The sequence below is a fragment of the Quercus lobata genome, chromosome 5 (assembly GCF_001633185.2).
Source record: "Quercus lobata isolate SW786 chromosome 5, ValleyOak3.0 Primary Assembly, whole genome shotgun sequence".
In the NCBI taxonomy this organism is placed as follows: Eukaryota; Viridiplantae; Streptophyta; class Magnoliopsida; order Fagales; family Fagaceae; genus Quercus; species Quercus lobata.
Genome location: NC_044908.1, coordinates 28,173,491 through 28,245,579, shown reverse-complemented (window position 1 = coordinate 28,245,579; position 72,089 = coordinate 28,173,491). Strand labels below are relative to the sequence as shown.

The 72,089-nt window shown below is 31.9% G+C and overlaps 4 protein-coding genes and 1 pseudogene across 6 annotated transcripts in view; 2 read left to right on the top strand and 3 right to left on the bottom strand.

The window, feature by feature from the left end:
* Positions 1-1,970, top strand: part of LOC115988634 (metallothiol transferase FosB-like) — a 3,564-nt gene extending 1,594 nt beyond the window's left edge. For both annotated transcript variants that reach the window (XM_031112214.1, XM_031112215.1), the window contains one exon: positions 1,517-1,970. In XM_031112214.1, coding sequence (XP_030968074.1) covers positions 1,517-1,768 — 252 coding nt within the window. In that variant the 3' untranslated portion in view covers positions 1,769-1,970. The remainder of the gene's footprint in view (positions 1-1,516) is intronic.
* A 17,234-nt stretch (positions 1,971-19,204) lies between these two features.
* On the top strand, positions 19,205-22,808 carry LOC115992519 (peptide deformylase 1A, chloroplastic). The gene is made up of 4 exons (XM_031116727.1): positions 19,205-19,708; positions 20,602-20,691; positions 20,798-20,865; positions 22,215-22,808. Exons 1-4 carry the CDS (start codon positions 19,283-19,285, stop codon positions 22,453-22,455), a joined length of 825 nt encoding a protein of 274 aa, XP_030972587.1. The 5' UTR covers positions 19,205-19,282; the 3' UTR covers positions 22,456-22,808.
* Positions 22,809-23,618: 810 nt separating this feature from the next.
* On the bottom strand, positions 23,619-31,409 carry LOC115992407 (probable polygalacturonase At1g80170). 2 transcript variants are annotated; one of them, XM_031116598.1, is made up of 9 exons: positions 31,197-31,409; positions 26,547-26,678; positions 26,213-26,383; positions 26,106-26,126; positions 25,785-25,992; positions 25,226-25,307; positions 25,049-25,157; positions 24,795-24,911; positions 23,619-24,130 (listed from the first exon to the last, which is right to left on the bottom strand). In XM_031116598.1, the coding sequence occupies exons 1-9, from the start codon at positions 31,404-31,406 to the stop codon at positions 23,903-23,905; spliced, it is 1,278 nt and encodes a 425-aa protein (XP_030972458.1). In that variant the 5' UTR covers positions 31,407-31,409; the 3' UTR covers positions 23,619-23,902. The 2 variants fall into 2 exon arrangements, with proteins under 2 accessions (XP_030972458.1, XP_030972457.1); XM_031116597.1 differs by lacking the exon at positions 31,197-31,409 and adding an exon at positions 27,382-27,634.
* Positions 31,410-44,379: 12,970 nt separating this feature from the next.
* On the bottom strand, positions 44,380-46,663 carry LOC115992160 (MLP-like protein 43). The gene is made up of 2 exons (XM_031116239.1): positions 46,407-46,663; positions 44,380-44,810 (listed from the first exon to the last, which is right to left on the bottom strand). Exons 1-2 carry the CDS (start codon positions 46,591-46,593, stop codon positions 44,542-44,544), a joined length of 456 nt encoding a protein of 151 aa, XP_030972099.1. The 5' UTR covers positions 46,594-46,663; the 3' UTR covers positions 44,380-44,541.
* Positions 46,664-53,136: 6,473 nt separating this feature from the next.
* On the bottom strand, positions 53,137-53,985 carry LOC115989178 (annotated as a pseudogene).
* Positions 53,986-72,089: the final 18,104 nt, after the last annotated feature.

Here is a 72,089-nt window from a genome sequence, read left to right as displayed (position 1 = left end):
ACCAACCTATGGTCAAATTGCTGATAGTTGAAGCCCTTAAAACATTAACCTATCATTGGAGTTCTAAGACTAGTGGTTGTGAGATTTCATTTTAGACCACATAAATTGGGGAAGTATTATATATAAGAAACAAAAAGGAATAAAGATTTTCTTTTTACCTCAAAACAAAGCCCGAGTTATATGTTCCTATGATACAGGATACAGATCTTAAGCCTGGCCCAAACCTAAGGTGTTTTGGTGCTTCACGTGATCCTTGACCTATCCTAAGGAGAATCAAAGGAAAAACAATATGATGCTATTTTGGAAGAGCATGATTATTGAAATACAGTAGAATGGTTGGTAAAGATTAGTTGATATGGTAATGCACTGCCAGTATATAAGAAAGTTGCAGCTAAATTTAGTCTTAGCTTTCGGGTTTGGCTATTGATTATAAGCTAGTTTTTTTTTTACTTAAATTATTCATTGTTTGTAACTGTTACGCTACTTTTTATCTCATATTTATTTCAAATAATATAAAAGTTTAAACTTTTAAGTTTAAACTTTTAAGTTTTAAATTTTTATTTTACATTATGCAAATAAGTTATTGAAAATAAAAAATTCTCAAAAAGACAAATTCCATATATGCTATAGATACATGTTATATACAAAACTCCCCTCGTGGATTTTTCATTACACTAAAAAAACTCTGGGTTTCAAGTATAAATTACACTCGGCATCTCTATAAGATATAATATAATTATTTGTTTTATACGTAAACTAATAATATAGAATAGATTAAGTATTACATTCAAATCTTTAAAGGGTTTTGTATAAAACTATTTATTTATTTTAGTGTGATATACTGATATGTAATGTGACGTGACTATTTATATGTTTATCTGTACAAATCTTTTATAGTGGCGTACATTAATTATTCTACAAATACAGCAAATGTTATTAATATAAGGTGATTTTTTTTGTTTTTTTTTTTTGTTTGTAAAGGAGTAGTTATATTGATGTGATGTGAAGTGATGTACCTATTTATATGATACATTGTATAGGTTGGTTGATTGTGCATCCTCACATCCTAGATTAATTTATGATAGAATAGACCATCTAGATTAATTTATGATAGAACAGACCACTATATTTTCACAATATTTTCATAATAAAAAAAAGTGATGTAACTATTTTATATGATATATTGTTAATGTTGGTTGATTGAGCCTCCTCACATTCTGTATTAATTTATGATAAAGAGTTAGGTAAATTGTATTTTCACAATACTGTTTTAAAAATTTCTAGATAGTAAATTATTATTAGTTCTAATTTAAACTTATTACTAAAATTACTTTTTTGTTCACTAATAACAATCATTTAAAATTGATTGTAAAAATATTATGGACATAATATTTCTCCTAATTTAATTAGTACAATCTAATGATCATGTTACTTGCAACGAAATTGTAATATAATTTATAACATTATCTATAACAATTTTGATGGTAAAAGTTACAAAATTTTGCATGATGGGCAGTGTGAGAGCATGGGTGCAGTTGAGAAGAAGCTGAAGGAGATGGAGATTTCTTACGTGCGATCAATGGTGGAGGAAGGTGGGATTCATGTTGATCAACTCTTCTTCCATGACCCAGATGGCTTCATGGTGGAGATATGTGATTGTGACAACCTCCCTGTGATTCCATTAGCCGGCGAGATGGCTCGATCTTGCTCGCGCCTAAACGTTCAGATGGTGCAGCATCAGCAGCAGATCCGAGTGATTCAACAATAAGAAACAAGATTTGTTAGGTGGAGTTGTTGACAATAAAATTCATGAGAACTGCTTGCTTGTTTTTATTTGTATGTCATTTTCTATTTGCTTAAGTCTTGTAATAAGACAAGATTTGACAGTGAGAACTCATACAAAGTGAGGACTCGGGTTTGTTAAAAAACTTTTAAAATTGGAATCTATTGATCTGTCTTGCCTTTTTAAATCTCAAACCTATCGTTTTCTGATTCATTGCCATGTTTTTGAAAACACCTAATTTAGTTTATAAATTCAACTTAATCTAAGTGGGTCAGTGACGTAGTTCTATAGTAGTATAGTACGGGCCGTAATGCTTCACAAACAAACGGGAAATGGTTCATATGCTTTTTGTTTGTACTAAGGAAGTTGCTGTTTTTATTTTTATTTTATAGGGATGAAAGAAGGTTTTTCTTTTTTATATATATAAAGAGAAGTTGTCCCAATTTTGGTTAGGTTTTTGAGCTACCAATCAATGATATTTTAGAAATCATATAGATTGATAGTGTACGTGGTGGGTTAAACCTAGAATTTTTGAGTTTACATTGTATTCCAAACCAATAAATCTATCACCTGAATACTGGAGGAGGTTTATTTCTAAACTAATTTGGAAGGAAACTTTTTTAATTCTTTCTATATATGTTTTTTTATTGAATGTGAATTAAAAAAAAAAAAAAAAACCAGAAAACAACAGCTAGATTGCATTTTTTTTTTTTTTTTTGGTTCTTAACATATATATTAAATTTCATTTAAATCAAATGTTATATACTATTCGATTAATAAATTTATTTTTTATGCATTATATTTTATCACAAAAATTTGAAATTTAAACATGTTATTAATAATATATCTATTGATTTTTAATCTTCTAAAAATTTTACAAGTATAGAAGATATATATAATTCAATGGTTAAATTTTTAAAATTTATATTCAATAAAAAGGTATGAAAAGAGTTTTAGTTTGGAAATAAATTTTTTTCATAACTGCGTTAGAGATGAAAAAAACGTGTGGAAATCTGATTTAGGCTTATTTCTTTTGGAGGAAAGAGACCTCTTTTTTTATTTTTTTGACCAAAGCCGATAAAATTATATTAAATAATCAAAGAAAGTACAAACTACTTAGTATGAAGAGTGTAGCAAAAAGCCTACGCAGAGGCAATGATAGCTACTGGGCTCAGAAAAAGAAAAATCAAACATGAAAAAGATCAAAAGGAAGACGTGTGTACTATCACTACTACACAGGATGGAGAGCTGCCATGTGCCGTTGATACTCCGAGGAAAGAGACCTCTAGTATTGCATTAAAAAACAAAACAAACCCAAAACAAAATACATAAAACATAAATAAATAAATAAAGAGACCTATCGTGGACGTGATCTATAAAAAAGAAGTATTCTAATTAAAAGCTGATGTTTTTGTTCAGTTTATATTTCAGAACGAGCTACACGCTACTCGTCCCAGCCACCAGTGCTATGAAAATTTAGATGCTAACGTTTGAAAGTGACATTCTGTTTTACTACAAGGTGAGCTCTAATTTTTCCAAAACAGCAACGAAAAAAGATTGGACAATTTTAGACATGCAGCATTATTTACAAGCTCGTTTTCATAATTGTCACTGTTAGAAATACTGAAAGATTGTATTGCATTTTTTAAGTAATAGAATATACATAAGTGCCTTTATATAGGAGGCAGAGCGTGCAGTACAAGTAAGTGTGCTATGTAAGTAAACAAGGTGGACCTAAAGCCCACATACCCTAATACACGTTAACAACCCCCCTCAAACTCAAGGTGGATGTGAGACCAACTTGAGGTTGTCAACCAAAGTGCGAAGACGTCCCTTAGGATGTGACTTGGTGAAGATATCTGCAAGTTGATCTTTAGAAGAAACTGAGATTAGCTTGAGAGCACCATAGACAAGATGATAACAGATAAAATGACAATCGATCTCGATGTGTTTAGTCCGTTTATGGAAGACATCATTGTGAGCAATATGAATAACACTCTGGTTGTCACAATAAAAAGGAGTAGCAGAGGATGTAGATACACCTAAGTCTTTGAGAGGCCATCGTGGCCAAAGGAGCTCAGATGTGGTATCAACAAGGGTACGATATTCTGCTTCAGTACTGGAGCGGGCCACATGAGTTTGTTTCTTACTTCGCCAAGAAATCAGAGAATAATCAAGAAGAAAGCAATAACCAGTGGTGGACCTGCGATCAGTGGGATCTCCTACCCAATTAGCATCAGAAAATGCACGGAGAACAAGAGAAAACTGAGCAGAGTAGAAAAGACCATGGAAGAGAGTGCCCTTTAGGTAGCGAAGAATGCGTAGAACAGCAGCATAGTGAGTCGATCGTGGAGCAGACAGATACTGACTCACCTGGTAAACAGCATAGGAAATGTTTGGACGAGTGACAGTAAGATAAACTAGGCTGCCAACCAAGCGTCTGTAAAGAGAGGGATTAGACAACGGTTTCCCCCCTGACGGACTCAGATGCGCATTAAACTCAACTGGAGTGTCAACAGTTTTGCTATCAGTGAGTACAGCTCGAGACAAGAGGTCAGAGGCATACTTGGCTTGAGTAATATAAAGTCCATCTGTAGAATGAGTGATTTCAAGACCCAAGAAATAGCTGAGATGTCCAAGATCTTTCATCTCAAACTGCTGACTGAGAAAACCCTTGAGTTCTTGAATGACACTAAGGTCATTACCAGTTATGATCATATCATCCACATGCAGGAGAAGTAAAATAGTGTCTTTGTCAGTGCGACGAAGAAATAAGGCAGAATCATAATGACTGGCCATGTAACCTAAGCGAGAGATGGTAGAGCTGAATTTGGCAAACCAAGCTCGTGGAGCTTGTTTAAGGCCATAAAGAGCATGCCGAAGGTAACAAACCTTATTTGATTCAACAGAGAGACCAGGAGGAGGTTGCATATAAACTTCTTCACTTAAATCCCCATTAAGGAATGCATTTTTGACATCCATCTGAAAAAGGTCCCATTTTCTGGCAGCAGCAACAGCTAAGAAAGCTCGAACAGATAAGATACGAGTAACCGGAGCAAAGGTCTCTTCATAATCAATCTCATACTCCTGTGTAAAACCTTTTGCAACAAGACGAGTTTTGTAGCGCTCAATGGACCCATCAGAGTGAGTCTTAATATTGTAGATCCACTTACAACCAATCACAGATTTTCAAGAGGGAGAGTCACCAAATCCCAAGTATGGTTTTTAGATAATGCATCAAGTTCCTCTTTCATTACAATCTACCACAAAGGGTCAGTGGAAGCCTCACGATAGGTGTGAGGCTCATGTAGTGTAGAAAGAGCAGTGTAACAATGATAATCAAGTAAATGTGTAAGAATGGATCTTACCCGAGTTGAGTGACGAGGTGGAATGTCTTGTGCAAGATCTTCAGGCGGAGCAAGAGCAGGGGACCCAAGATCTGATACCATGTTAGAAATACTGAAAGATTGTATTGTATTTCTCAAGTAATAGAATATACATAAGTGCCTTTATATAGGAGGCAGAGTGTGCAGTATAAGTAAGTGTGTTATACAAGTAAACAAGGTGGGCCTAAAGCCCACATACCCTAATACACGTTAACAGTCACTCGCTTGCCTTTTTTATGGGACCTACGTGCAAAAGACAAGGGGAAAACATATAATTGTCCCAAGACTTTTTAGAATAGTAAGACCCTTTTTTGTAGTTTAGTTCTAATATACATTTTCATATTTTAAACAATATTACATACTTTTTTACTCACACGTATATTAAAAATTTCCAAATAACATTATTCAAATTCTTCTATCAAACAGGCCTTAAAGGACTAAAAAACTAGAGTTGCATAGAGTTTATGACCACTTGGAATTCATGGAATATGGGGGTTTATTTATGATAGTCTTAGAGCTTTTCATCTTTAATTAATGGAATGACCTAACCATTAACCAACCATTTCTCCTTCTCGTGGAATTTAAAAAAAAAAAAGGTAACCCTTTATCACTACTTGGTCACTAGAGGACACTGCGAAAATACCTTTTTTATTTTTTGTTGATAACGTCTTCCTTTTTACTAAGCGTGCATTTAGTTTGGGCATTTTGCTCAATCTGTGCACCTGTGTTTTTTTTAGTGAGCCTTATGAGTACTATTCACAAATTCATAAAAGTCAACAAAATACAGATTTTTAGATAAATTTTTGTCCTATAGTACTATTTATACCTTTAAAAATTATTTTGTTATAATGTTTTCAATAATAAATTTTCATTTTTTAACAAATAAGTAATATCCAAACTCACCCTAAAGCCACCGGGAATGATTGCAGGAATCTTTATTCAATTCTAACTGAATTGTAAGGTTAAAGGGTACTCAGGTCACGAGTACACCCTACACATATTATTATTATTATTATTATTATTATTATTATCTGGTTAAAATCATAAGGAACATCGAGGGCTGGCAATAACTCTTGTCAATGGTAGGACAAGTCATATATTAAGTTAGATTCAAGTATATCCCTTTTAAGACCAAAATGACAACAGGGTCTTGATATTTGCCATAGTAGATGAATAATTTAGCTATTTTGACAAACTTTGCTTGCGATTTTGGACCAATCCTAACATGGCTTGGGCTAAACAGCTGAAAGCAAGATGTATCCCTTAGTTTTCCTTTCTAGATAGGGTAACGGGCACAAATAAGGGCAGCTGGCAGCCCTCCTTACCAGCAAATCCTTGCTCAAGTAAGGTTTGAACTGAAAAGTGGGCATAGGGATCTTAATTCCTTTTGGAATTATGTGCTGGTTTGTTTAAGATACTTCGAAAACCTTAGAAAATGGCATTTGAAAAAAAAAAACTAGACTCCCTTGCGTGTTTGAAACATCGTTTTACAATTTTTTTAATATCGTAAATTGATTTTAAAATGTGTGTTTAAGTTGCATAGATGCCTAAATAAACGCACCTTGTAATTGGCTACTTTATGGACTTTTATAAAATTTAATTGATGGGTCACTTTCTTTGGAAGAGATGAACTTTCAAAGAAAGCGACCATCAATCCCCCCCTTTCCCCACCCTCTCTATCATTCTTATCAAAGCCACCCATGTTCCTATCTTCCCTTATGTGTCTAAATACCTTTAACTTTTCTGGCCCAACTTGAGTGGTTATTGATTGGTCAAATCTACTTTCACATTTAGACTTTTAAGACCTTTTAACTCATGAATATTTTCACATTTATGATGGACATTATCATAAATTTAATTAATATGATTCACCATAAATGTGAGTAGAGAGAATATCACGTTGTCATACTTTAAAAGTATCTAATAATTACTTTAGATATATGTGTATATATATAATAAAAAAAAATTAAGAACAAGTATATAACAACAATTTTTTTAAAAAAATCAATAGATAAGGGAGGGATGATTTGAACCTGGACATTAAGTTAGAAATATCATCGGGTGCCAGTTGAACTACAAACCTCTTCTAATGATTGGGGTTAGTTTCCAGTTCATTATTTTTATTCAAATTATCATTTTCATAGTTCTTCTCAATTATGTTCTCTTTTGGTCAGCCATATATGGTTCAAAGTGAAATGTCTCCCCTTTTCTTCTATTTTTTGCCCACTAAACGCCCATTAGGCCATGTATTAAACGAAGTGGTTGTTTTTTGTTGTTGCTGGGCTTTTTGTTTGTACAGATTTCTGGGTTAGCTGTGTTGTTACTTGTTAGTAGTAGTACTGTGGTAAGAGGTGAGTGCGTAGTACGATGTAGCTTTGAGGTATTCAGGTTGAGGTGGGGAAAGCTGGTGTAATTTGTTCAAGCTATACACCCCTGCAGGTTCTTGTCTAGCTAGTCTAGTATGATAATTCAGGACAAGTCCTTTCGGCCCATTATTAGCCCTTGAGTTTCCCTTAAAACTCTCATTCCTCAGATGTCCACTCGGTGCCATTTTGTTTTTTGTTTTTTCCTTTTTAAGACCAAAAAATAAACTCCCCACATAGGGAGAGAAACACCTCACATAGACTCCCATTAAGGGTTTTATTTATTTATTAGAAAGACTCCAATTAAGGTTTATAATATAATATAGAGGGACATTATTAATTCAAAAAATTAGTCATAGTTTTGGACCCAATTATATTATATTAACTACTCAAATTCTTTATTTCTCTAGGTAAAACTTCTACTTATATGTGTATATCTAACAATTTCTCTTTCGTATGTAACTTTCTTGGACGTTTTCCAAGATTATTTGTATGAGTTTTGTGCTCAAAGTACCTACACCTTGTCCATACTCTAACTTCAAAAGGAATCTTTATAATCTTATTACCTTACTACACATCATCATCAACTTTGATACTATTTGTTAGAGAGATGCTCCAAGGACATAATATAACAAATGGAGATATATTATATCACTTAACCTTAGGTTTGGTTTAATTATGTTATATTTACTCCTCAAGTTCTTTCTTTTTGCACCATGCATGTGAGACTTTTACTCAAACGTGTATTTCCAACAACAATTTAATTCACAAATTCTAAATTGCTACATTTGATTGTCTAAGATTTGAACTAAAACGAAATTGTTGGTATCCGTTTAAATAAATAGGTTTAAGACAATTTATTTACCTTATTGCGGTTTGATCATATCATGATCTATTTCCACAAACTTTTTAATTGCCACATTTCTATCTCCTGATTTGGATTAAAATGAAATCATAAATCTTATTTCGGACTGATACTAGCAATTTCATTTTAGTCCAAACCATAGGATCAAATGGTCAAATGAATCAATTAAAAGTTGCGAACTATATGTGTAAGGCCATAAGTTACGAAGATAAATTATAATTTAACCAAAATATAAATCCCTAATGTTTTGTACAGCTACCAAAATTTTTCTTTAGTTGACGGTTCTGCTTTATTCAGGCTTGGGCCTTTGAAGATTTTTATTTTTTTTTACATGTGGAGATTCAATTACTGCAAACGTGGGCCTTAAGAGTGGTTTTTTTTTCTTTTAGAAGAAGTAGGCCTTAAGAGTTTGTTCTCTAAAGTTATAGCCCATCTCATGAACAATTTCTTTTAACTATTATATCCTACGCCCACTTTAATTAAAACTAATACTGCTGTTCCATGTTGATCTCAATGATCAGACTACAACTTTAGAATTTTCATGGAAAGCATTTAATTATATAAAAAATCGAAAATAGGCTACTCATTATTAAGTTGAAACTAATTCCAGTGTTTTATGCATCATTGAGTTCCGATAGTTACTAGATTCGCATTCTCAAGACTTACGAATCTCTAACTTCAAGCACTAACATTTGGGTATTTAAAAAATTTGCTATTTTAAGTTTTAACACTTAAAAAGTTTCTATATCTATTTTAACATCCCAATTCATAATTCACCTTATATCTCATTTCATATTTTAACATACAATCGATTAAAATAATATAATCTAACCACCACAAAAACCAACCACCGCCACCACCAGCCACAACCTCCACCAGAAAAACCCACTGCCACCGACAAAATCCACAACCCACCAATGCTTATAACCAATCTCAAAGACCCACACCACTACCATCACACCACAATTCATGCCGATCCACAACATCCCACAACCCATGCATGCACAACCCACAACCCACAAAACTGAAGATTGCACAACTCATCAATGAACCACAAAACTACAACCCACTACCAAACCAATACCCAGCAACCAATGCCAATCTCAACACCTCCAACTGATCTCGACCATGACCACACCACGACCCATGCTGATCTCTACGCAAAATGACCCACCGATGGCAAGGTCAGAGAGAGAGAGAGAGAGAGATTAAAAAAACTATTAAAAGAAAATAAACACAAGCTACAGTCTTATTAGTAAGAATTTACTATAGCTAAGTTGCAAATTTTAGCAATAGCAATCCAAATAAAACTTAGTTTTTGTGGGTTGATGTGTTAAAATAGCAAAATGGGAGTTCAAAAACTCCCATTACTAATGCTTGCTATTCTAAAGGTAGAAGCAGCCGGGAAAAAAATAAAAAAAGAAATATAACTAGCTAGAGATATATTTTAAAAAAAAGAAGAAGAAGTTGATTTTTGCGTGTGATATACTGATATTCGATGACAAAAAAAATTATGCATAATAAGATAAAATGTATTTGTTTTTGACACCATTGTGCCTAATGATTACTCAATCTATTAGTACCTAAGAGCAAACTTACGCACAAATGTGGTTAATTAAAAGTCAAACAAGAGATTGCTTGCTTTTTGTTTTTGTTTTTGTTTTTGTTTTTTTTGAGAGATATATTATAAGAGATTGCTTGCTGGGCATAGGTAATCATGTGAGTAGATTGCCTAATAATGAATCTAGACAATAATAATTTAAAGGATATAAAATGATAGAAACATCTTTAAACGTACGTTGCCAAGCAATGAATTTCATTGTTTAAGCAAACCTCCAAAAAAAAAAAAAAAAATTAACCAATTAAATTGCTGAAACAATTTGATTATTACATTTTTATTTGAATAATTTAACAGTTACAACAACGAAGGAGGGGGTTCTAATCCTAATTCTCATTATAAAGAAAAACAAACAATACCATTGAATTACAAGAATACTTCATTTTTAAGTGGCTAAAAACATTAATCTTTTTTAATATTCTTAATTGCTTATCCCTCTAAAACATGCATATCTATCAAAGAGTGGAAACAAGCAACAACAAACGAAACAAAACACAAACTTTATAACAGTCACATGAAGATCAAGAAAGAGTATATATCATACATGTTACAGCCCTCTTTCTAGCATTTGCTCGTAGTTCTCTATGGATTCAAGCCTTTGGATCAAAAGCTGTTGCCTGAATTTCTTGATGAATGCTTCAGCACTTTCGTTGATGTCTTGGGATGGCTTGCTCTCTAGCTGCTTTGCCCCTGCCTCTTTTATCTCTATTGTACGAGGCTTCACATGATCTCCTTTCTCTCTGAAATCGTTGGCTTTCTCTTTTTCGTGTTGCAGAGTTGTGGGAGTATCGAATGAAGACATGGAGCTATTCTTCATTATAGCTTTTTCCTCAAAACGAAACCAATTCAGGGCAAATGCTTCTTAAAATCCTTTGCTTCCATACATATATATATATAGAGAGAGAGAGAGAGAGAGATAGAAGGAAACGTGGAATGATCTGTTGTGACTAGTAATATTATTAGTTTATTCTGGTGTGAAAGAGCTCCGCTCTAGTGCAGGAAAATCTTACTGGATATACCCAGCTAGGATGAAAAGTGCATATGCTTTTCCGCATCGAATAAAGGTCCTTTCAAACGGCTTTGACCTTTGAATTTAGTGTTCAAGTTCCACTACGCTGCTTTGTTTGAATAAAGGTCTGCACGAATCAACATGAGCCGACTACGCTTTTTCTTTTTACAAATAAGGATATTCAAACTTTTATGAGATTTGAGTGCACGCAGTTTTTTCATCCTACACAGTTATTATATGAAGGAATCTTTTAGATTAATTAATATATATATATATATACCTAATTTTAACCATTTATCTATTATCTACTATAAATATATATTAAATAAAACAATATTCTTTATTAACGGTTAAGATCAGATAGAGGTATTATACATACATATCAAAAAGCTTATATATATAAAACTTCCCATACTTTGATTATAAAGTCTTAATCTCTTAATTAGCGAACCTCTAATATAAATTCATCATTATAAGTTTAAAGGGTCCATATCCGGAGTAATTTTTCATTTTGGATAAATTAATTGTTATAATTGGGGCATAGATATTCAAATTATAATTTTCCTTATAAAGGAGACTTAATATTGTCACTGAAATACAAAACTCTTGACATCCAAATTCTAGACTCTAAAGTAAGGGTCAATGGTTTATACTTTCTACACAAATACTAGAGTTATGTATTCCATTTCTCCTCTTTTATTTTTTTCAAGGGAAGTAACTCAAAAAATTTTAAAAAATAAATAAATAAAAAATCATGGAACGGCTAAACATCTTTGTTGACTTTGGAAATAAAGTTAGTAGTTAACCCTCAAGCATGTTATTACTTATTAGATCTTCCATATCGATCGTGCGCCTTAAGGCATGGTTTAGGAGTTAGGACCGAATTAAAGGTGCCGATCAAAGCGCCATTTCTGCAGTGTTAAGAAATAATTAATGTAACATTATGTTTATGTTCACACACACACACACATTATTAGAAAGAGGAATCTTCATGGTTGACGGCAAAATGAGAATAGTATGGCATCTACACCTAACTTTTCTAATTACGAATAGCTAGCTAGGTACATTGCATGCGCATGTTCTCTTCAACGATAACAGAATAAAAAATTATACATTGCACATGTTTGGCATTAAATATTGAGCATGGCAAGTTGTCACCGTGATATGGGTTCCCCTAATCATTTATAGATGTCCCAAAAAGCGCATCTGGTATGGGCCACGTTAAAGAAAACATAGAAGAATGGCCTACAAATTTTTGGCTTGTCTGGATTGCAATGGAAATAATAGGTTGAGATTTTATTTTACAATTTCATTTTCATGAGATTTCCCTCGTTTTAAATCTTATTACATTAGGAGTGAAGTTGTGTACTTGTGCTCAGTTGAAATCTACCTTATTAGAGATATATTAAGCACAATAGTATAGGCTCAGCTCCAATTATATTTGGTGTGCAATTTAAGTCTTATACTACAAGTCTATTAACAATATATAGTTAATGTGTGGTTAGTATGGGGTTTAAGAGTACTTGTTTTGCGTTCATTATATTGTAAAATAATAATTAATTCTACTTCACTCATATATCAAATATATAGCCCTTAAGAGTTTTTTTTTTTTTTTTGGACGCAGGTCATTATATCAAACTACGTAATATGTTATATGTGTTCTTGTGTTACTCTTTTATGCTTCCGCATCTATTTTCTATTTCCTCCAATTTATTTAACATGGTATCATAGTATCTTTAATTAATAGACTACAATAATTTTTTTTGGGTAGTAATTACACTCTCCTCTCCTAAAAATTGGGAGAATGACACTTTATCTTATCTTAAACTTGAAGATAATAAACACTTAACCACTTATTGATATTCATTTGTTCAAAATATGAAAAGTAGTAGTAAGTAGATATGGAGTGTAAGAACATTATCATCCGGTTTCTACAAAATATCTCATTTTACTATCTTAAAAACTATTTTATTTATTATACCATACCATTTTACAATACATTCAAAATCCCATTTTTATTTATTTCATCTATTCATTAAAATATTAATTTCACCACCCCTTTCTCTCTCTTCCTCTCCTCTCCCCTGGCCTCTTTTTCTCTTAGTCTCTCTTCCTCTTCATAAAAAAATAATTAAAAAAACTAAGCCACCACCAAGAAAAAAAAATAACCACCGCCATCAACACAACCCAAACCACCACCATCAACCACTCTTCCTCTCCATTTCACTGTGTCTAAAAGATCACCACCACCATAAAAAAATATTTTTTTAAAAAAATCAACCACCACCAAGAAAAAAAAAAACAAAAAAACAAAAAAAAACTAACCACCACTACAATCACATTAGCAACCACCATGCTAACTACCAAAGCCCATTAAAAAAACCACCAAACCCACTACCAACAACAACCACAAAAAACAACCATCAAGAGAAACCCACGTTGACAACTATGCCGACAACCTAAGATGAAACCTACGTTGACAAACACCAAGAAACCCACGCCAACAACCTAAGATCAAACCCATGCTAACAACGACGCCAACAACGACCAAGAGAAATCCACTGCAAGAACCACACATCAGCAAAAAAAAAAAAAACCAACCCCCCACCCCATGGCAACAAATCCACCATGCCGACAGACAGAGAAGAGGGAGAAGAGAGGAGAGTCAATACAAGATAGAGAGAAAAGTAAGTTAGGGAGAAAGAGAAAGAATGAATAAAAATGAATATTTTATTTTTACGATTGAGCTACAGTGCCATCATAAATTTAGGATATTATTGTAGCTCAATTGTAAATTTTTTACAATTACAAGACCGGGTAATGGGCCTCTTTTGTGCTTCAATGCTAAAATATACTATATTATACCATATAGCATGTCAAGTACTAATGCTCTAAGAAAAAAAGTCATCCAGCCATGAAAGGTGTCATTTTTGTAATTGATATGCTGACACCGCTTTTGCAATAACTTTCAAACCAAATTTAATGAACGTCTCCAGGCCACTACCAAGGATTTTTTTTTTTTTTTTTTTAATGGGAAGACTTAAAATTTTTTATTGAAAATGTGAAATAGAGGTTACATCATGGATAAGAGCTTGCTCAATACAGCAAGAATCCTCTTGTTAGGATTAGTGTCCTTAAATCCTATTGTATGATGGTATAGATGACACTATGTATAACATAATGTATGACTTAATGTTGTAATTAATAAAGTTGTTTTATTATTATCTTAAAATAATGGTAACATGAATATTTGGATATTATCATATAGCCTATGAGATGCATAGGATGTGATTTAGTCGCAGAAGATATAAATCACAAGTTCTTTGTAAATTCAAAATTTTTAATTCATAGTCGGTGATGAAATTGAGCATTTCATCTGCGAAAACTATAACATATCAACTAAGATGATTTATCTTGATCATAGAAGTGGAGACTTCTAGTTGATTTGTTGATATGTTTTAAGAGTTAAGACATATTGAACTGGACCGTTATGAGATTTATTATTCTCCTAACGACTGTCAAATGAATAATAAATCTCACGACTTCTATTTACATGAACTCTTAATCCTGAGAGAATAATGGACCTGATCATGAAGTATAGGTTGTTTTGATATATCAGGAGTGAGATCTAAAGTTACGATCAAAATCTCAGTTTGTTGGGTAGTCACATTTAGTGTTGATAGAATATATATTCTTAAGATGGAATTTATAGTCTCTTAACAGATATATAAAATATTCTTTTGAGATAACTTTAATGAGTTTAGTTATTCAGAGTATTAGGCCTAACCACTTTAGTAAGGATTTACTAAAGTATATATTTATGAAATTAGATTTTATAAATATATGATGAATAATTTAAAGGATTAAACCAGGTACTCAAGAATTAAGATGTAGTAATCTTCAAAGTGGCAGTCTATATTCATGATTTTGTATTACTACAAATATTTTATGAAGAAATTGCATGTATAATAAAGTCTTGGGATATAATTTATTAATAAGGCTTATAGTGCAATTATATTTATATAATGGTATTAAATATAATTAATGGTAATTTTGGACTTGTCAAGAGTTAACAGAAAAGCTCAAGGCCCATTGAAACTAGTGTCTTATTTATTCCTTTTTAGTCCTACTCCAAGTCACATACTAAAACCCAATTGGAATGGCTCAAAAGGCTACCCCAATTAGATAATCAATTATAAGGAGAGAAACATATAGAATTTTGTAAGAGAATGAAATGATTTGTATGTGAGTGTTGGACACTCTATTATTCTCCCTTGAACACATATATATAAGCTGATTGAGAGACCACACTTCTTAGGTATCAAGTGGAATTGGAGTGAAGATTAAAAGTGATTCCGAGTACTTCTAATATTTTGTTTTGAATTTCACTGCACTAGGGTACACTCTTTTGTTCTTATATTCTGAAATTTACATAGTACATGTTATTAATTGCGAATGAAGTAGATCCATTAATTTTCCATTGCGTATATTTTGTATGCGATATAAACATGTATTTATCCTACACTTCTTCAATCCAAGCAATATAGTCAACAATGCTAGATGCATGTTTAGCTAAAGGTGAGCTGGTCTATTGCGCTATCTCCTCACATGAGAAAATTCTAAATGCCTAAACTCCTTACTCATTTCCTGCATTCCTTGTACAACCGATGCTACAAAGGACGAGGGAAGGGATGTATCACAGAGAGAATTATAAACAATCAAGGAATCCCCTTCAAAGATAACATCATGGATGCCAATGTCTTTTCCAAAGGGCAAGCTTGCTTCAAATGCTTTTGCCTCTGCCTCTACTGCCCCCATTGGAGTTGTGACCTTCCTGCATAACATTGCTTCTACTCTTCCTTTGTCATCCCTGATAACCACCCCTAACCTTACAGCTTTCTATGTTGAGAAGATAGCACCATCAATATTTATTTTGAACTAGCCAGTTTGTGGAGGAGACCAAGACATAATTCGCTGTGTCATTACTAAGACAAGGCCAACAGACTCCACAACAGACTTGTACTCCATGAGATAATTCGTTGCCCACTTGACCAGGTTTTGCCCAAATTTCCTTTATCCATTATGCCTCATCTTGTTCCGGTTGTGCTACAAAGCCCAAGCAATGGTAACAACTAGTGTTGCCTGGTCATCTTCTATTCCTTCGATCATTAACAGGTTCCACATTACATCCTGGAATGATTGGTTTGCTACACAATTTCGCGTTAGCACCACTTTTGAACACTCTCATGTCTCTTGAGCTTTCGGGTAGCTCCATAAAACATGTCCTACAGTCTACGATACCTCCCATAGCTTTCACAGATATCCTCTTGTACTACCTTTCTCTTCAACAAGTTGGTCTTTGTAGGTAGGGCATTGCGATAGGCTCTCCATCCAAAGTGGCAGATTTTATGTGGGATCGGTAAGCTTCAAAGTTTTTCCAAAAATGCCAAAGAAGGCTATTGTCCGAACTATTACCTTGGTTGGCAGAATAGGATAGATTCACAGCCAGATTATATGCACTTTGCACAATAAACAGTCCATTCTGAGTTTCAATCCATATGAGCTTATCAATAGGCAGCCAAGAGCTTAGGGGAATGCTCTTGATGATATCGGCTTCATGGGAGAGAAATAATGCATCAATGACTGTGGAATTCTAGCTAGTAGTGGCAGTATTAATCAGCTCTCTCTTGTACCCAAGTATTTGAATGCAGAAAATTCCTTGGAGAGATTACTTTATATGTGGAAGAAACTGGCAACCATCTGTCCTCTCAAACATGAATACTTGCACCATTGCCTACTCTCCATCTTAAACCTTCTTTAACTAGGTTTTGGGCAGCCATAATACTTCGCAATGTGCAAGAAGGATTGTTGCCAATTGAAGCATGTATAAAATCACTCCTTGGGAAGTATTTAGCCTTCAGAACCTGATACACTAGTGAATCTAGACTCACTTGGAATTGCCATACCTGTTTAGCCAGTAATGCCAAATTAAAGAGTTTTAGATTCTTGAAACCCATACCCCCACAAGACTTTGGTTCGCACATCTTCTTCCAACTAAGCCAAGCAATTTTCTTTTCATCTTTCCTTTGTCCCAATCAAAAATTTCTGATCATACTTGTCAACTCCTCGCAAAGAGATTCTGGTAGTTTAAAACAACTCATGGTATAAGTCAGTATGGCTAGGGCCATTGCCTTGATTAGAATCTCCTTGCTAGCTTTAGATAGCATTTTTTCCTTCTATCCTGCCAACTTCTTACCAAGCTTCTCCTTTATGTCATTGAAAGAGTTTCTTTTATTTTTCCCCACAAGCGATGATAGACCGAGATACTTTTCATGTTGTTTAATGACTTGAGTGCCAAATCTTCTTTTTATCTCATCTTACCAAAGATTAATGTTACTACTATTAGTTTCTCAAAAAAAAAAAAAAATGTTACTACTACTGCTAATAAACAAAACGGTCAAATATGGGACTTTTACTAGAAGAACTCCCACTAAGGAAGAAGAATCATTTTTCTTTTCTTTTTCCTTAATTCTAAAATTAATTATTTTTATTAAAGAGTATTTTAAAATATACAATATGACTTTTTCTTTTTTTAACTCCTTGTCTAATTTTTGAAAAATAACAACTCAAATTCGAATTTGAGCGCAATCATACCATTCTGGAAGCAAACTTGAGCAGCCTAGTGATTTGATATTTATGTAAGTTTATTTCTTGTTTTAAACACGTGCCTGACTTTTCTAACCTTTATAAAAGGAAAAAAAAAAAAAAATGTGCCTAACTAAATTAAAGCATAAAAATCAAGTGGGGTGAATAATAGATAAATATTGCATTACAGGACAAGCAAACCTCATTATCAAAATTCAAAAGGCAAACTTTTCAGCTATAATTTCTTGTCGGCCGTGATTCATATGTTGGCTTGCATATTTTACATTTCATATTTCATATCTTGAACTTGAAGGTAGCAATATTATCCTGATCTAGGTATGGGAAACAACAGTTGAGAAAAATAAAACTATAAAATCAGGAAAGTAAAATCATATTTAATCTGTTTTGGTGTAATGTTTTTCTATGAAAATTATTGGAGACTGCAGTCCAACTTGACGAGTACTTTCTGGGAAGGGAAATACTGCAACTCTCATTTTGGGCCTGTTTCTTGAAAAATATTTATTTTAGCAACTACTAAATAAAAAGAAAAGTAGCAAAGTAGATAATTTTATTTTTAGTAGTATGACTTATTTAAATGATCTAATAACTCATATAATTTAATGAACACAGATAATTTTATAAATTGTCACATAATGGAGATAAAGGAATCCCAGTTAATTTTGAAGGAAAATTTTGTCAATGGAGCAAAGTAGCAAATTGTTCGGGAGAAATCAAAAGTCAGAACTGCACTTAAATGGGCCTTGATCAAGTTGAGCAGCATTGACCTTTGATTAAGACTTTTATTAGAAGGGATCTTAAGGTGAAATTGACTTTGCAACCTTGATCTCGATTTCAGTGCCATATACTCGTGGAATACAATTGTTAAAGAAAAAAGAACAATTTTGCTTTGCCAAAGGCTGCCACACATGACCAAGAATTTACTCTTTTTTAGGGGAAAAAATTCCTTAAAAAGATTCCAATCTTTTGATTCATCCATACTCTACCTTAGACGTTTACTACCTCAGCAAAGCTCAAGTATAGTATGATTGAAGAGATCAACTAAGCTTTTAGCTTTTAATTAGTTCTTGAAATACTAAGAGCACTCACATGGTTGGTGTATAATAGAAAAATGAGTACAATTTACACTTTTTTTTTTTTTTTTTACTAAAAATGACAAACATTAATAAGTGTATAATTATATAAAATTACAAATTTTCTACAATAACGGTGTAAATTTATATTATCATTATTCATTTTGTATTTATTTATTTGGTTTTTTTTTTTTACATATTTCGATGATGAAAAAAGAGAGTGAATAATAGTTATTATATATGAAAAAAAAATCTAAAAAATGAATATTTAATAAAATATAACATAAAATAAATAATCTAATGTTTGATATTTTGAAAAATGATAATGTAAAACAGAAAAAAGAAATTCACTATACTAAAATAGATAAAGATGTTTTTTATTTTTATTTTGATGAGAAATAAAAATGTTTGCACACAAACAAATGTGAATACTCTACAACTTTTGAAATATCATAAATAAAGTGCCTTACAGCCTATACCAGGCCCGGGGCCAGAATAAAGGTGAAGACCAAGCCCAAAGAAATGGCCATGGAAACACTCCACCGATACTCACTCCGTTTCCGCCCGATATCTCTCGCCGATAAATGCCTAAAACCTGGCTCACCCGCCCCGGTATTTCGCAAAACCCGAATACCCATTTCGGTACTCGGATCTTCCAACCCGAAACCGCTATTCAGTACCGGTTTCGTGGCCCGGAAACCTTACAGCTCAGCTCCCAGCTCCATTCCCAGAGCAGGGTGGTTTCTGGGTCTCGGAGACAAGAAGAAGACGAGCTTGCCCGATATCGTGAAGGCGGGCGATCCGGTTCTCCACGAACCGGCCCGAGAAGTTGGTGTTGAGGAAATCGGGTCGGAGCGGATCCAGAAGATAGTTGATGATATGGTTCGGGTTATGAGACAGGCTCCTGGGGTCGGTCTAGCTGCTCCTCAGATTGGAATTCCTCTAAAGGTCAGTTTCTATCTTTTCTTTTTTTTTTTTTTTTTTTTTTTTTTTTTTTTTTTTTTTTTTTTTTTTTTTTTTTTCTTTAATGGGTCAGTTTCATTTTTTGTTTTAATTTCTGTTTGGTTAGTGGGAAAGTGTGAGGAAAATGTGAAGTGTAGGAGAATTATGGGTTTCATAAGTTTTTGTCATCAGGTTCAGTTGTGTGGACCATTTTAGTTGCAAAACATGTTATCAGTAAGTCATTAACTGTATGGGAGTATGGTGTTACTGCTTTGTGTTCTGTGTCTTTGGCTGAATTGGAGTTGCATTTGTTGTTTATTTTGAGTAATGCGAGTGTGTGATGTCTAAATTGAAGCTACATTGGTGGATAAGGTTGTCAATTTCTTTTTTCTTTTTCTTTTTTTTTTGGACTGGGTTTTTGTATTTTGTAAGAGGACTTGATCGTTTTTTCTTTTTAAACTTCTTGCTCTAAACTGGAATTTACCACATAGAAGAGAATTCTTTAGGATTGAGCAAGATATCTTGAAGTATCATATAACAATGTAAGACATAAATTGACAAAAAAAAAAAAAAAAAACAGTTAAGAGAGATGTGATATGAGTCTTGCAGTTAAAGGCTTACGGCTTATTTCATTTTACTTGCTTCTTGATCTCAAGGAGAGGTATTTTCTTATTGCTTTAAAGATTACTGTTTTGTTGCCACTAACTTTATGTGTGAATGAAGGGAAATTGAGGGACCATTCTGTCACCATATTTTGTTGCCAATTGCTACACTAAAGATTGTGAGCGAATTCAAATCTTTTAATAAAACCTTACGTCTTGGCAAAACCTACTTTTTAAGTAGGGGGGGGAGGTGTTAGAATTGTCTTATTGACTATGTTGTCAATATTATCTCTGCAGATAATAGTTTTAGAAGATACAAAAGAATATATCAGTTATGCACCCAAGGAAGAGACCAAAGCACAAGATAGAGGACCTTTTGATCTTCTGGTATGTCAACTTGGATGGTCAAGGACAACATTCAAATGATATTGATATTTGTAGCATCCAAGAACTTTCACTTGACAATTACAATTTATTAGTTCTTTTGAGGCAGGTCATTTTCAACCCAAAGCTTAAGAAGAAGAGCAACCGGACTGCACTATTTTTTGAAGGGTGCCTGAGGTAAAATACAGACAGATAATGTGTAATGTGTTTTTTTTTTCTTTTAAACTTACGGTATAGTTTTCTGTTCCTTTGGGATCCATTGTGTGATGCATGAGATGAGACAAATCTTTTATTTCCCATCCTTTGTTCCCATTTCAAGCTTTATTTCAGTGACCATCTTTTCCTGTTACGTTGTGATTAATTAAATAGTTGGCATTTGTATATTTTGTATTCTAGTATTTTATCTTGCCGAACAAGCCCTGTTAAGGGGATACAAAACATAACATATCACATAGAGTGAGAGTAAATGAAATAAAAGGGAGTCCTCAATGGGCAATGGCAGCATCATTTAACCTATGACTTATTCCATTAATTAATGACCATGGCTTCATTTTATGAAAGGCCTATCCTTTGAACAATAACTGTTATGATACTTCTGAAGGCTCTATTGCATTTTGTGCACCACTGTACATATGATACATTTGATTGGTGTAAAAAATACTATCAGGCTTGGGTGGGTTAGTCAAGTTGTTATCAGATATAAATTTAGCCTTAAGTTCCCATGCGTGAGTCAAGCTTACCAGTTGAAATTTGTGTAAAAGTTGAATAACAGTTACAAGATTCAAGGGGAACTGTGGAGGAAGCCAACACCTGTCATGTAAAACAAGTGAAATCTTTGTTTTAGTTCTGAACATAATACACTTAGATTGTCGTATCAAATGCACAAAGCTCCCACTTTTTGCAGAGAAGGATTCTTTACATTTTACACTAAGCTTTGATGGATTAAATTATGGGGCAGTCAGAAATTACAGTGATATTGGTCCTTCCTGATTTACTTTTTTTTGGTTAAGTTGCTCCTTCCTGATTTACTATGACCACAACTCAACTAGTCTGTATTATTTTATCTTTAATAAAGCTATCATCCAGCGTCTACCTTGATAGGAGCCCCATTAGTTGCCTTCTAGTTTACTGTGCTCTGAATTCATTTCCTTAAGGCATCCATCTGGTAGTGAAACAATGCTGAATTAGAAGTTTATTATTAATGTTGTTCTTATCAAAAAAAAGTTTATTATTAATGTTGTAGTCCCAGCAATCATGTAGAATAATGTTGCAGCTTCCTGCTATATATGTTCTTAATACATGTGAAACATGCGTTAGTTTTTTACCTGGTAAGAACCAAAATGAGATTACTTCTTGGTATTCAATATTTTGTTACACAACATTATAATTTTGTTGTGTGGGAATTGCATGGCATTTAAAGGTATATGTCTGAATCTTTCATACTTCCATTTGTCCTCTGATCATGAAATTGCTGAGAACTCATTACATGTGGTTAATTAATCTCCTTTGATTGTACTATTCTGTAGTGTTGATGGATTTAGAGCAGTGGTGGAGCGGTACCTTGATGTTGAGGTTGCAGGTTTGGATCAATATGGCCAACCCATCAAAATAGATGCTTCTGGCTGGCAGGCCCGTATTTTACAACATGAGTGTGATCATTTGGAGGGAACTCTTTACGTTGATAAGATGATTACCAAAACATTCAGAACAGTAGAAAACTTGGACTTACCACTTGCTGAGGGATGCCCCAAGCTTGGTGTTCGTTAGATGCTAGTTGATGGTTCCAGAGCTGGACGCTCCAGAGGCTTTGGTATGCAGTCTTGTTAGACTTGGTCGAAGTGATTCCATTACCGCATCTGGATGCAATTGACTGTGCCAAAAATCAAGGTTTTTTTCAAGACTGAAAATGGCCGTATCTTTTAATTTGAGGTGTCATCTTCTAGGCAATTAGCTAAGATTTCAAGATTAGTAACGCTCATGTTACGCAATTTTTTAAAACAATGTAACTTATATCAAAGACAAAAGATCCAGAAGAGAAATTTACTCTTGAATTATTGGGAGCATAGTCTTACCTATATGTTACTATATAACATATCTAATGAAGCTTCGTTCTTTTGGCATTTTGGGAAAGGACAGATTTTTATAACAACTTTTTCTTTTATTTGTATTTTGTTAGTTGAATTAAATATGCTGATTTAGGCATTCCATATAAACAGCCAATTGAGTGCCTTTTCCAAAGAATGCCAAAAATCATGGTTCCTGAATGAGCAATCGAAAAGATTTTGGTTTATGTATTGTTCCTAAGCATGTAGCATCTCCTGTAAAATATGAGTAACACCAAACCTCTCTAGAGCCCGAACCTGCATTTCTCCAACTCACTATACCCATTGCTTAGCCCTTTCTCTAAGGGCTATTGCATAACAAGTGTAGAATGTCCTTTGAAATTTCCATGGAATTTCGTTGTTGCTATATTTTTTAAAAGAAAAATTGCTTTATTAAGAGAAACACTTTATGTTCACTACAATTAACACAATGGAGCAAGAAAAATTACAAAGCAAAGCTAAGAGGATTGTGAAACTCCAAAACATTTCTTTGCTAATGTTTTCCAAAACTAGACCAGTTCTCTATTTCAGTGCAATTCCGATACCAATGTCGTGAAGCAGCTATCACTTAAACATTTTATTGAACAAATTTACAAACAAGTTGTGCTGAATTATCACATTATTTCTATACCTCAATCTTCATTACTATCATCTTTGGTAGAAGTGGCAACAGCAACACAAAAATTCCATTGTACACTCAGATCACATCTCTAAATTAACGAAGGCCTTTGTGCAAGCACACTCAGCCTCACAAACACTACAGATTGACGATCGCTCCTCATTGTACCATATTGCAGAATACCTACTAAAAATAGGAAACACACATAATTGATAAAATGTCACTAAATTATGCTTTTTATTTTATTTTATTTGAGTCTATTTGTAATAGTCCTTTAGGGCAGACAAATGATTTACAGAAAATGGTAACAGGCCTATTACATATAATGGGATGAATGAATTGGCAGAGTATTCATCATCAAAGAATTATGTACAAAAGTCATCAGACTTGACCCCAAAAATATACGGGGGAGAAAAAGCATTTTAGCCACTTCTCATTAGGCCTGTTTATTTCTTGTTGAATCCAGTATGACTTTCTGTTTAATGAAGCTTTCTCAACACGGAAAGCAAGCAGGTGGGTTAACTAATCCTGAACTTGAGCCATATGCTTCCCAACAAAACGATTTTGTCATTCCCCCAGAACTTGATACAAGATCAATATCTTCCAAGTATAACCCTTCACATGGGTAGTCATCACTACAAGCAAATTTTATTGCTTCCTTTGTCGCTGAAGTTCCTTTAATGTGCATAAAGGCTATATTCTCCACTTTAACAGCTGAAGTCTGCATAATACTAGATGTTAACAATGATACTATATTTTTAATCAACAGCTCTATTCAGAAACTGTGGTTGATGAAAAGAACAAAGAGTCAGCAGTTCAAACATGAAAGGTCACAGCTGCACAGCCTTGCCAATATATAAAGACTAACTGTCTATCCAGTTTGAAAATTAAGGACAGTCTTTTGCTGAATAGGGTGTTATCAACATGCGAATGGAGACATGCACCTATCAACGAAGCAAACTATTTGTAAAATCTTTGATGCTTTTTTATTTTTGGTAAGTTACACACACACAAACACAGAGTAGGTCTTAAACCCACAACATCACCCTTCAACCATTTATTATGGAAGAATGAAGTGCCAGTTGATCCATAGCTCATTGGGAAGATCTTTGATGATATGCATGATATAAGGTGAATGGGATAGCCTATTCCTAGAAAATGGACTTGTCAAGATACACTTCAATATACATGTGATAGACATAAAATGTACCTTTATCTCTCCCATAAGAAGGTTGTCTATTAATTTTAACATGTTAATCTGGTCCATAGTTAGAAGGATAGGAGAAGTTTTCCAGAACAAGTTCTATAATCAGTGGCAAAGAAAATTGCATCTCCTGCAAGGATCTTAGTAATAATAACACTAAAAAACTTTAAGAATTCCATACCTGATTTGCACATGGAAGCCGTGAGTCGCAATAATATTGATCTATTATTATCGGATTTGATACATTTTCCATCAACACATTCTGGAAAGTAAGATCAGTGGCAAAACCACTACCTCCCTGATGAAAATATCAAAAAACAAGGATTCAATCATCCAAAAATTCTGCATTTCCTTGTGGGGTGTGTGCTTGTGTGTGTGTGTGTGTGTGTGAGAGAGAGAGAGAGAGAGAGATGCAAGCTTGGTAAAGAAGATTACCTGCCATGTTTTGATCCTCACCCCATTATCAGTGTTGGACAGCAAAGCTCCATCCACCAGAACATCTTGCACCTGTGACCAAGAGTTTGATTTTCCCAAGCTTCCGATACTAAAGGATATGGATCAGAATTAGTTAATGTGTTCATGAAATCCATAGTTTTAACTTATTCCACCTACCTTATGCCATGACCTGGGCCACAGATAATGTCTTTGATCCGGATCCGTGAAGAGTTGCTGACAATAGAGATGCAGTCATCTCCTAGAGTAAGTTTAAGATCTCAATATAAGATAATCAGTAATACATAACTTGGACGAACAAGAAATGAACAAAGATTTTAGAAATAAAAACATGCATTTCTGGTTGCCAAAAATAGCATAGATATGGTATTTCACAACTCCTTTTCCAACCTCTTCAAGTTGCAACAAGTGGGTCTTATCTAAATGAAAATTCTGTAAAACTGAGTTTCAAACTCCCCCGTCACCAAGCTAGATTTTTTATAATATGTTGCTTAAACAAATTATTTCTTTATGTTGCAAACGCCATCATGAAAGTGGAACCCAATTATAAACCTTCACATAAAATTTAAGAACCAAAAGAAAAAATAAGGAAATATATATGAGAAGTTTCATATGCATGATAGAAACAAGGCTAAGCATTAGTTTGCTCAGAATGATATTTTTTATGATTAGAAATTAAGAATAAAGCTTCTTGTTGCAACTCTTTGTGGATAACCACCTGTTCTGATTATGCTATCCTTGACCTCAACACCTTTTGATGCACTGATGTGAATTCCATCAGTATTAGGGCTACGAGCAGGTGCTATCACTTCGAGATGGGATGCAACAACCCGAAGACATTTGGTGAATGAAATGTGCATTTGTTGACTATCAAGCACCATAAGGTTCTTGACATTCAAATACTTGCACCTATGGAAAGTAATGGCCTGCAGCGTTATTGTTGTACCATATTAGGAAAATAAATCTCTCAATGAAAAACTGAAACAATCAAATTAATGGAACTAACTGGACTTCTCCAAAAAAGAAAGCCAGCACTAACCGTTGGAGCATGTTCACACGGCTGCCATAAGACCATTTGAAGTCAAGGTTAGATCCAAGTAAATCAATCTTTAAAAGAAATAAATTTAAGGAGCAAGATGGCAATACATTAGTTGAGTTAGTTTTGCAAGACCGAGCCCACCATTCCTGTCCCATCCCGTTGATTAAGCCTCCCCCTTCTATGGTAAGGTGATTCACCCCTTGGAAGTAGAGCCATTTACGAGGATTCAAACCATGCCAGGCATCAGGATCTTCGGGTGCAACTATTGTACCAGATATCTGTTAATAATACAAAATCAATAAAGTTAATAAAATAAAACGTTTTTAACTAACAACTTTTGAAAAGATAATAATCTTGAAAATTTAGAGAAAGATACATTATGTTTGTCTAATTTGGTTATAGAAAGAAAGAAATTTGAAAAATTTGACTCTTGGAACATACCTGAATAGTGACCTTTGATCGGCAAGGCCCAACAATATCAATAGGATAAATCAGAAAAATATATCCAGTCGGAAGCACAATTCTTATTCGTCCAGAGAAAGAACAAGCTACTTCCCAGGCATCTTTGAAAGCCTGAAAGCATTGAAATACTATACTCAAGAATAGACTTTGAGCACTGTGAATGGAATAAATAAGGATGGTCCCTGCTTAGTATTCATGAATCCTACTCCAGATATTTCTCACTTGCTATAGACAACAGAAATAGTTTTCTTTTTAAAAAACTAATTGGAAATTGGGTTTTTGGTGTTATGTTATTGTCATATTATCAAGAGGATACAAGTACAGAATGCCTTAAACATTAAAAAGTAAATTCAATCATCTCTCCATAATAAACTAATACTTAATTTGATTACCAAGAGATACAGGAACTGCACCCCACCCCACCTAATCCCTCCCAAAAAAAAGGGGAATCTTATTTAACAATCTGAACCAAATCAATTGAGATTCCAAACTTCCATTTAGTAATAAAGTGAAAAAATTCTCATATAATAGTAAAATATTAATGATCAATTTAGAGGGAGTTTATATTCCTCTTTAACAAAAAAAATTATCATGAAGTTCTTCAAAGCATTTAACTATAACTAAAAACAAAAAATTATGTCCACAATCTACAATATCCAAAAACACTCAATTAAGCTCAAAGAAACCATGGTTTCAAGAAGTGGGTACTATTCAAATCACTCACTGAAAATACAAAATCATGCATTTCAAAAAAAGGAAAGTTAAAAAAAGACATAATCATTAGGTAACAAAAGTTGGGTCAGCAATAATCTACCTCAGTATCATCATTAACACCATCTCCTTGAGCACCAAAGTCACCAATAAAAAGGACCCGTTTGGATCTGGGTCGGGTTCTGGACCTTCTGGTCGACCCAGATAGTGGGAGCTGTAAGAGAGAGTCAAAAGCTTCTATATTTGATATCAGAAATGTGAATGTAAAAAGAACGTAAACAATGAGACATGTCGAAAATGAACAAGATCTAAGCTTCCTCATGTTCTGACACACATGTCAAAAAAGACAGAGTGAGAGAGTGTGTGTATATATATATATATATATAATTGGGATTTCTGTTTTAAATTTGAGAACATGGGCTGTCTGTCTGTGTGCTGAATGGAATTTAGCAAAACGTTCAAAATAAAATTTTTTATTATTGAAAAAAATTAAAAAGAAATTAAAAAAAAGTACTAAATATGTTCTTTTGTCCTTTATTATACTTTGCGTTTTTACCAATTAATGGTACGTCGTTTAAAATTTTTATTTTGGCTCGAGCAGGGGTACTGACGGTAAATAACTAGAAGCTAGAAAACGTACACGACATAAAGCAAAACGTACACGACAAAAAGCAAAAAAAAGTGCACGACATATTGAAACGTCGTTTAAATTCTGTTCATAAGGGTGATTTTATATATATATATATATATAAACATAAAATAAAATATCATAAAGAAAAATCTCTAATTTTCAAAAATGTTATATAAAAGGTTTGTTGAAGATTAAACTACCGGTTTAAATAAGAGAAAATACAATGTTCCATAATTTTTTTCTTTTGCTAAAATATAATGTGCACTTTCTAAATTTGATAAAAATTCATTTCAGTTCTTTAATTTTATTTTCGTTTAATTGAGTGCTCTAAGTTTTAAAGTTATTCAATTAATGCATTTTATCCAATTTCGTTAAAAAAAAATTGTCATTAAGTATACAATTAAATAATGAAAAAAGTTTTTTTTTGAAAAAATTCTTACATAAAAAATTTATAAAATATTTTTATAGATTTTTTCCATGTGATTTAAGGGAAATTTTTAAACAAAATTAGATAGAATGCTCGAATTGAATAAATTTGAAACTTAAAGGATTCAATCGAACAAAAGCAAAGTTAAAATACTAAAATGAATTTCAACTAAAGTTAGAGGATATAATTTGCATTTTAGTATCACAAATCTATTCTTCTTGAATTTTTGTAAGGCCAAAGACAACAGTGAGGGACCAAGGATTCTCAATCCTCATAAGTTTATATTATCTTTGATCCTATTTGAAATGGCTATAAGTTGGCTCTTGTAAGCAGCCACTTTGGTACTTATCTTGAGACTAATTAAAGCTTCCATAGGGTCATTAAATGCAGTTGCCCCAAATCTTACTTGTAGGGCTTTCACAAAAGCTTCTTAGCTTGCAATGTAAATAGACCAATATCCCAAAGAAGTGCTTCTCCATCCATGTTATATGAGGCCATGAGCACTTGTAGCTGTGGAGCTAAAAAGTTATATAGCTATTTTAGCTCCACCAAAACACAAAAATAATTATACAGCAGTGGAGCTAAAGCTATTTTTTTTTTAGCTTCATTGCTACAGTGATAGATGTGCACTGTAGCTGAGAAATAAAAAAAATAAAAAAATTTATTCCTCCAGCTAGATTAAAATATTATTTTTTCCTTTCTTTTTTTTTTTTTCCTTCTCAGAACTCTTACAATCTCTCAACTCTCTCTCTTAACTTTCAGACCTCTCACATCGCCGTCCCCTGACCCACATCGCCACAGACCCAACTCCGACCATGGCAACCCCCACCACCACCACCACCACATCAGTCACAAATCCAACCATACCCACACTCATCAAACCCACCACCACCAATATCAATCACCACCTCCACCACCACCACCACCACCACATTAGTCACAAACCCAACCACACCCACACTCATCAAACCCACCACTACTGGAAAAAAAAAAAAAAAAAATCAACAAAACCCACGACCAAAACATCACCAAAACCCACGGCCAAAATCCATCACTAAGAGAGTCACAACCCATGAACCATAACCAGACTAAGCGAACTTAAGAGACCCACAAGCTAGAGAAGAGAGCTGGACTTGAGAGACCAACAACAGATCCACCCACGAAGAGAAGACGGAGGTTTGGCCTGTGATGGTGGTGGGTTGCAATGGCCTGTGACAGTGGTCTGGCCATGGTGGCTTGGTGATGGTGTTCCACCATGGGTTTTGGGATTGAAGGGGAGAGGGCAGAACAAAAGAGAGAGGGAAGAGAGAGAGACTAAAATGAAATAATGAGAGAGAGAAGAAAAATCAACCAATAATTTGTATATATATAATTTGGTTTTTTTTTAAAAGTAATGATGTTATACTGGACGATAATAGACTATCATGACGATTGAATTTTTTTTTTTTTTTTACCAAAAGATAAATTTGTATATATATAATTTGGGGTTAAAATAAAATATTATTATTACACTAGATGATTATTTGCTATCATGATGATTGAGATAGTAAAAAAAATGTATAAGTATAATTTGGGGTTAAAAAAATCACTTGTTAACACTAGACGATTATTTGCTATCATGTGGTGGTAGCGGCGGTGGCAGTAGCGGTTGCGGGTGGTTGTGATTATTGTTTATTGTAGTGGATATATTATTTTATTGTAGTAGATATATTATTTTATTGTGATATTTATATTATTTTATTGTGTTAAAAGCTAAAATAGATCCACTGCTACAACATATATGTAGATAAAATAGATAAGTAACTTTTTATGGTGTCAAATAGCTAAATTTTTAACTCCACTGCTGTATATGCTCTAAAGACCATTTGGTCATCGAAGTGTTGTATTATAAGAAGTATTGATTGATTTCATAATATTATTATTAAGTTTGTTCCGTTCCGCTCAGAATGGCCAAAATATTCCATTCTGATTAGACTAAAATATATATGAAAGATGACTTTTGAGGCCTAGAAGCTTGTTAGGATCGACTGGGAGTGAGTGGGCATTTATTCGACGTCATTTTTAGGCAAGCGCGTGATGCTTGCATACCTAGGCATGTTATGCTCATGTGCCTTTTAGAATCTTTCAACTTTACACCTTATTTCTCGGAGCTCATTTAGGGTTCACCTTATTTCTAGGGGCTCATTTATGCATGCTTACATCATTTCAATATATCTCTCTCTCTCTCTCATAAAACCTTTTCTTTTCTTTTTTTCTTTTTAAAATTTTTTTTTTTTGCAAAGTAAATAAGGAGAAATAGAGGAATAGATGAAAGCTTTAGAGATGTAAGTTCAAGTCCATCCCAAAACTCCAAGATAGCTTGTCACTTATAAAGCCAATATCTCTTTCTATTTGAATATTAATGACCAATTTAGACAGGGACAGAACCATGTACAAGCAGAGGGAGGTTGGCCCCCCCCTCCAAATTTATTTAAAATATTAAATAATAGGTATATATTTAAGATTTTAGAAAATAAGTCCATAAAAAATTATATTTGCCTCTTTCAAGAAAATTATATTTGCTCCCATTTGACTTCGAATTCTAGTTCCGTCCCTGAATTTAGAGGGAGTTTATATTTCTCTTTAACAAAAAAATTATCATGAAGTTCGTCAAAGCATTTAACTATAACTAAAACAAAAAATTATGTCCACAATCTATAATATCCAAAAACACTCAATTAAGCTCAAAGTAACCATGGTTTCAAGAAGTGGGTACTATAAAATCACTAACTGAAAATACAAAATCATGCATTTCAAAAAAAGAAAGTAAAAAAAAAGACATAATCATTAGGTAACAAAAGTTGGGTCAGCAATAATATACCTCAGTATCATCATTAACACCATCTCCTTGAGCACCAAAGTCACCAGCAAAAAGGACCCGTTTGGATCTGGGTCGGGTTCTGGTCGACCCAGATAGTGGGAGCTGTAAGAGAGAGCCAAAAGCTTCTATATTTGTTGTCAGAAATGTGAATGTAAAAAGAACGTAAACAATGAGACATGTCGAAAATGAACAAGATCTAAGCTTCCTCATGGTCTGACACACATGTCAAAAAAGAGAGAGTGAGAGAATATATTTATAATTCCATTTTAAATTTGAGAACATGGGCTGTCTGTCTGTGCTGAATTGAATTTACCAAAACGTTCAAAATAATTTTTTTTATTATTGAAAAAAATTAAAAATAACTTTTTTTTTAAAAGTATGTTCTTTTATATCCATTAATATACTTTGTATTTTTACCAATTAATGATTCGTCGTTTAAATTTTTTATTTTTGCTCGAGCAGGGGTACCAACGGTAAATAACTAGAAGCTAGAAAACGTACACGACTTAAAGAAAAATGTACACGACATAAAGAAAAAAATGTGCACGACATACAGAAACGTCTTTTAAATTCTGTTCATAAGGGTGATTTTATATATATATATAACATAAAATAAAATATCATAAATAAAAATCTCTAATTTTTAAAAATGTTATATAAAAGGTTTGTTGAACATTAAACTACCGGTTTAAATAAGAGAAAATACAATGTTTCACAAAGTTTTTTTTTTCTTTTTTTTTGCTAAAATATAATGTGTACCTTCCAAGTTTAATAAAAATTCATTTCAGTTCTCTAATTTTAATTTCGTTTAATTGAGTGCTCTAAGTTTCAAAATTATTTAGTTAATGCATTTTGTCCTATTTCGTAATAAAAAAAAAATTGTCATTAAGTATGCAATTAAATAAGGAAAAAAGTTTTTTTATTTGAAAAAATTCTTACATAAAAAATCTATAAAAATATTTTATAGATTTTTTCCATGTGATTTAAGGGGAATTTTTTTAAAAAATTATATAGAATGCTAGAATTGAATAAATTTGAAGTTTAAAGGATTCAATCGAATAAAAGTAAAATTAAAAAACTAAAATGAATTTCAACTAAAGTTAGAGGATGTAATTTGCATTTTAACCTTTTTTTTTTTTTTTTTGGGTTGGAACAAACACACAACTATTGAGGGCTTGCCTTGGTCTTCCATACCTTTGTGGTTATTCTTGCTACTCACAAATCTATTCTTCTTGAATTTTTGCGAGGATTCCAAAGACAACAATGAGGGACCATGGATTCCAAATCCTCATAAGTTTATATTATCTTCAGTGGCAGCTTAAGATTATTTTCTAGGGGGTTTGATAAGAAACATAAATTATACAAAATTATAAAATTAAAAAAAAAAGATAAATTAAATATATCGACATCACAAAAAAATCTTTAATAAATAAAGTTTTACAATTGCTATCTATAATGTTTTCATATTTTGAAATTTATGCATGATATCTTCATTATCAATCCTACTAGCTACATTTGTTTCATTGTACATAGTCAAACAATCATTCATCCACTAATTTCCCATTTGATTGATTTATTTAATATTTCTTAAGATCTAAATGAGCTTTTTCTAAGGTTTAAGATATAGTAAATTCTAATTTTGTTGTTAGGCTAATTAATTTTTTTTTTTTTTTCTAGATTTTAGATCAAATTGATTTGTTATTGAGATTTTTCTTTGTGTTTAAAAATGTCAAGATATTCTTAAGATGATTACATTTAAGTTTATTTTGGTTAGGGTTGAGGTTAGGGTGGTCAAATTTTTATTTTATGCGTCAAAACAGGAAAAATAAAATAAAAATTATTATAATAATAATTTTTTGGTTTAATTCAGGGGGTTCATTTGAACCCCTTGGGCTCCAAGTGGAACCGCCCTTGATTATCTTTGAGAACCTTAAGGAAGAATTTAAGTTTATGCTTCTCAAATAGACCTTTGATCCTATTTGAAATGGCTATAAGTTGGACCTTGTAAGCAGCCACTTTGGTACTTAGCTTGAGACTAATTAAAGCCTCCATAGGGTCATTAAATGCAGTTGCCCCAAATCTCACTTGTAGGACTTTCACAAAAGCTTCTTAGCTTGCAATGCAAATAGACCAATATCCCAAAGAGGTACTTCTCTATCCATGTTATATGAGGCCATAAAGACCCTTTGGTCATTGGAGTGTTATATTATAAGAAGCACTGATTGATTGATCATAATAATATTATTAAGTTTGTTCCATTCCGGTCAGAATGGCCAAAAATTTCATTCTGATTAGTCTTAAATATGTAAGAAAGATGACCTTTGAGGCCTACAAGCTTGTTAGGATCGACTGGGAGTGAATGGGTATTTATAGGATGTCATTTTTAGGCAAGCATGTGATGCTTACATACCTAGGCATGTTATGCTCATGGGCCTTTTAGAATCTTTCAACTTTAAACCTTATTTCCAGGGGCTCATTTAGGGTTCACCAGGGCTCATTTATGCTTAAATCATTTCAATGCCCTCTCATCATTTAATATCTCTCTCTCTCTCTCTCTCTCTCTCTCTCTCTCTCTCTCATAAAACTCTGTTAGGACATATGTGTTTCACATGATTAAGAACATATGTCATGATTTTATGTAATTAGCTTATCCTTTGACAAAACGTACTTTACTTGTATTTGGGTAGATTTAGGATGTGTTTAAATACTTCAAGAAACCATGTTTCAAGATCAAGTGTTGAACCCTTCAAGTTTGTCCAAGAAAACAAGCTGAAAGTGCAGAATTACTAAAACTCGACAGCTAGCATGTGTCGAGGTTTAAGGAAGCTGTTCAGCCCATGTGCTCGACACCTACTTGACATCTCCTATCTGTCGAGATTTAAGAATTTCAGAATTCTGATATGATTTTTTTGGGATCTGTGAATGTGTTTTTGGGCCTTCTTTTCTCCTAACCCTAGACATATAAAATGATTGTTTTAAAGGCCATCAAACTGTTCACAAGTTGCACAAGCATTGAGCAAATTCTGTTCAAGCAAATTGTGACCGAAGACGAAGTTTTTGCCCTAGTTCATCTCTTTCTCTTGAAAAAGTTGCTGTGTATGTGCACCGTAGAGTTTTGTGACCAAGCATCTTCTTGATCTTCATTGTATGGATGAACTAAAGAATTTTGCAGCCAACAACCTTCTCTAGTTGGTGATTGAAATTGCGTACTAGGATCCGCGCAATTGGTTAGTCACGTACTTGGGAGCCGTGCATCAAAAGGGGAACTGTTACTACAAAACGAGTCCAATTGGGGATTGGGGTAAGGGTTCCACTGTAGGCTGGTAAGGTACTTGGGATTCCTTTACTTGTAACCGCTTGTTGTGATAATAGTAGAGTTTCGGGAGTGGTGACCTGAAAATCATCCTGTGGGGTTTTTGCCGTGTAGGTTTTCTCCATTCGTAAACAAATCACCGTGTCATTTATTTTCCGCTGCATATTTAGTTGTTTGGTGATTTGTTTGTACTACCACACGCTTTGCATGTTAATTTGATTAATTAATAAACTTGGTTAATTAATTAATTAATTTATCACAAGGGGTCAATTCGTTTTTGGCCTATCAAACCCTTTCTTTTTTTCTTTTTTTATAAAAATTTTGCTAAGTAAATAAGGAGAAATAGAGGAGTAGATGAAAGCTTTAGAGATGTAAGTTCAAGTCCACCCCAAACTCCAAGATAGCCTTTCACTTATAAAGCCAACCTCCCTTTCCATTTAACTAGTGGGAGTTAGGTATTTATTTTGATTTATAGTTGCTAATTTTGATTTGCTAAAGACAAACATCTAAATTGAATTGTGATTTCAAATGTTAAACCAATGGTTACATTCTTTGATGCTGAATTTACATCCTTTCATTAAAATATTTTTGCAAGAATTATGATCTTCTACAATGTTAAGGTGAACTAGATTATGGAGTTCTTAACTTTTTATTCATTGATTTTGAAATAATTACATACAATTTTACCACATCATCAATAATTTAATTGAAATTAAAATGGAGATAGTCAATACTTTTTTAAATGTTGATAACATGATAAAATCTAATCCACTCATTCTTAAAATTAATGGATTGGAATTTTGTAATTTCGTGATTGAGTTATCTTAAGAACCCTAAAAGACCCTTAATATTTTTCAGAAGGTTTGATAATATAAATTGAATTAAACTCTAAACACATATAAGTATTATAATTAAACTTTAATATTGTTTTCAAATATGTTTTGGGAGAAAATGGGCAAATGTCCTTTTCTCCCAAACTAAGCAGCGTTTTGTCTCATTTTCCAAACTAATTAGGGAAATGCTCCTCTTTTGTAACTCGATTTGAGATAAATCGTGTTAAAAAAAAAAAAAATCTGGAGTCCTATAGCGGTGTTTTTAAGGACCTATAGTGAGGTTTTAAGAACCTATAATGGCGTTTTATAACTCGACCTCCATGAAATCGAGTTATAGACAATTTTTTTTATATTTTTTTTACCTATAACTTGATTTCATAGAGGTTGAGTTACAAAATGCCACTATAGGTCCTAAAACGTCACTATAGGCTCCTTAAAAACGCCGCTATAGGGCCTAACTCAATTTATCACAAATCAAGTTTCAAAAGAGGGGCATTTCCCTAATTAGTTTGGGAAATGGGGCAAAGAGCTGCTATTTTTGCTCAAAAAGGGCATTTGGCAATTTTTTCCATATGTTTTGTGTATCACATGGGTTAACTACTAATAATATATAAAAGTAGAAGTATTATTAATTTCATGTATACAATGGTAGAGTAAGTTGCAAAAGGCAATAGAAAGATGACTACGTATTATCCATAATACAAGGAAATCGTTATAAATCTGGAACTTCTATTTTACGAAACACATTGTGCTTATTATTATGCAGCATGCTATAATCTTTTTGTGTAGCTACACTTGGGTAGGATGAGCATCGACATCTTTGGTCTGATCAATGGTAAATTGAAGCATTGTGTTTAGGTCAGGAACATCGACATTCAATTTCTCATGTATCAAAGTCCAGTGGACCAAGCTCCCCTCATCCTTTGGAGTAGCTTGAACAATGAATTTGAAACTCTTGTGCGACTCCATAAGTAATCCTTCAATCATCTTCAAAGTGATTGAGTGGTTTTTGTCATCTATGGTTATGAGTACCTCCTTAGACAATACAACTTTCCCATCTTCGGTCTCAGAAAAAAAAAATAAATAAATAAAATGTGCAAACACATCTGAGACAAGATATAAACTTCACCTTTTTCATTGTTGTAAACTAAATATATATTTATTGCTGGAAAGAAAAGCATGTATTAATTAATAAATCAACAGCATTACAAAATTAAAGCACATCTCTCGCAATAGGGGAAATTATTGTGTACTCCCGGAGTACCATAAATGTGTACTTCCTCCTCTCACATGAATATTGGGTCCTACTAATTAAATTCATGGTGGGACCCACCATTTATGTGAGAGGAGGGAGTACGCATTTATAGTACTCCGGGAGTACCTAATAATTTTTCTCGCAATAGTTAATGGATTTAGATCTGGGTGCAATTGAAATCAAGGACTAATTTTAGCTAAACCTGTCCATGATGAAATTGTACAATGACAGCCATCGATGGATCCATGGTTTAAAGTTAATGTTGATGATGCGATCTTTGCTCAATCTCAGACAATGGGAATCAATGTTCGTCTTCGTGACTTTGCTGGGAGAGTGGAAGCCGTGCTAAGTAAAAGCCTGCCTGTGCTTAGGGGTGGTAATTTGTGTTTGCGTGTCGGGTTGATGTTGTGTCAACTCATGAATATCCGATTATATAGGTTAACACTAACCCAACATGTTTTTTAAACGAGTCAAGATTTTTCAACCCTAACATGACCTATTTATTAAACGGGTTAGTCGTATCGACCTGTTTATTAGATTTTATTAAAATGAAAAAAAAAAATTAAGAAAAAACAAACAAATAAATATTTTTAATATAAAATTCAAAACTAACAAGTAACTACATCAAAAATTATTATTCAAAACTAAAACATATCCCAATATCACAAATAATCAATTACAATATGTTAAAGAAAATAAACCACAACAACTAATAAGTTTATATACCTAAAGTTTGAAGGGTATATCGATAAAATGTCATTTAATTAAACGGGTTAGATGGGTTAAACGAGTTCTATGTATTGAACACTAACCCAACCCATTTATTTAACGGGTTAGTTGTGTCAATCCGAATATGACATGAACTTATTAAACCTCATCCCATAACTTGCTAATTTCATGTCATGTCGTGTTAGGTTCGCGGGTCATATCTAATTTTGCCGCCCTTACCTGTGTCTTTGGGATCACTTGAGACTGAAGCTAAGGCCATGGAGGAGGGTAGTCAATTTGCATGGAACATGGGTATTTGTGATGTGGTTGTGGAGAGTGACTCACAAATTGTAATTTATGCTTTGATAGGGTCTAGTGAACCTCCAATTGTTATTGCCAATATCATTGAAGGAATTCACCAGAAGCTATATGAATTCAAAAGGATAGAACTTTCTCATGTAAAAAGACAAGGCAATTGTCCAGCATTTTGGCTTAGTATGCTAAGAACATTGATTCATATGTAACTTGGATAGAAGAAAATCAACACATATTTGAGTCTGATTTGGCTCATGATATATCGTGTTCATCTTCGTTTTAATAAGTTACAATTTTCTTATTAAAAAAAAAAAAAAGGACTAATTTTAAAGTTAACTTTTGCCTTAGCTATTGGATTAAAAAGGTTAAAAAGTTTTGTGATATAAGGACTGAGGGAAAAAAAAAAGTAATTTTTTAACTTTTAATCTCACTATTTGGTTTTAATTGCACCTAGTGCAATAGCTACTAGAATTCAATCCATAATAATAATTAAAAAAAAAAAAAAAACCACTATAGAAGATTGAAAGGCAGTACAGGACCAAATACAAAATTCTCAAAACCCCTCTCGGTGTGACAAGGAGAAGCAAAGTTCCTTTCCCTAGGAATTATGGATGGCAAATTAATTGGTGGGTTAGATGATAGTTTGATTGGATCATAAATGGGTTTGATATATAATTATACATCTACCCATCTATTACTCGTCTAAATAAATTGTTGATATCTATTACCCACACAATTCGCTTGTTATAGACAAGACTTAACCTGCCCATTTACCCAATTATTACATTCACATGCAAACATACACCAAAAATATCTAAAAAGACCCAATCATCTTAAATTCTCTAAAATGATTCACATTCCTCTAAAACCTTCTTAAAAAAATCAAAATATGCCCAATTCCTTCAAATTGACCAAAATACCACTAAAATATTCAAACGACCAAAATACATTCTAAAGGGTTGGGTTCAGGTTACACTTGGTGTAACTCTAAATAATGTTACATTACTCAATATTTTTTAATTGGATGCGAATATTGACAAATCTACCATTAGATTACACTAGTCGCTAACCCATGCGATGCACGGGATAAGTAAATAAAAATTAAAAATAGTTATTATTTTTTTGGAGCAAAAATTAAAAATATTTATTTTGCTTAAAAGTTTATGTCTTGGCTTAAAAGAGGTATGACTTGAAAACGATTGAAATTGAATGAAAATAAGTAATTTTATTCAAAATAAAGGTTTAGAAAATTCTTTTTCTTTCATATTATTGGTTCCACATAAACCTAATACAATCACTTTTCTATTTTTTTTTATATTTTTTTCTAGATTGTGAGTTCTTTAATTCTGTTAACATTAAACCTGATAAAAAACTTACATACCTTTTTGACAAAATAAATCCAAAACCCAAGTTTTGAAGGCACTCCAAGAACCAAATCAATGCAATACCTTACCAATGTGAGCAAAGAGGAAGAGGACATGCGGCATATGAAGAGACTAAGAAAAGAAGTAGTGGATGGTGGGAGTGTGTTATTGTATTTGGCTAGAAGTCAAACATACAACCATGTTGATTACCACATAACAATACATTGTAGAACAATACGAATTGCAAAACACAAACATAGAAAATTCATCAAATATTAAAACGTGAAAACATACTAAATAAAGAATAAATGCATCGACAATATAAAAGACTATAAATAAATTTATTGAGTTTATCTAAAAAGCCAAACAATCATCATTAGAACAACCAAACATCCTTAAAAAAAACAACAATTCCATTCAAACTATGAAAAGAAACTACCTTTAGAAATTATAGTAGATGAAGAAGAAGTAACCGCGAGAGCCATTTGGTTTTTGAGAAATTTTCTCTAACAAACTTTGTTTAAGGATTTGGGTTTGTGGGTTTTAGATTTTTCTGTTTCGATTTAAGTTCTAAAAATTTCGGCGTGTGGTGGTGAATAATGAATTCAGATTAAATAAGGAACCAAGGGGGGAAAGGCGTGTTTCAATTTGTTTATGTGATATAAATTACTCTTTCCAGAAGCCGTGTAATTATGGGTGTGAAAAATTGTAAACGTGAGTCCTTATAGAATTTTTGTTATAGAATTTTAGTTGAAGTAGAATTCAAGCTCTTGAAACATATATTTAATAGAATTTTACTTAAACTAAACTATTGTAACACTTGATAGGATAATTACACGTTGAAGAAAAATAATAAATATATAATATATAAAACCTAAAATAAAAAGAAAAAGAAAATAATGATGACATGGAAAATTGTGGGAGTTTCAAAGGTTTCGATTTTATATGTATATATAGATTATCTTCGTATACTATTCATGTTTGCAAAATTTCGAGGTGATCAAAGATTAATAGCGATGTTATTAATTAATTGTTAAAATTCAAATTTTTGTAGTTTAAAATAATGCATAAAAGATGAGTTTGTAAATCAAATGGTAAATAACATCCAATTGATATGAGAATTGGCATGCATGTTAAAAACATATAAAACATATAATTCAACGGTTGGATTTTCAAAATATTAATTCAATAACAAGTTATTGGGTGATGTAATATTGCTTAGAGTTACAGTAGGTGTAACTAGAACCCAACCTCATTCTAAATGTCTAAAATGATTAAATATACCAAAAAATAATGATTAAATATACCATCAAAATATTCAAAATAATTCCCCTTAGAACCACTAAAATGACTAGAATACCCCCTAAAAACCATCATAATAACCAAAATACCACACAAACCATCTAAAATGGCTAAACTCGAAACATCCAAAATAAACAAGATACCCTTTCATAAACATCTAAATGTGCAAAATACCCTCCCAAAAACCTTTAAACTGACAAAAATACTACTAAGAACCTCCAGCATAAAAGAAAAATACCTAAATAAACCCCGAAATGTCCTAAAGACCCTTGAAAAGTTCGAACTGACCAAAATATACATGGACAATCAAAATGATCAAAATGGGCTTTTGATTGTAGGGCCCAACTCTTGTTAAATATGGAACCCACGGGCCTGATTTGTGAAATCAAGTAATTGGGTTCAATGATAGGCCTCTTGCATGTAGAGAAAAACGGGTTATAAATTATAATAGACTTATAAAACGTGCCAAGAAGTTAGTGATCTGTACTTGGGCTTTGCACATGTTGTAGTCCAAATTTTTAAATGCCTTTTTTTTATTCGCAAATGTGATGATATTAATGCCTTTAAAGTGGACATTAGATATTAGAGAACAAGTGATGAGCCATCATGTGGACATAAAGCACAAACGAGTCCTCAGCATTAAATCGATATTCATGATTCCCAAAAATGCTGGAAGCTTTTGCTTTTCAAAGCTTCAGGCACAAAAAAAATACACCATCACGCCATACTCTTAATATCATCGGACAAAGAAGCTCAACTTGAAAAACAATAAGGTAGAATCATATTTGGTAATTGGTATCCCAAAATATTTAGGACCAAGCATAGATTATATTAACATGTGGAAAGGTATCAAAATAACATACAGATATAAAAGTTTTTGTTGAATCCGTGTATTCTTGTCTACACTAAAAATAAATTATTTTAAGTCCTTTCATATCTATTAAATCAAAGTATAAATTTCTTTATTTATAAAATAATTATTAATAAATTATTATATTCTCGGACCTCGGTGAAACTAGTTACCTGAAAGGAAAAAAAAAAAAAAAAAACCACTTCATTTTTCGGTTTCTTCTCTAATCCATATTTTAAAACAACATTAAAAATTCTGATCCACACCATCAACACAAACAACTGTTTTTGAAAAAGTCTATGAACAACTTTCATGTGACAACTTTTTTACCACAATTTTATTTTGGGTCTCAAATAATATTGTTAGGGTCATATTTTTATATAGTTGGTAAATTATTTGACAAAATGCACCTTATTTGTATTTGGACAGTTTTAAGTGGATTGTTGCTATATTAAGTGGTATTATTGAAGACATAAAGGCTGTACCAAGAAACAAGTAAAGAAAAGCTAAAAAAGTGAATCTTGACACTAGCTCAATACAAGTTATCTATTGAGAATTAATGAAGAGTCTCAATACAAGCTTGACACCTCTCGATCTATTGAGTTTCACAAATCTAGATTTCTTAAATCTATTTCTCGGCCCATGATGACTTGGACTTCTAGGGTTTCGTTCACTAAACTTCTAAAAGATATAAAAGCTTTATTTTAAAGTCATCACAAGACGCTAAAACTCAATTAGAGAATCTATACGCTTAATGTGAAGCTACTGCGTTCTTATGCGTCTTAGGATTTTGTGACCAAGTGCTTCTTTCTCTACAAGTTAATTGAAGAACTTTGCATTCAACAACAAGTTTCAAGTTGCTGGGAGTTAGTCACATACTAGGGTCCCCGCAAAAGATAGAAGTCTCTACAAAATCAAGACCAATTGGGGATTGGCGTGAGGATTCTACTATAGGTAGGTACTTTGGGATAGGCCAAGTTTGAGGTAAGATTCCTTGTACTTGTAATTTTTTTTTATATTTTGATTAGTGATTCTTGGGAGTGATGATCTGAAAATCACTCGGTGAGGTTTTTGCCTTGTGAATGGTTCTCTCCATTAGTCAACAAATCACCGTGTCAATTTAGGTTTCGTTTGGGAGTTCATAAAAGAATAGAATAGAATGATCATAAGGAATGTAAATGAATGGAATGTATTTAACCAAGGGAAACGAATGAAATTAAATAACCTTGATTGGATGTTTTGAAATAAAGGAATGAAAATAAATAAAATGTAAGTAATCTTATTTGAGAGTAACATAGAGGGCATGAAATGAAATCATTTTATGACAATATTACTATTAGATCTCTATTTTAAAATGAAGGATTGATTATATAGATGTATTTTAGGAGTTTTAGTAAAAAATTTATTAAATCTAATTTCATTCCCTCTCATTCCTCCCAATTTCGATGGGAATGAAAATTTGAGATTTTAAAGAAATATAGAGGAATGAGTGTTCCCTCCTACCCATTACATTCCCTTCTACTTAAACTCCCAAACAAGTGAATGATTTTTTCATTCCCTCTATTAAAACTCCCAAACAAAGAAATGGAAGAATATTCTAAAATTATTCTTTTCATTCATTTCTATTCCATTCCATTTCCTCCTCCCAAAGGGCTTACTTTTTGCTATACTATAGATTATTTAGTGATTTGTTTGTGCCTTCACGATTTGCATGAAATTTGACCTAATTAATCAATTGTGGTAATTGAATTAATTAATTAGGGTCAATCTATAACACAAAAAAATATTATCACCAATATTATCAATACAAATAGCAATCACACACAAGAACACATATATTTAGGTGGAAAATCGTTTCTCCTGTAAGGGAAAAATTATGAGACAAACTCTGAATAATTTCACTATTATCAAATCTATTACAATAATTCTGAAGTTTATGCCTAACTTGAAATTCTCCAAATACAATAATAAATCCACTAGTGTATGTCTCACGGATAAAGAAAAATCTCATTTTTTTTCTTTACTCTCACACACTCTAATTATTTATCTCGAAGGAGGCAACACTTTACTCTCTTCTCTTCTTCTTTCTCTTTTCTATGTAGCTCTCCGACTATCTCTCTCTATGCGACATCTCTTTCTTTGGCACTTTGCAACATAAAAAAAAAGCTTCACAATTTTTCCTTGATTTGTGTGCTTTACAAAAAACATTGTTGTCTCTTTTCTTACGTTACCTCCCAAGCGAAAATCTTTTTATTTTTTATTTTTATCTTTTTTCTTTTTCTTGATTTCACACTCTATTTTTCCTCTCCCAATAGGGAGGACCTTTGAGCTAAAGCCATCAAATTCTTGTACCATTGTCTATTTATAAGACTATTTTCCTATTTCATCTAGAACAAGGAATACATTACTTTTTTAACAAGAAATAGACTTTCTTTCCCCACCAAGGAATAGTCTTTCCTTCCACGCTAAAGAAACCAAATTAATTTATCCTTCTTTGACTAGGAAACCCAATTGACTTTCTAAGCCACAATTGGAATTTGAGGCAATTTCTCAACAATCTCCACCTTGAGTCAAATTCTATCAAATGTCTTCTTTCCTATTAGGATAGCTCCACCAAAATCAAGTAATCTTCTTTCCTCTTGGAATAGCTCCACCTTAATTAAAGCAAACCTTTCTCATCCATCTTAATTCACACAAAAAATCATTCACTAAAGCAACCAAGTTCTGATACCATTGTTGGGTCTAAATAATATTAGCAACAATATTATCAATTCAAATAGCAATCACACACAATAACACATATATTTATATTTACCAATAAATTAGAAATAATTAATTGATATCTTATGAAATTATTTTTAAATTTATAAAATTCAACTTAGATTTATATAAGTATATTTTATATACATACATATATAAATATATAAATATATAGTATTATATATTCTCAATTCGAGTGCCATACTCTCAAACTTATTTTAAAAAGACCATTTATAATAGAATTATAGTTCACGAGACTTGTTGCTCAATTGTTCATTTAGCACAAATTTGAAGCCTTATTCTTTATGAAGTATAATTTTTTTGTTTTAAAATTTAATTTGTGGATAGAATTTTCAAAATATTGAAAAACAAACAATTTTTTTTTTTTTTTTTTTTTTTTTTTGGCAAAGTTTAGATGTAATTACTTACTAAGTTACATTACAAATATCCCCCTCAAAAAAAAGTTGCATTACAAATATAATATTTTCACAACAATTAAACTGTTAAGTTTTTATTAACAACATGATACAGCAGGCAATATTGGAAGCTCTATTTATAAGAAGTCTTTAAAGCTCCCAGAAATTTTATTTTACACAAATACATTGTGCTTATTAATACGCATCAAGCTGTAATCTTTCTGCCAAGCTATTCGAGGGCAAGATGAGCATCAATATCTTTGGTCTGACCAATTGCGAACTGAAGCATTGTGTTTGCGTCAGGGTCATCGGCATTCAGTTTCTCATATTCCAAAGTCCAGTGGACCAAGCACCCCTCACCCTTTGGAGTGGCTTGAATAATGAATTTGAAACTCTTATACATCTCCTTGAGTATTCCTCCAATCGCCTTGAAAGTGACTAAAAGGTTTTTGTCATCAATGGTTTCGATTACCTCCTTAGACATTACAGCTTTCCCATCTAAAAGAGTCAAACAAAAACACAATCAATTGTACAAACATTTGGACTTTTCTGGTTTGTTTTTCTTGCTGATACTGATACTTCACCTTTCCCATCTACCTCCTTATTTATTATCGTTAACCCCATCCCTACTTAGCTTATATAATTTAGACTTTTGTTGTTTGTTTTCTTTGTGATATTTTATATAAAATTTATTCTATTTTTTTTATATTCCCTACTACATAAACAATAATAATTGGATTTCAAATCCTTCTTTTTTTAATGATTTATTATGTATCATAAAACTTTATTTATAAGCAGTAAAATATAATTGTATAAAAAAAAGCAGTAAAATATAAAATTAATTATAAAGTATTACTCGGCAGTAAAGGAGCAACCATAAAAATGAGTTAGACAGTAGAAGCCATTAGCCATTGACACCTAACTTGCATGAAGAAAAATAATTGATTTGTACTTCTAGCTAGAGTTTCTCTTGTACACTGAATATTTAAAACTAGCTTAATACATCTATAAATAGATATCCTATGCAATGAAAATGTGGTCTAACAAAATAGATTGCAATGAAATAAAATAGCAACACAAGTACACAACAACACTTTGATAAACATATATGCATGCACCTATGTAAATTCTATGGCATCTGACAAACATCTTTGGCATTTGACATTTCTAGCAAGGAAAAAAGAATTACACATGGTTCAGCAAAATAGTGACCAAGGAAGAAAGGGAAGACAAATTTTGAAAACCGACCTTGTAGGAGTGCAAAAATTGCTAGTGATTATTAGACACTTTGACACCTTTTTGTGTTTGCAAGTAGAGTGCAAACTTGTTTTGGAACTCTATTTTTTTTATTCGTGTGTGTAATGTTGATAACTCTGATTTAAGTCAATTTGCTATAGTGATTTTTCTCAAATTTATTGGCTATAGGATATGCTTGTCCAAAGTCACCCTATTGACCTAAAGTATTGGTGAGAGGTGCGATTAAAAAATCTAAAAGAATCATCAAATTTTAACAATATTAATTGAAAAGGTACTAGAAGGGACTACAAAATCCATTTAAGCAATATGTTTTATAATATGCTCTTTTCATTTTTTATTTTATGTGAATGTTCTTTTTACTGACCATAGTTAAAGTTTGGTAAAGATAATCTTTTAAAAAGTTAGAATATTTCGTTACAAATATTAATAGAAAGGGGGAAGTGTTATTTTTTTCAAATATAAAGAGAGGGGAGTTTTTTTTTTTTTTTTTTTTCTTTCAAGTTTGTGAGTGAGTGTTCTATCGTTTGTCTCAAAAAAAAAATAATAATAATAAATATTGTGGGTGGGAGAGGGGTGTAATTTGCTCCCAAAAAAAATTTTAAAACGTAAACCCTTCCTTTTATGGATTTTTGTCCGATTTAGTTTTAAGAAAAATTATGAAAAAACATCAGCTCACCCAACAACACTATACAATTCCACTTTTTTCCCACCAAGTTATCAGCACAATCATCAACAAATCTAAGACATACACATTTGTAAGGGCAAGTATTGTATAAAATGTGAAAATATTTCAAGAATCCATAAGACATGATCAGCAACAAATCTTGATTGACTTACCGAAGAGAAAATACCAGCACATGACAGAGCCCTCTTGTCCCCATTCTCCTTCAACCAAATCAACACTCTGTAAAAAGTTAGGGCTAAGTTTCGGTACCTCAGCTAGTCTCTTGCTATTAACCTCGTGAAACCTATTTGCTGAAGCCTTAATCTCTACTTCAGCCTCTACTTTCTCAAATAGAGACATCTTTTCTTTTCTATGTTAGTTGTGTAGGCAACTTAGCTCATTTATTTGGTTTGGACGGAAAGAACATTTTATAACATGTTAATGATGTTGAAACTAAAAAAATACTTTATAAAAAAAAAGTGTCAGAGACCTATCAAAAAAAAAAAAAAAAAAACCTATCAAAAAAAAAGTGTCAGAAGTTCATGCATTTACACGGCAACTGTGAACTAAACAATAAGATAAGTTCAAAAATATGGTTATCCACAAAAAATTGGTTAGCCTGTATTTTAAAATAAATAAATAAAAGCCACGTGAGTGGTCAGCTGCCTAGCCTAGTACCTATGAAAAGGAAAAGATAGAAACAGTCATCAATTCTTGTTTTGTCACATCTACTCCGCTAGGTAAAAATTAAAAAGAAAAAAAGAGGAGAGATATACATCTAATACTTTTAGGTTCGAGCCCTGTTATTTACAGTTGTTCGTTGCTGAGCATTCTTAGTAAGGGTAAAATTCCGCACAAGTAGTAATTACGAATTCGGTTCGCTTGATGCCTTGTCCGAGTATAATATAACCATAAATCTTCCCATTTTTATTTAAAAAAAAATACATCTAATACTTCTTTCATTGGACGTATGGACAAAAAACTGTCACAAAGCTCTCATACTTGTCAAAAACAAATCATGATTGACTTGCGGAAGACAAAAAACCAGCACGTGATGGAGCCCTCTAGCTTGTTCCCCATTCACCTTCTAGAAAATCAAGACTTTGTAAACCTCAGCTACTTTCTTGTTGTTAACCTCGTGAAACATTTTAACCAAAAAAAAAAAAAAACCTCGTGAAACACATATGCAGAAGCCTTAATCTATACTCCAACATCTACATTCTCAAATAGAGACATCTCTTCTATGCTAATCGTAGTACGTATTTTGAAACTCAGTTCTCAATTGATTTTTTATTGCCAAAAAATCAAAATAAATAAATAAATAAAAAAGGAAGAAATGGAAAATCTGAGGAAAAATAAAGATTATATTACACTTTTGTCCTTTAAATTTTGAGATAGTTTTCATTTTAGTTCCTGAAATTTAACTTGTGTGGATGGAAAAATCATTTTATAAAAGAATTAAGCCAAAAGCCTAATAGCTATTGGTGGAGCCAAAAATTTTTGCTTGGGAGAACTAAACTATGGTTTTCATAGATTGGTCAATATATATATATATATATATATATATATCACAGAACCAGATTTAATGGACCAATCTTAAAATTTTAAAACATCATTGGTTCAAATAACCAAAAATTTCAGGAGGAAAAGTGATTATTAGCCAAAGATGAATCATGTTTTGTGGGCGGTTGTGACATTTTTTCCCCTTTCATTTTGGCTAATTAAATCTGGTCGAGAGAGGAGGAGAAGATGATAGAGAGGCCATTGGTCTTGGCTAAGTCCGGTTGAGAGAAATGGCTGGTTGAGAGAAAGGAGAGAATCGGTGAAGGGAGAAAAAAAATAGTGAAAGAGAGAGAGAGAGAGAGAGAGCATACTTTTTAATTAAAAAATGGGAAGGAATAATAGAATATTACTAATATTTATGTATAGCTTTAAGTCATAGTAGATTGTCATAGATAGATGGTAGTTTATTGTAACTCCATTGTTAAAAGATTTAGCAATAATATAATCATTGTAGCTCTATTTTTGTCATATGGGTTGTTAAAAATAGCAATTTGATAAATTGACTCCATCATTATGAATGCTCTAAGTGCATCAAATATGAATGGCTATATACAAAAATACATGTAAAAATGGTAGTATAAAATCAACTACTTCTTAAGTTATTGACTGCAGTGCACATTACCCATGCAAGTTATTATACATGGTAATTTTGGGCATTTTAAAGGGTTCTTTTAAAAAAAAAAATTTAATTAAATAAATATATTAGTGATGTGGATATTTGTGTATTGCCCCCATAGGAAGGGTCACTCTCATGCATTGCCCCCATGGTTAGGGTCAGTGAAAAGTTAATAATCCTCTATCAATTCTCAACATCCACCTCTACAACATCCCAACACTTGTAGCATCAAAATCATGACCTGAACCATGGCCACATATTGCTCCCATGGACGGGGTCACTAAAAGTATCTCATGGCAAAGAATTTTATGAGGGGTGTATACAGACATATCATTTTAATTCGAGTAATGCTAGAGATAAAAACTTTTTTACAAAATCTTTTACAAATTGCTAATTTAGTGAGTGGTTATTTGTAAATGAAGAAATGATATTAGTGATAGACCTAGATAAAAATGAGTAATTCTTAAGTATTCCCGGAATATAGAGAATGATACATGTTCCCTTCTCTTACATTCATGGTGGAGTCCATTTATTAAATTCATGATGGGTTCTACCATAAATGTGAGAGGATGAAACACAATTTCTCCACGCTCCAAAAATACCTAAGAAATTTCCAATAAAAACTAGTAAAAAGTTGGCCATATCAACAATTTCTAAAATGTTGTAAAATTACTCTTTTAATTCCGCAAAGATAGCAACTCAAAATTTATAAGATAGTGATATGAATATAAAAGGTAACGAATATCAATAACAATACCTTTTCTTTTATAGGATGTATAACAATACCTAATAAGGAAAAAGTTTAAAAGAAATTATTATTCTATGCTGCTCCAAAGACTTTACCAAGACTTGTTAAGGGTAATTATTGAGTACTTCTGGAGTACCATAAATACGTACTCCCTCTTCTCACATAATTGTGGGTTCTATTAATTAAATTTACGGTGAGACCCACAATTTATGTAAGAGGGAGAGTAAGCATTTATGGTACTTCCAGACTATTCAATAATTTTCCACCCGTTAAATTTAATTATGAGGTCCTAAAGTTCTATTTTTTTTATTTATTTTTTGAGTGAAAAGATAATAGCCAGACCACTAGCTCAAAGTAATCCTTCACAACTCCAAAATAATTATACACAATTCATGTACAATATTTGAAACATCATAGAAATTAAAAAGATGTAAAATTATTTCCATTAGGAAAGTAAATGTGGCCCACATATATTTTATTTTAATTATTTAATTAGTTATTTTATTCAGATTTATTTTTATTTATTTAATGATAAGCGTGATAGATAAAAACTCATCCTATTAGGGGTCATTTTTTAATAGACATTTACAACTTTATTGGGTAAAATAAAGGTTTTTGGGTGAACAAACATAAACTCCTTGATGGAAAAAAATATAAGAGAGATGTTACGTCTACAACATTTTTTTACAACAAATTACAGGTGGTTAGTTGTTATTGGTTCAAATTTGAAACTAATACTAAGATTACTTTTTTGCCCAACAATAACAACCAGTAACAACTTGCCACTTAGGATTTGTTGTAAAAATGTTGTAGACTTATCATTTCTCAAAATATAAATAGATAAACAAAGTTAAATTAAAGGGGTCCCTAGTCTAGCCTTGAAAAAATAAAAAAAACAAAAACATGCATTCTCCATCAAAAGGGTCATATATTATAAGAAGCTCTTCTTATACTTTATTTTACATTGGGTCTTTTTTCTTTTCTTTTTTATTTTTTTATTATTTTTTTTTTTTAAATCGTTTGAACAAAAATGGCTAAAGGTATGTTTTATTTTCTTAATCTGCTTTAGATTTTTTGCCACAAAAAAAAAAAAAAAAAAAAAAAAAAATCAAATTTGGTTCTCAAGTGGCTATGGAGGCTTGGTCTTACATAGCCCCCAATTGCTAGCAGATTTACAATTATTTACCATTTTTCAGTTCTCTATATATGTATTCACCATTTGAAAGTAAATAGTAGTCGCCTATAATTTACATGTAGTTCTCATAGTATTAGTAAACATTGGGGTTGGTCTACACATCTTTTTTTCTTTTTTTTTATGAGGTCTTCATATCTTTTTTAATTTTAGAGAGTTTCAACTTATGACCAAGATAACAATAAGTTTTTGGTGTAGACAGGGATTAAACCCCAGATCTCTTAGTCAACCATTAAAAACTTTATCAGATGAGTTAATTGGAACCCACGAGGTCTACATATCTTCAATTATCTGTTATATTACAATTTTTTTTTTGGGAAAATCTGTTATATATTACATTACTGTGGCATTTGATACGAGAGAATTCACATTATTCCTAGCATCTAGATTCCTAGGAATGTGATTCCTTATAATCTGGATGCCTAAAAATGTAGCTATTTCTATGTTTGGTTTCATTGAAAATCTCTTAAGATTCTTAGGAATGTGGGATGATAATGTTTGATTTATTTCCAAGAATCTTAAATGAATTATTTATTTTTCCTACTCTATCCTTAGTTTTGAATGTGAACTACTAAGTCTTTTAAAAAAAAATCTTCCTCTAAATAAATAATGAAAAACAAAATATAAATTATGAATAATTTGTTGAGCAACACATACATAATAGCAAAAGTAAATACCTGGCAATAATGGAGGTCCCCTTCAAACTTTTTTTTTTTTTTTTTTTTCCAACACATGAAACCTAAATAGAAATTTGTTAAAGAATATATCAACGGAATTGTCTATCTTATTTATGTTATTTTGGTGGGAAAAGATACTGATGATTTATTTTATATTTTATCTTAATTGCTTAAATGATTGCTTAAATGATAAGGAAAAATGGTTTAAATCGTCAATTTATAAAAAAAAAATACAATTTCCTTTAAGCTTGGGAATCTGGATACCCACCTATTTTAAATGGAATCCACATTCTTATTAAGAGGAGTTTAAAGGGGGAATCCAAATTCCCCTTACATCTAATTACTTAGCGTGATTTGCAACCAAACATGAGAATCTTTAAACATTCCTGAGAATCTTAAAACATTATCTTGTACCAAACACTACATAGATGTCAAAAGTCTACTTACAACATACTGTAGTTGGATTTCGTAGCAAAATAAAATGTTTAGTTTAAAATAATTTTACATACGAATTTGTTTTATGTAACAAATTGTGTGTAACAAACATAGAAACTGAATCACATTTGGGCCCAAAAGAGCCCTAACCCCCTGACTTGTATAACTGGATCAAAGGAAAATAAAACTTGATCCCCTCCGTCCAAAATCTTGGTCCTCCATCCAAAATTAGCCCAAACGGATCTACATTCTGCACAAAGCATAAACCACAGACTGGCTGAGCAGCGCTGATGTTTTGAAATTTGAAGGGCACATAGAGAGTGACTGTTACAGTAGGACTAAATAAAATATAGAAAGAAGAAGAAGATGGAAGTGGAACGAAGAAAGAGATCATAAACTGGAGATGAAGAGGGGGGAATCAATAGTAGCATTTTTTTTTTTTGAGAAGAAAGCATACAAGAATTATACCTTCAAAAAGAGTAAGCATTTCAAATTCCTAACTAAATAAGGGTGGCCTAAGTCTAAACTAAAACTTTAAATTTAAATATTAGGAACTGAGATACCATGCACATGATTTGATCAAATTCAACGAAAATTTCACCAATTTAGTTGTACTTATCCAAGGGCTCTATCCTGATTTTCTTAAATGTTTGGAAAAGAAAACCTTAAGTTTTTGCAGGAAGTTGTCTCATTTCTTATGTTCAATATGCGTGAAGTTCATGTAGTTTCTCTATTACTTCAGACATTTAGCATAATACGCATAAGGGGGAGAAGTACCACCTCCCTGATTTTCAAGAAGGTTGAACACCAAAAAATTCAGAGAAAAAAAATTTAATTATCTTCATTCATCACTTTTGATCTCTTCTTTAGATGAGCCTGCAATGAAACTGGTTCAGAACAATATCATAGTATCGATATATGGGATTTGTCCATTGTAGGACTTCTTTTGTTACTAATGTTATAATTACCATTCATATTATAATAAGTTTTTTGTCAAAATCTAGTTGATTATTTGTTATATATAATTACCATTAACATTATGGTATTTTTTGGTAACTCTAATTGATAGCTTTGGTGAAATATGTATCTTAATTATTATATAACAAAATTGATAGTAAATTATAGCTAAGCCAAAAAAATTAGTTGTTATTACTGTTGTTGTTAAATATATATATATATATATATATATTTTTAAGAAGTCATTTTGCATATTCAAGCATTAAAATAGGGTTAAAATTATACATAAAATTTATTCTATAGTACTTTCAACATTTTTAGCTTTTTTTTATCGTACTTTCAGCAAAAAGCTAAAAATGTTGTTCCTAACCAAATAGTTCGTTTGAAATGGACCCTTAATATAATAGTTAGAACTAACCATTCAAGAATAGATTTATCGCAATAAATCATCCTAGAACGTAACATATGAACATTATAATTTGACTTCGTGTTTTTAATTATGTTTCTCACGGTCTAACAACATCAAAAAAAAAAAAAAAAAAACACACACACACTTTGTAATAGATATAGTAGGAAGCATTATTAAATTCATGTATCCAATATAGATAACATCCTACAGGAGGCAATTGAGGAAGCTCTAGTGGTACGCATAAATGAGTACATATTGTGCTTATTTTACCCATAAATGAGGAAGCTCTAGTCTTTAAAGCTCTCAAAAGTTTTATTTTACACAAACACATTGTGCTTATTAATACGCAAGCTATAATCTTTCTTCCAAGCTATTCGTGGGTAAGATGAGCGTCGATATCTTTTGTAACACCAATCGCAAATTCAAGCATTGTGTTTGATTCAGGATCATCGACGTTCAGTTTCTCATATTCCAAAGTCCAGCGGACCAAACTCCCCTCACCCTTTGGAGTGGCTTGAACAACGAATTTGAAACTCTTGTACAACTCCATGAGTATTCCTCCAATCAACTTGAAAGTGACTGAATGGTTTTTTCGTCAATGGCTTCCATTACCTCCTTAGAAATTACAGCTTTCCCATCTGTCAAAATAAATTGTATCCAAACGGATTCTTAGTTTCTAAAAAAACTAATTAAAAAATTAGTATTTAAATATATGTCAGCTCACCCTCAACAACACATTACAATTCTTTTTTTTTTTTCCCCACCAAGTCATCAACACAATCTATAGTAAATCTTAAACATACACAGTTATCGGGCTAGCTATAAGCATTTGTAAGGGCAAGTATTATGTAAAATGTTAAAAGTGTTAGGAATTGATAAGGCATGATCAACAACAACAACAAATATTGATTGACTTACCGAAGATAAAATACTAGCACATGACAGATCCCTCTTGTCCCCATTCACCTTCTACTAAATCAACACTTTGTATAAAGTTATGGCCAAGTTTCGGTACCTCAGCTAATCGCTTGCTGTTAACCTCATAAAACTTATATGCAGAGGCCTTGATCTCTATTTCAGCTTCTACCTTCCCAAATAGAGACATCTTTTCAATGTTTCGTACGTATCTTGAAACTCACTGATCCTCTAAAACAATGAAAAGGAAGAAAGAGAGAAATAGCTTATTTGGTTTCATCAGTGATAGGGCATTTTAGAGCATTCACATCAGCTCGTCTAAAATATTCCGTCTATTTTACACCAAAAATCTACTTTTTCTATTTTACACCATCATTTTTACAAAACACCCACATCAATTCATCTATTCTATCACCTCTCTTATTTAAATAATCAATTTTCTTAATTATTTTATTATTTCCCACCTAACCCATATACCCGTTTTTAACGCGCTTTCCCTCTACCTGTATCATATTTTCTGATTTCTCTCTCTCTCTCTTCTATCTCTCTCCCTCTGGGTTATCTCTCCATACTCGGTCTCTCCACTCTCCATTCACGAGACTCTGTTCTAGAGTTTCTTTTTCCGATCCACTCTCCGTCTCCGATCCGAGCAGGGAGCACGGCGCCGAGAAGAACTCCGATCCACTCTCTCTGTCTCCGATCCGAGCAGGGAGCATGGCGCCGAGAAGAACTTTCGATCCACTCTCTCTGTCTCCGATCCAAGCACGGCGAGAAGAACTCCAATCCAAGCACGGCGAGAAGAACGCCGATCCAAGCACGCCGATCCGCCACAAGCGCCGATCCACTCTCTCTGTCTCCGATCCAAGCACGCCGATCTGCCGAGAAGAACTCCGATCCACTCTCTCTGTCTCCGTTGGTGTGTCCGTGTGTGGGTGTGTTTGGTTTTGTGGTGTTTCTGGGTGATTTTGTTGTTGATTTTGTGGTTGATTTTTGATTTTTATGGTTGATTTTTGATTTTGACTATGGGAGTGTGTGTATAAGAGGAAGAAGCAGTTGATGATGATGGTGGTGTTGGTTGTGCAGATGGAGAAGAGAGCAGATGGAGAAGAGAGAGAAAAAAATGAGCGAAATTAGAAATTATTATAATAATGTATAGATGAGTTACAGTAACCGTGTATATATACACGGTTACTGTAGTTCATGGAAATTTTTAGATGATTTTACACAGGTATATACACGGTTACTGTAGCTCATGGAAATTTTTAGATGATTTTACACAGGTTTACATGAGCTGATGGGGGAGGTTTTTTGGCCAAAATGTGTAAAATAAGGAGGTTTTTGTATTAAAGAAGACTATTCATCCACTGATGTGGATGCTCTTATAGAATAAGTTTAGTGTTACACATTTTGACATAATAAATATCACAATTCGTCTATGTGACAAATTGTAGTTGGTGGAGAGACGATGATAAATCCATATAAAGACAATCTTCCTTCAACTACAATTTGTCACATGAACCAATTGTAACATTTATTTTGTCAAAATGTATGACATTAGATTATTCCGTTTTATTTATTTATTTTTTATCACCCAAAAAAAAAACTTATTCCGCTTTAAACGAGTTAAGTGAGTACGTAAATTGGTTTGTTGGCAGGTCAAGCCATCAAGTCGTGTTCTGTCACATCAAGTAAATTACATCTAGTCCTTTTTTGTAGACGGCTGAGACTTATACTCTTGGAGCCACAAAGTCATAATTGAAGGGGGAGACCGTTGCTACTGTCTTTTTATTTTTATTTTTTAAATTTTTATTTATTTTTAAGCCCAAACATTTTGACATTGGTATTTTTTTTTTTAAAAAAAATTTCCAGGCGTACCTATTTCCTTTCTATTTTATTTTGAACCTGTTTTAAGTGTATAAGACTATAAGTTATTGAAAGTAGAATGCTAAGAATCCTAAAATGACTAAAATGATATTTAGTTTTAAATAACATTTCAAGGAAAAAATAAATGGGAAGAAAAAAAAAAGATTTTTTTAGTAATTATCATCAATTTTCCTTTAAAAAAAAAAAAATAGAAACCGTTTCTGTTGTACTCATATTCACATATATGTTTTAGCAATGTTTTATGCTACTACCAAGAAACTTATTGAGATAAATGAAACCTTGTGATCAATAATATGTATGTATAGTGTGCAAAAAAAATAATATGTATGTATATTAAAGGATCGGAGTTTTCAAGCATTACTTGTTAGTACATTTAAAATTAAATTACATTAAAATTTAAATTAATTGAAGCTTAACAAAAAGAAGAGTTATAGTAAAGTTGGTTAAAGAAAGAGTTAAATTGTATATAGTGTGTGAGAGTGAGTGAATTCAACAATTTTCCTAAACACTTGAGAGATTCAATGTATTTAGCTTAAACAACATGCTTTTTAACATTTTTTTATTGTTATGACCAAAACATCAATACCGGACTAAACACCTGAAAAATTCCAAATATAGCCCAGCATTTTATTTTTGTACATTTTAAAAGAGTACCGGTATAATATAAATTGACTTCCTTGATTGGTTCACATCCAAATCCACTACTAACATTACATTATTATCTACCATTAACAATATGTCACATCACTAATCAATATATATGTATAAAACCAAAACCTCTGAAACTCCCACAATTTTTCACGTTATCACTATTTTCTTTTTCTTTTTATTTATATTCTTTTTATTTTAGGTTTTATATCTTATATATATTTATTATTTATTCAAACGCAAACACCTCCTCTCATACAGTTTTTTATTTTGTTTTAGACTCTTCCTTCTCTCCTTCTCTAATTCTCCGGTCACTAGATCACTATTAGGGTTTTTTAATTATAGTTTTACTGTGTCTTCCTACATGTTTCTAATATTTTATTTTAAAAAAAGAAAAAATAAAAGCACACTACAAAAGATACTTCTCCAGTCCCAGGTAAACAATCCCTTACAAAATGGCAACAAAGTCACCATTTCAATATTAAAATTGGCCAAAAAAACTAATTACAAAATTCCCATTAACAATCAGTTACTTCATTGGGCAGCCATTCCTATCCTTTACTTTTTTCTTCTCTTTCATGCAATTCAAAACTACATCATGTGAGGCTGTAATCAATGTCACTACAAGCAGCAGAGAATGACGTTCATGGATTTTACTAGCAGCGACAATGGACCTAGATATGAGACGAAGAATCACGAAAGGTCACTATTTCAATTAGAAACTCCCCTTTTTACAGTTCGATTATATTAATTTCTGGGTCTTATTGTGTCTCGATGTGGTTGTTTTGCTATAGGCGTTATTAATGACAGTGATGATACCCGATATTCTCTAACCCAAGAATGAAAACAATCCAAGAGAGTTCGATCCTCTCTTTCAATGTAGCCTCAAGATTTCATTGAATTTCACGTTCAAGTATTTTTTATTATGTTGTTTAGATTTTTGTACCTATTATATTGATTGGATTTGATCATTTCAATTTTTGTCAGATGGTTATATTTTAAACTTTTGCACTTTTTAAGGTTAGGAATGAAAGAGTTCTTTACTCTTTATTTTTGACTTTTAGAAGTTTTAACATCTAAATTTTGAGTTCATGTTTTGCAATATATGAAATTGTTTTGACAAATTTCAATTGCTATAGTCATGCATTATTCTTTTGAGGTAATCTATTTTTCTCTTATATTTTTTCTATTATGTAGTCATATATTTTGCCTTACCGTTTGAATTAATGTGATTTAAGAATTATAAATTACTGATATTTAAAAAAAAAATTATTTTTCACATATATGACCATTTTTGCATTTTTAGTCTATTTTTTATATTGTTTTTTGCATTGCTGGGTCATGAATCTTGATGAACAAGCTTAGGTTATGCGTTAATCTCATAAATTTGTTCTTTAAATTTTTATTATTTAAGAACCAAAAAGGGTGTAGATATGTTCCTTGTAGCATTTTTGTCACGACCCAAATCCATGGAACATGAATTTTGATGCATGACTAACTTGTTGAACTAATATCACTCAATAAACATGATTAATTTAAACATAATTCAAAACTCCAAATAAACAATGCTATTGATAAATCTCTTACAAAAATCCAAACTCCTCAAATTTAGAGTAATCTCCAAACTACAGTGCAATCTAAAGTGGAATAAAAAGAAATAACTAATAATCTTTTAAGGCTTTAAGTATTATTGACTTCGCCTAAAATTCCCACGCTCTACCTTGCACCTTACGAAGCAATCCAAAGGTTCTGTTTCCCAACTAAACTTTAATCTGAAAATTGTAATTGATGGGGTGAGCCACACATCCAGTAAGTAATTATACAGAATACACAACGGAATAGAGTCAAGCCAGGCATGAGTATTTTGATTTTTCACAAACTCATTCTATGATATCAAAAATAATTATTCCACAAAGTATATACTGAATCACTTAATACAATTGTAATCACACCTTAAAATCATTAGAAAACACATACATATAATTGATCAGAGCACAGTGTAACATATACACATCACATATTCTCACATACAATCCTGTGAGCGGATACCAATATCTAACCCCTGCTGGTGAGGGATCAACACATATTCTCACATACAATCCTGTGAGCGGATTTACACATATCTGATCAATTCTAAAAACAATTATTTTTGAGTCACATATCACAAAAGTACAGTTTATACAAAATATAATAATTTACTTGATATTAACAATTATTCCAAATACAGAGGCATATCAAAGGTCATAATATCGAATTGAACATAAATCAAAGGATGCTTGACTCTCTTAGGAAAGGAAAAAGAACTGAAGAGTTTATATAAATATTTTTACAATTCTTGAGTAAGTTTGAAAACGCAATTTGCTAAAAGAAACGTCTTAAATACCATTTGCAAAATAAGAATATGACTTTGAAATCACTTGGTTTTAAACAAACTTAAAGAATAAGAACCTTTTTAGAAAACTTACATTGAAACTCAATTATTTTCGGAAAATAGTTTAGTTTAAAAATCATCTTTTAAATGAGATTTGGACATTCAAAACTTATTTAAAATTCGAAGTATCTCTTTATTTAATAGTCAAAATTTCTCTTTCAATGATACAAAAATACATTTGACAAACTTTAGAAAATACAAGTTTGAAATACAAAACTTTTGAAAACATTTAACTTCTATGAACCTAATGGACAAAACTTGTGCATATTATGCATAATTACTTACAGCACTTAAATCACTCTGAAAGTCCAGCCGAAACAACCTCCAAAAAGCCTCAAAACACTCTTAAATAGGACCTATAATCAATCATGGAAATTACTAAATATCCTCCACAAAATATAAAACTTATCAAATTATACAAACTAACTCACTAAGAAAATACTTTGCTGAACTAATAACACTTTCAACACTAAATTAACGTTTCTCTAACCAATGGTATTCTAATCAATAACAAACCCTTGCATTAATCAAAACTCGTTTAACCATGAGGAATGCAGTAGCAGCACTTTAGAATTTAATATAAGGATTTCTGGTATGAAATCATAAAACTGCTACTAGCCTTTTAAAAAGAAGGCTGTAGACGTGTAGAACCTTAAGGTATCACTCTGTTTGGAATTAGTCAACACCTAGGCAATAGACTACCAAGGCCATTACTTTATCCATCTCTAATGATCCATTGTAGTCAAAGTTCAAAGACTACCAAGGCCATCACTTTATCCATCAGAGAAACTTGAACTTTGACAAAATGTGAGCAATCTAGTGTGAACACTATGCAACCTTATTCATGGTTTAATAGCATAATCTCAACGGCAAGGAAAACGGTGGCAGCAATTGTTGACTTATTAATTAAATATATATATATATATATATATATTTATATACATATCCTAATGAAAACGTAGAGGTCCTGCCTTGTTCATGGATACACAGCGGCAATCTAACCGTAAATTATAAGTAGAGTTTTAGGACCAAAATCAAACTTCTGAACAATCTAACATCACAACTGATTCCAAGATAACCTTATAAACTTTTAATTCTTTGATTCTAATGGTGAGAAATCATACCTTGAAAAAAAATCTGATTGCCTCTTCAATTGTATGTGCTCTAACTCCAAGGAAAACCTCTTAGCCTCTTTGATAAAACCCTAGCCTCCTTAGTGATGAAACCCTTCTTATCCCAAAACCCTAATTATTTTATTTTTCCTCCAACTTATATTTTAACACAAAAGAGATGTGGGCTTGGCGGGGTAGTGGGCTGGATTTTAAAACCCACTTGAAATTATCTCTTTATTTCACAAGGAGCCCATAAAACATCTTCCTCTTTTCCTTTTTATTTATTTATTTTTAATTGCCTCACTAAACCGTAGACACTAAAACTTTAATTTTTCTCATCTATTTGTAGCACCATAAAATCGTCTACTCCCATCTTACTGTGCAAACACATATGGTACCTCAACTCTATATTAAAATTGACAAGGTACAGTGATAATCATAAAATCAAAATTTGGGGTACAATTTTTCTCAATTATATTACTTGAAAGCAAGAGCATCTTTCTCTCGCCAAGAATAAAAGTTGGAATCATAAGTAGATGAGAGGCAAGAAGGTGGTAGCCAAGACCATGTAGATGATAGGAGCATTCCAAGTGCTTCCTAGATTGGTCGTCTTCTATCTTGATTAAAACTTTATGGCCTTTCAATTGGTACTTCCTTCTTCTTCTTTTTACATTCATATATTCCGAAATCTATTCTCTCCAATGCATTTATTTGTCTTCATTCTCTAATGAAGTCAATTTATTCATATGATATGCCTTTTTGTTGTTGCTCTTCTACATGTTAAAATATTATAATTATTGTCTATAACACTAAATTAGCTTTTCCAATTCTCATTAAAAAAAAATTTCCAAAACATAGCTCTAGATTAATGACTCTTCTAAGTGTCATTGCCATTTCTGAGTGTAATTAATTACTGTTTTCTATGTAAAAATTTCTATAGTTTTTATTTTCTTATTTTGGGTTTTTTGGTTGCATTTTATATGGCAAGAAAAAACCCTTGATTTTGCAAAAAAAATTGAGTAATGGGAGGGATTATATTATATTAAAAAAATGATTGAGACCTTAATTTTCATTAAAAAAAAGGATGTCATTGATAATAGACACGGCATGCCTAACATTATTGGTGTTAGTATTTTATTTCCCTCTTAAATTGTAACTTATTTTTTCAAGTGATCATAACTTTAGACAAATTTAAAATTTAAAATTTTGTTCAACTAATCCGTGTATCGCACAGGTTAGTGACTAGTTGTGAAAATTATTGTGATTCTAGAATTATTGTTCCTTAATGTCAGTGTTTTAGATTCTTCATTTAAATCAAACTATGTGGATATATTAATCAATATTGCACAAGAGGGATTATTTTTAACTACAATTAAATTCAATTGTGTGATTCATTGACCAATACAATTATGTAATTGAACCAACTAAAAAATCTAAAACACAACTAAGGAAAGTACAAACTTTTTTAAACTTTAATTTTCCAGGGATTTTTCAAATGGTTGGAAAAAAAAAATAAAAGCAATAAGGGAAAAATAAAAGACCAAATTTAGCTACAAAATTGGTTGTAGCCTAAGGTTAATACCTTACTCAATATCATTAAGATTACTACATATTTTGAAAATCTAACCGTTAGATTGCATTTTCTTTAAGCTTTTAATACACATGTCAAATTTTGTACCAATCAGATATTAATTATTATATGATTAATAAGATTATATTTTAATTTTAAACTACAAAACATGCAATTTAAACAATTTATTAATGACATAGCTATTGATTTTTAATTTTCTAAAAATTTTGCAAACATAAAAGATATAAGAAGAAAATGTAATCGAATAGTGGATTTGTCAAAATTCACCAACAATAAAAAGATATTAAGTTAGGTTGTAGTGGATTTGTCAAAATGTAACTAAACTTTGTCCAAAAATAAATGCTTAAGTACGTACTTTCTCAAACTTTAATTTTCCAGTATGGATTTTTCAAACGATTGAAAAAAATAAGCAAGAAGAGAAAAATAAAGGACAAAGTTTATCTACAAAATTGGTTGTAGCATAAGACTTCAACCTTATTCAATAAATTAAACATTACTACATATTTTGAAAATCTAACCGTTGAATTGCATGTTCCTTACACTCTTACTACATATGTCAAATTTTGTGTCAATCGGATGTTATTTACTATATGATCTATGAGCTTATATTTTATGCATAATTTTAAACTACAAAAACTTGCAATTTAAACAATTTATTGATAATATAGCTACTGATTTTTTTATTTTCTAGAACTTTTACAAGCAAAAAAATAGGTAGCTTTGATAATTATGTAACTTGGATAGAGGAATATTCATTGCTAATTGAGTTCGTTATTTCTCATGATGTAATGAATTTATTTTCTTCTTAATAAAGTTACAAGATTTTCATCAAAAAAAAAAAAAAAATCTCAAAACCTATTGCAAGCCACACACTAGGTAGCCCTACAACTAGCTGCCTAGGGGGCCAAAAAAAAAAAAATTATATATAATTTTTTTTTTTTTTTTTATGTTTTTGTTTTGACCCCCTAAAATCAAAATTTCAACACTCTAATCCTATTCTTTTTTTAACCTCAGCTGAAATAAGTCTAAATATGATCATCATAGTGTTACTTTCACAATATTATTATCACAATAATTTTGAGAGAGAATTTCAACCTATGGTGTCCGTTCCTAATGATAACTCTTTATCATTAAACTAAGACACAAATCGGTTTTTTGTGTAAGTAGGGATTGAATCTCAAATCTCTTATTCAACCATTAGAGACTTTACTAGGTGTGCTAACTGGAACCCACTTTTACAATAAAGGTTAAGTGGCAAGTTTTAATTGGTTTTTATTTAGACCCATAATTAACATCACTTTTTTACATATCTTTAACAACTTGCTACCTAGATTTTGTTGTGGAAGTGTTGTGTCAGTAGCTCTACTTTTAAAATTGCTCATTCGTTAAAATAAATAAATAAACCTTCTCTCTAGACTCTAACTTACTTTGTCGTTGGCCGTGAATGAAACTGTTTTTCCCTACACTTTTCTTCTTCATTAGCAAAAAAAGCAAAAAGTAATATGATGAGTGCTCTATAGATTTCCAAGTCTAAAAAGTCTTTTAATGCTTGCTCCAATTCTAAGAGAATGACCACTTGTATGGTTAAAAAATAAAAAGTCATATCTTTCAAAAGCAAAAACTTATATCAATTACTATTTTTTTTCTTAGTTTCACGTTACTCCCAATCCTACTCCTAGGCATGTTACTATTCTTCTTTATTATATATTTTTATTTAATTGATATTACATATAAATATAATAAATTATTACTAATATGGCAAAAATGTATGATTACTTATATAATTATATTTATTTATGCATTCAATGGTTGTTGTCTTACTGATCTTTAAACTATTAATAAATTTTTTAGACTATTGTACAATATAGTTGTATTGTATACTAAATTATATTTAGAATATTAATTTAGATTATTGTATATAATATGAAAGTTGTATATACAAGAAAAAAATTTAATCATTTTATTCTTTTTACTCCCCACAACAAATTCCTAGCTCTAACACTATTGACCCCCTTTAAAAAAAAAAAAAAAAAAAAAATCCTAGAGCTACCATGCCATTGGCCACACACATAGCACCCCCATAGGGAAAACATTTAAAATAAATTATTATCCCATGTGGTTCCAAAGACTTTGCCAAGACCATGATTTTAAAAACTAGAATGGTCAAAAAAATCATTTTTGTCCTTGATTCTTGGTTTTTACCGATGTTTGGCTGGATTAATGGGGTTTTATTGGACTGGATTGGTGACCAGTTCCCAATTAAACCAGTTCGACCAGCCGGTCTAGTCTGGTTTTTAAAACAGTGACCATGACCCATTAAATTTAAATCTAAGGTCCTAAAGTTCTAATACTACTTGTTTTAGCCAAATCACCATCTCATAGTCATCCTCAACGAGTCCAAAATAATTATACATGATTCATATGCCAAACCTAAAGCATCAGAGAAATAAGAAAAAAAATCAAATTCAGTTTTCAAGTGATGCGGCTTGGTCCTACACAACCCCCAATCTTGCTAAATTCATAACATCTATCTCGTTTTATAACAAATTCAAACAATGTTATTCACTTATTCAAAATAGATAGAAAAATAATAAGTGATATTGCTAACAGATTTACAATAATTTATCATTGTTCTTTTCTCTACATATTTATTCCCTATGATTTACATGTTCTTCTCATAGTACTATTAATTACTAAACGTCGTGGTTGGTCTACACATCTTCAATAGCATCTTTGTTATAGTTATCTAGTGTTTATAAGTATTGTCAAAACTATAGTTCAAGTGCAAATCTGAGTTGTTTGACAACTGCTAGCTCAATTGAGAAAGCTAGATCTTAATAGAACAAATTGTTTCTCGATTGAATGAAACTCGAGATTACTGAAATGTGATTTCAACACATTAAGTGATTAGGGTTTTGTGCAAATAAGTCAAAAATATTTAAGCAAACCTTAATATATGAAAATATACTTTAGTAGATGTTCTTGTGATCATAAGGTTTTTTTTTTGCCTCCTACTCTCAAAAGCCTCTATAGGTGATTGTTGATATCTATTTTCGCAACACATTTTTTTACAAGCCCAATTCATGTATTATGTTTGCATGGTTAAAAGATATTGCATGATCAAATTTGCATGGTCAACATGCATTGCATCTAGGTAAGATCAACCACACATGATTAGTTTAAATTAATTATGATTTGTTAAACCATTAAAATTAATTAAATAATTCTGTGATTGGCTGATAATTAGTGTTTAAAATAGGATTGCATGCATAGGAATAAAAGGGATGATTGGATAACAATAAAATTGTGGATAATCTATACTTTATCAAGATTTATTTTAGGGTATTTATCTACAAGATAATTGTTCTTAAATAGCTTGAATTAGAAAAGAGATGAAAAATCATAGACGGAGGACATGTCTAGGTACAAGGACTAGTCAAAAAACACTAGAAGAAGAGTCCAGACAGCAACTGAACACGAAAGAGTGTTCGGTTTCCAAAGGCCAATTTGGCAATTTTGGAGTGCCAAACAACACTTTTGGAATGCCGAATGGCACTCTAAAAGGGCCGAATTTTCCTTTGTTGGGCTTTGGCCCAATGACCTTCGGGTGACGATAAGGCATACCATTTTCAATCTTTTCACAAAAGGATGCGTCCGGATTCACATCCTAATCGTCCGTGCCTATTTTTTAGAGTCCCCTAACCTCTATAAATAGAGACTGAATCTCATAATTTAGCACCTTTTTTTTACGTTCTAGGGGGCATACATTTTAGGCTCTCAAATTACTCATATTTTTTGATCCCTTCCCTAAGTGTTGCTACTTAAATTAGGGTTTTTAGGTTTCAAAGAGAATTGCATAAATTTCTTAGAACCCTAAAACATCCTCTCAAGAACAAAGAGTGCTCATGCAAGAGGTTGTTTTCTAACCCTTTTGTTTTTTTGCTTCTTTTATCATGATGATACATGCTTAATTGTTTTAAATATTCATATTCTACCTTGTTAATTTAGTTTATGAAAATATGTCCTTGATTCCTTTTTTTTTTATATAATCTCTTTGTTAGTTTTAAAGATCTGCATGTAATCAACTCTTTTTCTTCAAAATAAAATGGATCTGCATCTTTCTTAGATGCAGATCTGAATTTTTCTTCAAAATAAAATGGATTTGCATCTACCTTAGTTGCATATCTGAATTTTTCTTCAAAATAAACTGGATTTGCATCTTCCTTAGATGCAGATTTTAATTTTTCTTCAAAATAAAATTGGATCTGCATCTTTCTTAGATATAGATTTGATTTTTTTTTTAATCAAAACTGATTTGTCTCTTTTTTAGATGCAAATTTGATTTTTTTTAATATATGCAAATTTTTAACCATGGTTTCAAGGAGTGGGTACTATTCAAATCACTCACTGAAAATACAATATCATGCATTTCAAAAAAAGAAAGTAAAAAAAAAAAAAAGACATAATCATTAGGTAACAAAAGTTGGGTCAGCAATAATCTACCTCAGTATCATCATTAACACCATCTCCTTAGCACCAAAGTCACCAACAAAAAAGACCCGTTTGGATCTGGGTCAGGTTCTGGTTGACCCAAATAATGGGAGTTGTAAGAGAGAGTGAAAAGCTTCTATATTTGATGTTAAAAATGTGAATGTAAAAAGAACGTAAACAATGAGACATGTCAAAAATGAACAAGATTAGAGCATCCACAGTCGTGGAGCTAAAAATTTAGCTTTTTAGCTCCACCAAAAGTTATTATATCTATTTTACCAACACACATGTTGCAGCAGTGGATTTATTTTAGCTTTCAACATAAGAAAATAATATAAACATCACAATAAAATAATATATCTCCTACAATAAAATAATATATCCCACTACCCAAAAAACATCCACAGCACCATCCACAACCACCTCTACCATCAGCCACAGCCATAACCACCACCACCATTCATCAACCAGAGAAACCCAGCCACCATTCATCAACCATCAACAAATCCCATTCATCAACCATCAACAAAATCAAAACTCATTCATCAAAATAAAAATAGAACCCATCATCAACCATCAAATCAGCCAAAAGCCACCATGAAACCAGAGAAACCCAGCCACCATTCATCAACCATCAACAAACCCCATTCATCAATCATCAACAAAATCAAAACCCATTCATCAAAATAAAAATAGAACCCATCAACATAAAACCTAGTCACGGCGACAACGCTGTTTTGTCAATCATGACAACAAAATCAAAACCTAGCATCGGCGATCATGGGTTTTGGTGTTTGAGACGAAGAAAGATTGAGAGACAGAGTAGAGGAAAAATGAGATAGCAGAGAGATAGGGGCGGAGAACGAAGAGATCAATCGGCATTGTTAGTGCTGGGTAGGGGCTTGGTTAGCGCTGGGTGGGGGCTTGGGTTGGTGGCGAGTGGAGGAATTGAAGCTTGCAACAGGAAGAAATAAAGAGTGTGAGAATTGATTGAGGGGAGAGAGGAGCATCGGGTAGAAATGGGGAAGGAGGAGAAAGAAAAAAAAAATTAAAATATTCTAACCATAGTGTGAACACAAAATAAAATAATATATATTTTTTTTACCTTTGAGCTACAGTGCACATCTATCTTTAGATGTGCATTGTAGCTGAGAAGCAAAAAAATTTGGCTATAGCTCCATTGCTGTAGCTCTAGTTTTGTGATTAGTGGTGCTAAAAAATAGCAATATAACTATTTAACACCACTGCTGTGAGTGCTCTAAGCTTCCTCATGATCTAACACACATGTCAAAAAAGAGAGTGAGAGAATATATTTATAATTGCGATTTCCATTTTAAATTTGAGAACATGGGCTGTCTGTTTGTGCTGAATTGAATTTACCAAAACGTTCAAAATAATTTTTTTTTTTTTATTGAAAAAAATTAAAAAGAAATTTAAAAAAAAAAAAAAAGTATGTTCTTTAATATCCATTAATATACTTTGTATTTTTACCAATTAATGATACGTCATTTAAAATTTTTATTTTGGCTCGAGCAGGGGTACCAACGGTAAATAACTAGAAGCTAGAAAACGTACACGACTTAAAGAAAAATGTACACGACATAAAGAAAAAAATGTGCACGACATACAGAAACGTCTTTTAAATTCTGTTCATAAGGGTGATTTTATATATATATATATAACATAAAATAAAATATCATAAATAAAAATCTCTAATTTTTAAAAATGTTATATAAAAGGTTTGTTGAACATTAAACTACCGGTATAAATAAGAGAAAATACAATGTTTTATAAAGTTTTTTTTTTCTTTTTTTTTGCTAAAATATAATGCGTACCTTCTAAGTTTAATAAAAATTCATTTCAGCTTTCTAATGTTAATTTCATTCAATTGAGTGCTTTAAGTTTCAAAGTTATTTAGTTAATGCATTTTGTCCTATTTCGTAAAAAAAAAAAAAAAAATGTGATTAAGTATGCAATTAAATAAGGAATTTTTTTTTTTATTTGAAAAAATTCTTACATAAAAAATCTATAAAAATATTTTATAGATTTTTTCCATGTGATTTAAGGGGAATTTTTAAACAAAATTAGATAGAATGCTAGAATTGAATAAATTTGAAGTTTAAAGGATTCAATCGAATAAAAGTAAAATTAAAAAAACTAAAATGAATTTCAACTAAAGTTAGAGGGTGTAATTTGCATTTTAACCTTTTTTTTTTTTTTTTTTTGTTGGGTTGTGGGGGGTGGGGGACAAACAAGCAGAACTATTGAGGGCTTGCCTTGGTCTTCCATACCTTTGTGGTTATTCTTGCTACTCACAAATCTATTCTTCTTGAATTTTTGCAAGGATTCCAAAGACAACAATGAGGGACCATGGATTCCAAATCACATGGTCTTTCATAAGTTTATATTATCTTCAGTGGCAGCTTCAAGATTATTTTCTAGGGGGTTTGATAAGAAACATAAATTATACAAAATTTAAAAAAAAAAAGATAAATTAAATATATCGACATCACAAAAAAATCTTTAATAAATAAAGTTTTACAATTGCTATCTATGATGTTTCGTATTTTAAAATTTTTGCATGATATCTTCATTATTAATCCTACTAGCTACATTTGTTTCATTGTACATAGTCAAACAATTATTCATCCACTAATTTCCCATTTGATTGATTTATTTAATATTTCTTAATATCTAAATGAGCTTTTTCTAAGGTTTAAGATATAGTAAATTCTACTTTTGTTGTCAGGCTAATTAATTTTTTTTTCTCCAGATTTTAGATCAAATTGATTTGTTATTGAGATTTTTCTTTGTGTTTAAAAATGTCAAGATATTCTTAAGATGATTACATTTAAGTTTATTTCAGTTAGGGTTGAGGTTAGGGTGTTCAAATTTTTATTTTAAGTGTCAAAACAGGAAAATAAAATAAAAATTATTATAATAATAATTTTTTGGTTTAATTCAGTGGGTTCATTTGAACCCCTTGGGCTCCAAGTGGAACCGCCCTTGATTATCTTTGAGAACCTTAAGGAAGAATTTAAGTTTATGCTTCTCAAATAGACCTTTGATCCTATTTGAAATGGTTATAAGTTGGACCTTGTAAGCAGCCACTTTGGTACTTAGCTTGAGACTAATTAAAGCCTCCATAGGGTCATTAAATGCAGTTGTCCCAAATCTCTCTTGTAGGACTTTCACAAAAACTTCTTAGCTTGCAATGCAAATAGACCAATATCCCAAAGAGGTACTTCTCCATCCATGCTATATGAGGCCATAAAGACCCTTTGGTCATTGGAGTGTTATATTATAAGAAGCACTGATTGATTGATCATAATAATATTATTAAGTTTGTTCCATTCCACTCAAAATGGCCAAAAATTTCATTCTGATTAGTCTTAAATATGTAAGAAAGATGACTTTTGAGGCCTACAAGCTTTTTAGGATTGACTGGGAGCGAGTGGGTATTTATAGGATGTCATTTTTTAGGCAAGCACGTGATACTTACATACCTAGGCATGTTATGCTCATGGGCCTTTTAGAATCTTTCAACTTTATACCATATTTCCAGGGGCTCATTTAGGGTTCACCAGGGCTCATTTATGCTTAAATCATTTCAATGCCCTCTCATCATTTAATATCTCTCTCTCTCTCTCTTTCTCTCTCTCTCTCTCTCTCTCTCACACACACACACACACATAAAACCCTGTTAGGACATATGTGTTTCACATGAGTAAAAACATATGTCATGATTTTATGTAATTGGCTTATCTTTTGACAAAATGTACTTTACTTGTATTTGGGTAGATTTAGAATGTGTTTAAATAATTCAAGAAACCATGTTTCAAGATCAAGTGTTGAAGCCTTCAAGTTTGTCCAAGAAAACAAGCTGAAAGTGCAGAATTACTAAAACTCGATAGCTAGCTCAACAGCTAGCTTGTGTCGAGGTTTAAGGAAGCTATTTAGCCTGTGTGCTTGACACCTGCTCAGCATCTCCTATCTGTCGAGGTTTAAGAATTTCAGAATTCTGATATGATTTTTTTGGGATCTGTGAATGTGTCTTTGGGCCTTCTTTTCTCTTAACCCTAGACATATAAAAGGATTGTTTTAAAGGCCGTCAAACTGTTTACAAGTTGCACAAGCATTGAGCAAATTGTGATCGGAGACGAAGTTCTTGCCCTAGTTCATCTCTTTCTCTTGAAGAAGTTACTGTGTATGTGCACCGTAGGGTTTTGTGACCAACCATTTTTTTGATCTTCATTGTGTGGATGAACTAAATAACTTTACAGCTAACAACCTTCTCTAGTTGGTGATTGAAGTCACGTACTGGGATCTGCGTAATTGGTTAGTTACGTACTTGGGAGCCGTGCATCGAAAGGGAAACTGTCACTACAGAACAAGTCCAATTGGGTATTGGGGTAAGGGTTCAACTATAGGTTGGTAAGGTACTTGTGATTCCTTTACTTGTAACTGCTTATTGTGATAATAGTGGAGTTTCGGGAGTGGTGACCTGAAAATCACCCGGTGGAGTTTTTGCCGTGTAGGTTTTCCCCATTCGTAAACAAATCACCGTGTCATTTATTTTCCGCTGCATATTTATTTGTTTGGTGATTTGTTTGTACTACCATGCGCTTTGCATGTTAATTTGATTAATTAATAAACTTGGTTAATTAATTAATTAATTTATCACAAGGGGTCAATTCGTTTTTGGCTTATCAAACCTTATCGTTTTTTTTTTTTCTTTTTTTTTTTTTTTTTGAATTTTTATAAAAATTTTGCTAAGTAAATAAGGAGAAATAGAGGAGTAGATGAGAGCTTTAGAGATGTAAGTTCAAGTCCACCCCAAACTCCAAGATAGCCTGTCACTTATAAAGCCAACTTCCCTTTCCATTTAACTAGTGGGAGTTAGGTATTTATTTTGATTTATAGTTGCTAATTTTGATTTTCTAAAGACAAACATCTAAATTGAATTATGATTTCAAATGTTAAACCAATGCTTACATTCTTTGATTCTGAATTTACGTCCTTTCACTAAAATATTTTTGCAAGAATTATGATCTTCTACAATGTTAAGGTGAACTAGATTAAGGAGTTCTTAACTTTTTATTCATTGATTTTGAAATAATTACATACAATTTTACCACATCATCAATAATTTAATTGAAATTAAAATGGAGATAGTCAATACTTTTTAAATGTTGATAACATGATAAAATCTAATCCACTCATCCTTAAAATGAATGGATTGGAATTTTGTAATTTCATGATTGAGTTATCTTAAGAACCCTAAAAGACCCTTAATATTTTTCAGAAGGTTTGATAATATAAATTGAATTTAACTCTAAACACATATAAGTTGCCCATTTTCAAATATGTTTTGGGAGAAAATGGGCAAATGCCTTTTTTTCCCAAACTAAGCAGCGTTTTGCCTCGTTTTTCAAACTAATTAGGGAAATACCCCTTTTTTATAACTCGATTTGAGAAAAATCAAGTTAAAAAAAAAAAAAAAAATCTGGAGCCTTATAGCGGCATTTTTAAGGACCTATAGTGACATTTTAAGGCCCTATAGTGGCGTTTTGTAACTCAACCTCCATGAAATCGAGTTATAGACAATTTTTTTTTTAACCTATAACTCGATTTCATAGAGGTCGAGTTACAAAACGCCACTATAGGTCCTAAAAACGTCACTATAGGCTTCTTAAAAACACCGCTATAGGTCCTAACTTGATTTATCACAAATCGAGTTTTAAAAGAAGAACATTTCCCTAATTAGTTTGGGAAAGGGGGTAAAGAGCTGCTATTTTTGCCCGAAAAGGGCATTTGGCAATTTTTTCCATATGTTTTGTGTATCACATGGGTTAACTACTAGTAATATATAAAAGTAAAAGTATTATTAATTTCGTGTATACAATGGTAGAGTAAATTGCAAAAGGCAATAGAAAGATGACTACGTATTATCCATAATACAAGGAAATCGTTATAACTCTGGAACTTCTATTTTACGAAACACATTGTGCTTATTAGTATGCAGCATGCTATAATCTTATTGTGTAGCTACACTTGGGTAGGATGAGCCTCGACATCTTTGGTCTGATCAATGGCAAATTGAAGCATTGTGTTTGGGTCAGGAACATCGACATTCAATTTCTCATGTATCAAAGTTGAGTGGACCAAGCTCCCCTCATCCTTTGGA

Bases quoted from the DNA above. Each gene is read 5' to 3' on its own strand.
- LOC115992519 (XM_031116727.1), top strand. From the start codon at position 19,283: ATGGCCATGGAAACACTCCACCGATACTCACTCCGTTTCCGCCCGATA. The intron at 19,709-20,601 runs GTCAGTTTCTAT...TTATCTCTGCAG, and splicing joins AGATTGGAATTCCTCTAAAG to ATAATAGTTTTAGAAGATAC. The intron at 20,692-20,797 runs GTATGTCAACTT...CTTTTGAGGCAG, and splicing joins GAGGACCTTTTGATCTTCTG to GTCATTTTCAACCCAAAGCT.
- LOC115992160 (XM_031116239.1), bottom strand. From the start codon at position 46,593: ATGTCTCTATTTGAGAAAGTAGAGGCTGAAGTAGAGATTAAGGCTTCA. The intron at 44,811-46,406 runs GTAAGTCAATCA...TGACTCTTTTAG, and splicing joins GTGCTGGTATTTTCTCTTCG to ATGGGAAAGCTGTAATGTCT.
- LOC115992407 (XM_031116597.1), bottom strand. From the start codon at position 27,600: ATGAGGAAGCTTAGATCTTGTTCATTTTCGACATGTCTCATTGTTTAC. The intron at 26,679-27,381 runs GTAGATTATTGC...CAATGCTTTCAG, and splicing joins GTGTTAATGATGATACTGAG to GCTTTCAAAGATGCCTGGGA. The intron at 26,384-26,546 runs GTATGTTCCAAG...TATTATTAACAG, and splicing joins GATCAAAGGTCACTATTCAG to ATATCTGGTACAATAGTTGC.